The sequence below is a fragment of the Vigna umbellata genome, chromosome 1, assembly GCF_029865625.1.
Source record: "Vigna umbellata cultivar VRB3 chromosome 1, Vumbellata_1.0, whole genome shotgun sequence".
Taxonomy (NCBI): Eukaryota; Viridiplantae; Streptophyta; class Magnoliopsida; order Fabales; family Fabaceae; genus Vigna; species Vigna umbellata.
The window spans coordinates 25013862-25076862 of NC_142165.1; the positions used below are offsets into that span (position 1 = coordinate 25013862).

The 63001-nt window shown below is 31.2% G+C and overlaps 2 protein-coding genes and 1 long non-coding RNA gene across 5 annotated transcripts; 2 read left to right on the top strand and 1 right to left on the bottom strand.

Moving 5' to 3' along the window:
* Nucleotides 1–21079: 21079 nt before the first annotated feature.
* Nucleotides 21080–23460, top strand: LOC124835759 (Glutathione S-transferase family protein). Of its 2 annotated transcripts, XM_088101624.1 has the most exons (3): nucleotides 21080–21228; nucleotides 22035–22346; nucleotides 22720–23460. In XM_088101624.1, exons 2-3 carry the CDS (start codon nucleotides 22138–22140, stop codon nucleotides 23312–23314), a joined length of 804 nt encoding a protein of 267 aa, XP_087957750.1. In that variant the 5' UTR covers nucleotides 21080–21228; nucleotides 22035–22137; the 3' UTR covers nucleotides 23315–23460. The 2 variants fall into 2 exon arrangements, with proteins under 2 accessions (XP_087957750.1, XP_047166704.2); XM_047310748.2 differs by lacking the exon at nucleotides 21080–21228 and having other exon boundaries at nucleotides 22015–22346.
* An 18324-nt stretch (nucleotides 23461–41784) lies between these two features.
* On the top strand, nucleotides 41785–46089 carry LOC148204984 (agamous-like MADS-box protein MADS9). Its single transcript, XM_088101633.1, has 7 exons — nucleotides 41785–42060; nucleotides 42262–42328; nucleotides 42857–42918; nucleotides 43028–43127; nucleotides 43612–43641; nucleotides 43854–43898; nucleotides 45791–46089. Exons 1-7 carry the CDS (start codon nucleotides 41873–41875, stop codon nucleotides 45923–45925), a joined length of 627 nt encoding a protein of 208 aa, XP_087957759.1. The 5' UTR covers nucleotides 41785–41872; the 3' UTR covers nucleotides 45926–46089.
* A 1574-nt stretch (nucleotides 46090–47663) lies between these two features.
* LOC148204985 (uncharacterized) lies at nucleotides 47664–48314 on the bottom strand. 2 transcript variants are annotated; one of them, XR_015782872.1, is made up of 4 exons: nucleotides 48241–48314; nucleotides 48091–48137; nucleotides 47915–48010; nucleotides 47664–47826 (listed from the first exon to the last, which is right to left on the bottom strand). It is a non-coding gene; the product is annotated as an uncharacterized LOC148204985 (long non-coding RNA). The 2 variants fall into 2 exon arrangements; XR_015782869.1 differs by having other exon boundaries at nucleotides 47915–48137; nucleotides 48241–48307.
* Between the last annotated feature and the right edge of the window lie 14687 nt (nucleotides 48315–63001).

The window sequence follows — 63001 nt, forward strand, 5'->3', positions numbered from 1 at the left end:
TGAAATTTTGCAAGGAAGATATGTCAAGGGAGTTGGGACAATCTTGGTAAACCAAAAGGTAAGTGGATTTTGTAGTTACAAATATTTTTTATTTTAATGAAGCTTTTTTATAGCAAAGGGAAGATGATATATAGTGTCGAAATATTGACACAGCTTTAGATCGAAAATGGAGAAATTACATAAAAGTTTTTTTTTTAATAATTGGATGAAAAGGTGTTAAAATTTATTTTTGGAATGATGTTTTGATAGGACAACACATGTGGACAGTTAAATATCATAGATTGTATTTAAACTCTTGTCAAATAGATGAATCCTTAATGGACATTAGAGAGGGAATGTTACAGGCAATATTAATTGTCTATGGTCAATATTAACTTCATAAAGTCATAATAATTAAATCATGTTTTCTAGACTTATATTTTTAACTAAAAAAGTTTTATTTTGATTATCAAATATAACTTTAGGTTGTGTTTACCTAATTTTACTATTTAAGAAGATTATAACGATGGATTAGGTAAGACCTATGAAAAATATTTACTTTAATAGTAACAATTTTATTATTAGTAGTAAATTTCTTTGTGAATGGAAAATATAATTAATAAATTTATGTAAAAATAAAATGTGGAAAGCTAAATAAGTTTACCAGGCCATTTGGTCTAGTGGTCGGCATGGTGGTCTTTGCCCATAACTGTTCGGTATTTTCTCAACATCGTTCGGTCTTTCATATATTGCACTCCACCCGTCACCATAATTGTTCGGTCTTTGCCCAACACCGATCGGTCTTTCATATATTGAACTACACCCGTCACCATAACCGTTCGATCTTTCCCCAACAACAGACATTGTGACCGACCACCCAACAGGCCGACCGACCACCACACCTTTACTGCCACGTCAATTAAAAGTAGTCAGGGAAGGTGGCATCAAACGTGGGCTGGCCGTTAGCCACATCTACTAAAAGTTAACGCCGTCCAATTTTAAGGGCTAATAGTAAGAGTTTCAAAACTATGAGGACTAAAAACCATCAAAATTTCGAGTAGGGACTAAAACCAAACTCGTGTGATACTTAAGGGACGAAAAACATATTTAACCCTTATTACTATTGTTTTTATTATTACTAATTTTAGAATTTATTATTTTTATTATGATGACTATAATAATGATGACGTTCTCTACTAGATTATTTTTCCTATCGATTTTTTCAAAGTACATTTTATATTATTGCTAACTCTAAAAAGTATTTTTGTATATAATTATAATTTTCATACAACGTGATGATGTAGTATTCAATTAAAAGTTTATAATTCTAATTTTCATACTATATTCGGATGATTGAGTATATAAGTTATTTATTGTATGATTATATGGATATGGAAGTTTGTAAAGTCATCTGTCTTTTCTCTAAGGCTTCTTGCACCCTGCTTATCTGTTTGAAGATCAGAGACTACTTGTGTGATCCTTGCAGTAAGATTTTCAAGTTTGCTCGGTCAATTTTTCAAATAAAGTAAGTCAATTTTCTATCATTTTCTCTAGTTTCACATTCTCCAATGCATTTGAGGTTTCTTTTTGTTGCATGTTTAGTCTGAGCTTTCTCTTAGGTTCTCTACTGATAATTGGTTCTAATGATATACCCTGATCATGTTTTTGTGGTCTGTAGGTGTTGTTTGGTCTCTTTGAGCTGAGGGAGCAGAGTAGGGTTCTCTAAAGCCAGTCAGAGTTTCTAACAGGTAAGGGAAGCTAGTGTTGTATTTAATTTTAAGTTATAAAGTATGAAATGATAGTAGGTAGAATGTGAGTATAATGAATGTTGAATCGATTGCTTGAAATGAACATGATTGAATTACGCATGTTTGATTAAATTAAATTTAGTTGAATAATTCTTATTGGATGTGATTATTGTGTGGAATATGTTGTTTGTTGTGAAATGGCTAATGATGAATTTGGTGTATGTATTGAAAAGAAAGAGTATGGATTGAAACATGAGTTAGTTGGTAAAAAAGAAGGGTGTTGATAAGTCATTTTTAGAAGTATGAGTCTAATGGGATAAACAACAATATGAGACATTTTATAAAGTTATTTAGAACTTGTTTGAGTCATGTTTTAAAAGAAATTTGTTGTAGTATTGATTGAGAGCTAATAAGAGGTGTTTTGTGTGGATTTTGGGCTCATTTTGGGGTTTCGACAATTGAGATTTTGATATAAGGGTTAGATGAGGAAATTAGAAGTTCAAGGTCATTTCTTAGGTTATTTAGGACTTCTCTAGATGTTAAAATAAGTGAAATCTGATATGGAGTATGTATATTGTTATTGTGTCATGTTTTAAGTTCAACTTGTAGGTTATAGATAATCAAAGTCTAAAATATAGAAGTTGCAGTGAATTTGAGGTGCCAGGGAATGTTTTTGAGTTATTTATGACTTGTTACAACCTTTAGTTTATAGAAAATAGTGAGCGAAAGGGTTTATCTGAGTTTAGGCTCTTTTTGGAGTTGTCATTGTGGTTAATGCACCTAGTCTCATGTGTATTGATCAAAGTGATACTTGGTTTGAATTATAAATGTGTTTTCATACCAACCCGAAGGTTTAAAGATCTAATTTGATAAGTAGAAATCAGTCTCAAGTGTATCAAACTAGAAAACGTAAGTGTTGTCTGCTGTTATGTAGCCTGAGCGCCTTTATTAGGGTGCCTGAGCGCCTGTTTCCAGAGGCTAGGGCGTTGAGCGTCTGTTTCCAGAGGCTAGGGCATTAAGCGCCAGCCTTGGGGCGTTAGGAAGCAACACCTAGGGCGCTGAGCGCCACACCCTGGGCACCTGAGCGCCAGTTCTCAAGTCTTGGTTAATTGGTTCTTAGGTTGTGTTGTGATTTCTTGATGCATTGTTTATGGTTTTGTGATGAATGCTTTGAGGTTTCATGTGATAATATGCAATGTTTGTGTCAAGTATATGTATATATGATTATGAGAGGGATATGATGATGATGAATATGTGCTTGGTTATGTGAATAGTATTAATGGTCGTAATTCCATGATCCTCGAGGAGAGGTTACATAGTGGTGTCTTGTAGGAAGCTAAGTACTGGTGGTTTATCTTGACGCTCTCAATAACCTCAATCTCAAGTAGAGATAGATGGTTGTGTCATGGAGAGTAGCAAGGGGTCTTAGTATAGGGACTTTACCTTGACCAAAGACTTTTGTTAAAGGACTAACCTTGTGTGATAACTTGGGGTGAGCCAACACTATTAGCACTACAAGTGCATGAATCCTCATAGTTCGACATTCATACTATATCCGGATGAGTCAAGTCTAAGTGTGTTATATCTTTAAGATGAATGTTTTATTATGTGTGTAATATAATGTATGATGCAATTTTATTTAATTAAGATGAACTATTTTACTACTAACTTACTCTTTTGTCTTTATTTGTTTGTTTTTGTTTTCTCTTTTGCGTTGATCACCTTAAACGGTATGAGCTTAGGGAGGACGTCTTTTCAGTTGTTTCAGCGTAAGGTTGAGGGTGAAACAACAACATAGATAGAGTTTTGTTCTCCAAGTGTAAAATCGTCTTCATTGATAATCTGTAGTCTCTTGTAAGTTATCATATATATACGTCTTATTTTAGTAGTTTTATAATTAAAATGGGACGTTACACCAGGTGATGTTATAGTACTCAATTAAAAGTTATAAAATCAAGAGTATTTCAAGAATAATATGTACACAACATAAATACATTCATCCAAAATATAATAAGATCTATTGTCCTAATTTTTTATAGGTTTAGCTCCAATACTTGCACATTTATCTATTCATATTTCATGAACAATCCCAACAAGTTTCCACATAAATAATAAATAAAGGGTAAAATTTTGAAATAAATATAATAATATACAAATAAAATCATAATTATTGCCACATATACATGCATTTATGTTTCAAAATTATATTCAATAATTAATATCAATTAATGTCTAAAAGACTTGTATTAATTATTAATTATTTTTTAATAGATATAAACACCTACTTTAAGAATATAAAGTATGAAAAGCTTAACTTTATAGATCACGATAAGTTTAAGGATTCAATATTTAAGGACATGGATGTGTTCCTACTATGAAATAAAACTCTCATTCAATTGAGGTTTTAATATATGTAATTTAAACATTTAAACATTTGCTGATGTTATGTTTTATAATAAACAAATTGAGTCAACATACTTTCTTAGCAATGTGACTTAGAAAATCAAATCTAACCTACCATTTATCAATTTAATTTCTCAAGGACTATCAATATTACTTAAACTAAATCAATCTAATGTGAGTTCTTTTCGCACAAGGCTAGAAAACACATGTTTTTTAATCTAACTAGAGTGTTTTACTTATAATTCTAGACACAAGATCAATTTTATGTAGAAATCACTTATGTAGAGAATTAATCCCACCTAAACCCTCAATGAATTCAATATAATTTTTACTTGAATTTCAATTGAGATTGTGCAGGTGTGATAAGTTTGATATTTACCTAATATTCAAACTTATTTCAATCTCTTTTTCATGTGTTTGTGTAATAAGTCTCATGGAAAGATGTAAAAATTGTGTTTTATTGTTCATAGATTAGTTTAATTGTCTTTGTGTGTTTATTTTGCAGAAAAATAATTGGAGAAGAATAAATTGTCTCTGCCTGCATCATTAGCATAGCCAGAAGGACCACTCGCCTAGCTAGAAGGAGCACTCGCCTAGCCAAGGCCATTAGCTCAGCAACTAAAGAAGTCCACTCGCCCAACGTGTGGAATAGTTCGCCCAACGAGTAGCAACTTTTGGCCACTTGCCCATTTGCTCGCCCAACAAGCCATACTTTTGACCATTTCACCTAACGAGTTGCAGTCATTCCCCTAGTGAGTCTGCATTACAAGGGCACCTATTAAAAGCGTCGATAACAAAAACATAAGAAGTTTTGGAAGAAGGAACTCTGCCAAAGCTCAAGGATGAAGGAGTGGAGGCACAACTTCCCTTTAGGAGCTCATGGAGGCCGCTTGGGGCATGTGAGAACATCCTTTTCTCCTCATTGGGTTTCCTTCTTCTTCCATCCATGTTTGTAAGCTTAAGGTTCTCCATGGAAATGAAGAACTGAATTCATCTTGTTAAGAATAGATGTAACTACTAAATTCTTATGTATTTGTCGAATGATTTGATTATATATATGTCTTTTCTCTCAATTGCTAGTTTCTTGTTATCAATCTTAATGCTTGCATGCAATGAGATGTTCATGGCTTGATTTCTGGTTTCATGGGGTATGGGGACATATCTTGTGACCTAGATATGAAATAACAGGCCTAGTGGGTGCATGGATTCTAGGGATGGAACATGATTTATTTGTTGTCTTAGATCCTAGCTCTTAATGCGGATTTTGCTTGTTAATTAACCAAGTGATTGGTGGTTACTAGGAAAATCTAGGATCTTTCACCTAAGGGATTAGGGCTAGAGTACTTTTGTGGGTTAACATTAGTAATTGATGGAGAGGAGATGAAACTTTTTATGCACGAAAGTGACATTGGTGAAACCTAACCTTAGCAAATTCGATCCATATAATTTATGATCTTTATCCATTCTTAAGTGTCTTCACTACCAAAGTCCAACCTTGTATATTTTGTAATTTTATCTTTTTTGCATTTGTTTGTAAATCGATGTGTTGTTCTTAAGTCTAAATGAGTTGTTAATCGTACAATTCTTTAGTATTATGAGATTCTTGGGAAAACCATACTTAACCTTACCATTTTATATTACTTGAAACGATTCAATACACTTGTCGAAATTCGTTGTTAAGAATGTCTCACTAACATAATTCTCTTTTTTGTTTGTTATTTTGGTTTTTTAGTAATAATGGAAACAAAAACCAAGATATAATGGATAAAGTATGAATTACGATAGTGAATCAAGGAATGATGTGTATAGAGACAACAACAAATGAATTATACAAATTACGATGAAATGTAAATATCGTAGAATAAATTGCAAAAACTAAATTACCAAGGAAAGTAAACAAATTTGTAAATTAAATCAATGAGGACAGTAAATCAAATTACAACAACCAACATTGGATTAATCATTTTTCATGTTCGTGGTGTTCTCATAATTTGTATATTGTTTCCATAATTTTTCACCCATGCAAAAAATCAACCCATTTATATTTTCTATCCCACTTGATAAGTGTAAAAAGAGTAAATTTAAAATTTAAATAAGTTACATACCAAACCGCTCTATCATTGTCCTAACGAAAACTTTCCTCGATGATTATCAATTAAATGCCATATGTGTTTTAAACAATATTTTGTTGAGCCAGTCCTTCACACAGATACACATACAAATCGATTTATGAGTTTAATGAGAATGTAAATTATATTTAATTACTTTAAAACCACATAAATATTTTTGAGTTGTATAATAGATGTAAAATTTTATATTGACGTCAGCTAAAGACTTTAAAAGTTTTTTTTTGGGTTACCTGATTCTATTGAATAAGACTAATTTCTTGTATGTTCGCTTCAGTAAAAATTAAATATAAATTCAAGCCTAATCTCAATCATATTCTCACTCAAACGAAGTAGTTTTTTGTTAAAGGAAAATAGTATTGCAACTTACCATTGTTTTTATCCTATTTTCGCTAAGCAAAAATTAAATATAAATTCAAGCGAAGTCTCAGTCCTATTTTCACTCAACCAAAGTAGTTTTTTTGTTAAAAGAAAATAGTATTGCAATTGACCATTGTCTCTACCCTATTTTTGCTGAAGGAAAGAAATTTTTGTTCAGGCAAAAATTAATATTGTAACTAAGCATTGTGTATGCCAAATTTTCTCTCAAATGAAGGATTTTTTGCTTAAGCAAAAATATTTTCAGTCAAGCAATTTTTTTTTCTTTCTTTATTTTTCTCTTCTATGTTACCTGTTTGTTTGTTTGTTTTTAATTAATTTAATTATGAATGTTATTAAATGTGCTGAATGAATGAAATCTATATGAATGAGAATGTATGATATTATTATGGTTATATGACATGCAATGTATTAAGAACTTAGTTATTTATAAGAAGAGAATAATACATTGAGATATATAGGTTGTATAGTAAATTTGAAATTTCATCATATGAGATACCCATATATATATATATATATATATATATATATATATATATATATATATATATATATATATATATATATATATATATATATATATATATATATATATATATAATTTTTTTGTATTAAATTTTGAAATTTCTTATGAGATATCCACACTTATCAATTATTGTAATCACATATTACACGGAATCACATTACAAGAAAAAATAACATAGATAGATGAAAATGATATATATTTATATTTTGGTTTTTAGTTTTATTTTAAAAATAATGTAAATATAATATAATTACTTATAAAAAAAGAAGAAAGTTTCTTTTATAAAATTTTAAAGGAGAATGTAAATATTTTATAAATATTTATGCATTTCATATTAATTAGTAGTAATATAACTATTATCGGTATATTTTACAACTTTGGTCTCTCATGTATAATGTTGTAAATTATTTTTAATTTCAATTACAGTTTTGGTTTTTCAATTTATTTCGTCTAATAATTAATTTATTAATTTACTCAAAATTAAAAATAGATATCTATTGTCGTATAAGTAATTGTTGTTGTACAGTATAAAATATTAACCGAGTGGTTACAAACAACCAACCGGATATTCAGTTAATCTGTTTATATCTTATTCTGTTTATATTTTATTGGGCTTATATGAGCTCAGGATACATGAGGTAAATTATAAATACAAAGCCAGGGCCGAAAGCCAGGTACGTTCCACTTACGCATTATTTACTCTACGTTACTCTCAAATACTCAATAGTGATAATCATTCACAAAACATTCAACTAAGAGCCGAGGCTCCTCAAAATCACACGCCTAACTTGGGCGTCGGAGTACCTTTTGCAGGTACATCCTCCCTCGTCAAGAAGGAGACCGATCGGTTTGTGCCAACACCGATCGGCCAATAGCAGGAGTTTGGAAGCGAGCGAGCGGCCCAGACACATCAGCAGGTTAGTCTATCAGTCACAAAAATATCTACCGAAACAGTTGTTATAAAAATCAATATTTTATGTAGAAACGTAGTTAAGATATAGTTAAAATACTTTTCACATTTTACACTTTATTTATCCACTGCCATATTATGCGCTGTCTATCGCATCAAATATTTATGTTAAATATTTAATCATAAGAAGAAAGAAAAAAAATTGCGATTGTAAATTAAAAGGAAATTAATAGATCGAAATCTAAATAAGAGAATTTAGATAAAAAAGATATAAAAAACTAAAAATTTATACAATTTAGTCTATTTTCTTAAAAACAATAGAAAACACTAAATACCGCCTCACTGATTAATGCTGTGTTTGGTAGGGAACCGACCATAGCAGGTTTCAACGAGGAAAGGATTTTTTTTTTGGGACACTTAATGTCTGTGACAACTTTTGTCTTTTTGTTTATTTTCTTAAAAAGGAATAAATGATCTCACTCCATAGTCCTATAGTCATCTTCTTTAAAAGTATCCACCCATTTCCATTTTTTTTCAGACAGATTAATATAATAAAAAATATCAAAATATGATAATAAAAATTTGATTAAAATAGTTAAAGATGTTTATTTAAAAACTTACAAAAAATAAAAATACAGAAAAGTAGTGTAATAAAACGGATTTAATATAATTTTTTCTTTAAATTATTATAAAAATTATGTCTAATTTCTACTTTAAATTATAAAATATTTTATTTTTGTGAAATTTAAGTTAAAAACTCTTCTCACTATATATAAATATTTTATTAAAATTTAATATGATTTTTTTTTGTCACACAAAAAAATTCTATGCATTATTTATTGAAAAAATATTTCACATTAACTTCATGAAATATTAAACCTAAATATTTTATATTATAATTCAGAGAAAATCATAAATTTTTATAATAATTTTTAAAGTTAAAACATATTTGATTTTAATAAATTTTAAATTCAATGGTTATTTTTATCTATTTATTACGAATTTTCCTTTTAAATTTTATCATACCAGTTTAAATATTTTTCATTTAGTCTATTTCAGAAAAGAAAATAAATATTGTGTCCTTGTCATTGATAATGATGTTATCGCAGTCAATGGTTGATATTTGTGTGTGATCGACCATTTGAAATATTATTTAATTTTCTTATTTTATTTTATTTAGTTTATCGTGTAAGAATCATAAGTGTCGGTGGTTTGATTGGATTATGAAATTAAGTGAGTATATATAGAACACTGTAGAACTTCAACCTCACTACTAACCATTAAATTTGGATACATATCTTCTACGGCACATTTTGTGGACCCTTGCATCAATGTATCGGTAGACATTAAGAGGCTGACAAAGTTAAGTTTTTAACCTAAGTGTTTTTTTTTCCTACTTCTATTACTATTAGGTTGGAGATAATTTAAGAAACTGTATTAAACTATAATTATCTATATTATATCATACTTAAAAAAAATTAAACTAGTACATGCTAAAAATTAATTAAACTATTTTTTAGTTCAGTTTAAAAAAATTAAACTTTATATTCTTTCAGTGCACTTTACTGTGTGAACCTATTATACAACTCTACTGCAACTATTAAGATGGAAATATTCTTCTTTGGATCTGAAATTATCCCATATGCAACTATTAAAGAAAACAAAGAGTTATAATAATGTCTGTTAAAATGTTTGTTTGTTTTGTTAGTAGAGAAAAGGAAGACGATCAATTCAGAATTATGGATTTGAGAGGATTTAAAGATAAATTTTTTTATCAATTATTTGAGTAATTTAGAAGTAAAAAGAAAACAAATAATAATAAAAAAGTTGATTATATTGATAAAATATTATTTTCACTATTAACAAGTTTTCATTAAAAAAGGAAAGTGTGGTAATCCAATAATTAGTTATTTATTGTATTACTTGTAGCCTCTTAAATTTGAATTTTATGTCTTGACACATGAATAGTTCACTAAACTGCACCTATATAGTAAATTAAAAAATAGTTCAATGAGTTACATTGTACTATTAAGTGATCTTATAATATTTTTTAGTTCTTGTTTCAATTTTCGAGGTTTATCATATTTGATTTCTTTTTTCTGATACTTACTTTTATAAATTTTTTTGCCTAATTTTAGTTTTATATGTTATAATTTCTATTTTCCATTGTTGCAAATTTTAAAGTTAATCAGTAATAATATCTTGTATTTGTTCACTAAATTTCTTTAAATTACAAATTGTATTTTTCAATGATATAAGTGTCCAAATTACAAGCTAAATATAATTTTCATGTCGCTTTGGAGTATCTAATTCTTAGTTTTGTAGTATGAGCTACGTTCGTGCCTTAGTGGTTGGGTTTGAAATTTGTTGATCTTAAAAACAATCGTCATAATTTGATATCATGAGATTGTTAGTAGAGTTTGTCTTGGATGTTAATTCAGTGAAGAAACGGTATATTTTGGGTGTTGTTTATGAAAAAAGAAAGCCAACATAACATAGATATAGATCACTTGTCAGGTTATAGTGTGAAAGACAATAGTAGAAACATATAGTATAACGACGTTATTTTTTTTGGTCTTTTATGTCGAATTTGAGATCGACGTTATATCGAAAGACGTTAAATTGATGTCGAATTTTTCGATGTTAATCAAATTAACATCGAATTTTGTTAATACTGGACGTTAAACAATTTTTTTTGTTTTTTTAATTAATTGTGATCATTTTTTTACAACGCTCACTTAAATCCACTCTCACTTACTTTCAAATTCACTCAAATAAACAATAACAAAATTTATCTTCAAATCCTCTCAAATCCATTTAATCACTCTTTTCCAAATCTATTCAAGTGAAAAGTGGTTAATCAATCTTTTCCAAATCTATTCAAGTGAAAAGGGATTAAGGAATTGACATTTTTGAAAAAGGACGTCTACAAATCATGAAATGAAACGGAGGATGATTATTACATAATTTACTCAAATCTTTAAAAATTAATAATAAACATTTTAATTTATATATTTTTATTTTTATAATCTTTTTCTATTTTCTTGAAAGAGAAAATTTGATGAAAATTTGGTTTATAAAAATACTAATTAGGGAAATATAATGAGCAAAGTGCTTATTGAGAATATTTATTTGAAACGGTGCCAATGGTGAGAAAAACTTGGAAATTTACATTATTCTCCAATCAACTTGTAGACAATTGATTGCACTACGACGTGATTTTGTTTGTCGGAGATCTTGGTGGAGCCACCTCCAAGAGGAACCTTCCAAAGCTCTAGAAGAAGCAGCATGATAGTGTTGTTGTGTTCCATAATCACTATTTTTTCTATATTATTGTATTAAAGAAAAAGAGTTCATTATACGCCACGTTGCAAAGTTTATCATAAGAAAATCTTTTCTGTATGACAACCTTAATGAAATAGTAATTAATAATTAAATAGAAATCAGAGAAAGGGGTCCAATTTGTGGAGAAATGTTGATGACATTTCACTTTCACTCAATAAAAGTTGGTTAGATATTTCTGAATTTTAATCCATGTAAAATCGAGAATATTGTAAGTAAACAATTTATGATTACTTTTACAAATTTTAAGATATGAAGTTTATTACGATATAAGTAATGCGTTTACATATAATCTAAACTAAATATTTTAAAAAGAATTAAATATACTTCCATCCATTAAATTTGGAATAATTTTTTATTATTATTTCAAATTTAACATTAACTTTTATAATTTTTGTAGTTTAAAAATTATATTTTAAATGTTATCAAAATAAATAATTTAAAAACAAAAATACGTTATAAAATGTTGATATGAAAAAAATCAAAGTACCTTTTATATATATATATATATATATATATATATATATATATATATATTATAACTTATAATAATTAGTAGCCAATGAAACCTTTAGTTGTATTTAAAACAGAGATTAAAATTATTTTTAATTTATAAAATATGAAATAAATTTATATTGAAGAACTAAAAAAAATTAACTATAAAGTTATGTCTCTATCGTTCAGTTAATGTGTTCATTTTATTTTCAGGATACATGTGTGGCCATGATATTTTGTTGGATACTGTTTGAGAAATTTTGGGTGAGTATGTTGCAAGATACCATTTCACTGTCACCCAACTCCTTCCTGCACCTTTCATTCAAAAAACAAAAAAAAAACCGTGATTCAACAGGTCAAAACACCTCTTGAAGAATAATTAGTTCATCTGTGATTCAACAAGGATAATTGAAATAATAAATTATAACTAAAATAACAATAATACAATATAATATCGTGATTTAATAATATAAAAATTAAAAGTAGTACATTTTAAAAGTTTTAATATTAAAAATACTCTAAAAAAATAAAATATTTTATAATTAATATTTAAAATTAAAGATTAATATTATTCTCAAACCAATAAGACGGATGTTGTAACGTCCCGACAACTTACAAAAAATATTGAGTGCCCCTACATCAACACGAGCCTTTCAAATGTACTTTACACTTTCCAGGCAAACTTTCCAGAATGTCACTCATCCCTAAATTACTTCAGGCTAAGAACGCTTAACCATGGAGTTATTATGGGTTAGGCTACCAAAAAACAGATGCATTTTGGTGATTTGAGTAGCCAAATCAATTCCTTTAAGCTATCCTTCAACTGTATAGTCAATCTCATACCTATACAGTCTCTAGATCCCTCTCATTCTGATATATGTTCGATTCTTCCATATGTCCTTCCCACTGAAAGCCTGCCAGGAGTCACTCTTTGTTTGTGCCTCTTACACTTTGTAACTCTTGCACCGACGATCACTCTCCACCTTCGTTAGTGTCGGGTGTCACAGATATTCTATCTTAGGAAACATGGTTGAAATTATAATATAATTTGGAAGAGGGCATGATTACACTATCATACTTATGTAGTCTATATATTTAAGAGATCATCTATTTTCACTATATAAGAAAGCATATTAAAGATGTGAAATATATAATTAAATTAAAACCCAGAACTTTTATTTTATTTTATATTCTTTTCGGAAAGTGATAATAGATCAGTTAGAATAACATTTTCATCCACAGCTCATCAAATTAACACGCCCATGCTTTAATTAGGTTTAAGACTTGTTAACATCATGTCTCATTTTCTTAAGTAGTAGTGTAGGCCACCAAGTGAGCAATCACTAAAGTCCTTTAATTAGCATGAGTTGTAATTTGCATTGAAGATGCAAGTTCAAGCAACAGGTAAGGAATCCAAGAACACAGTATTGCTAAGCAAGGAATTACTTCATAAATTATTGTGTGAAAAAAAATTATAAAGTGAGTTGAATAAACTTGTAGTGTGCAAAACAAAAAACAATATTTTATATACATATAATCTAATGGTGAAGAAAGTAAGAAAAATTATTGTGTTTTTATTTCTTCGAAAGAATTTTAAAGGGTGTTTAAAAGGAAAAGAGGAAGAGATAAAAATATTATATTAATAGGTCTAAAACATAAATGCCTATATCATGAATTTAATCTATTTTATGTTGAAATTTAAATATTTCTCTTCTAGGAAAAAGTAAACTAGATAAGTTTCCAAATTGTTAAAGTACATAAGCTACTTTGTTATCATTCTTATATTTATTTAATAATTAAAAATATTAATAGTGTTGGACCAATTGTAACTATTCTAAGTAAATTATAACGGAGTACATGTTACGCCTTATTTAGGGCCTTAGAACATGGTTTGGACATTGTTTGTCACTACTTCCCAAATATCCATACCACCCGCACCATTTTGGGTACACGTAACTTATTGACCAAACAAGCCCTTAAAAATAATGATGCTCAAATCCTAACTAAGAAAGCAAGTTGGAATCTTCTTTCCTTTCTTTTTAATGGTCCATTTTTTAACAATTTTTTCTTATTTTTAAACTTCACTATTTTTAATTTATCTAATTATAAATATTATTTAATTAAATAAATTTATAAGATGTTAATATCATAAAATGATTTTTAATATATATATATATATATATATATATATTTGTCACCTGTATAAAATTAATAAATACTTGTATGTTTTTCTCTGGAAAAGAAAAAAGTTTTTTAATAAAGATGTTTGCTTTTTGTTTGCAATTGTAGATTGCACAATGAAGAGAATCTTTAAGTAGTGAATGCGCCAAACTAAAGCATGGGGTTCTGTACTTAGAATTTGGAGTTTTCTTAGAAAAGCTTCTATAAATAGGTTTTATTAAAAAAAATTAACAAAAACTAATAGTTGTTATTAATTATGATATGTAACTTGAAATGATGTTTGGGAAAGTACAATTTAAAGCCAATTGCATCCAAATATGGTGGTAATGTAATAATGAAATGGGGATAGCTATAAAACTATGTGTTGGTAGGGAAAACAAAAACAAAAACAAAATCCTTGATTCTCTTGAATTAAATTTGATGTAACTTTGAAGCAAAAAGGGAGATTGAAAAAGGATGGTTGGTACTTATATTTGGTTATGAGATGTTATTTAGATTGAATTTAAGAAGAAAGATAGTGGATGTGTGGAAGAGATAGAAGTGATGATGTGAGTGATTTAAGAGCATTGGTTTGGGTTAGTTGGATGTCACATTTATGTTGAAGATATATATTTTGGTTGGTACCATTCTCACTCCTTGCATGTGAGATGCTTTTGATATTTTTTTTATTAGGTTGCCACATATGTTAGATCAAAACACTTTTTCATGTTTGACAATGAGAGCCACTTGTAGTGTGTTATCATGACACAAAAGATTTAAAGATTTTTCTTTTAAAAATAAGTTAACTGGATATATTTCACCTTCGAAAAGATCCTCGTGAGCCTAATGTTCTAAGCTAACTTCACTACAACTTTACTTCTTGCGCCCCAATAAATTTTAGCTGCACTCCTCTAACTTTCAAAATAACTATTTTATCTTTTATAAAAGAAAAAGACTTTTGAATTACCTATTCTTAACATTTTTCATCATAAGAGATTTGGAGTTTTGAAGATATAATTTTTGAAATAGAATTTCCAGAATGCGTTAAATGCATTTTAAGAAAAACTTTTTAAATTAATTTCTAAAACAAACTTTTTCAAGATATCTTCTAAAGTAAGTTTTTCAGAATACATAAAATGTATTTTAGGAAAAACTGATTTTACAACATGTTCTCTCTAGCGATGTCAATGATAGAAGCGGGAGCAAGAGGTCATGTATTGCAGTGAAGGAGGACATCTTTAATCTTTTTATCAAATTGAGATGCATTTATAGATAATGTAGGTGCAAGAAGCAAAAGTTATGTTGTGCAGGCCCAAAATAAATGTTGCATTTTGTCTGTGAGTGTTACTCCATGCACCTCTTCGGTTTTCTCCCTGCACCCCCACATTTAAAAAGTATTCTTCTTCAGATTTTGAAATCTGTTAAAGAAAAATTCCTTAAATGAGTTTCAAAATTTGATAAAATTCTTTTTCAAAAACTTCAACAAATTTCGAATCAACAGATTTCAAAACCCGTGAAAAAAAAAAAAGAGTGGATGTGTAGGGATTTTTTTGAAATACAGAGACAGTTTTGAAATTTTTAGAAAATGTGGGAATGTAATATTCTTTGTCTCTTACCAAAACTTTGACTGACAAAACCTAACAACTCAATTTTTTTTTTTAATCTTTATTGTATCCACTAGTTTTCCAAGACTTCCATATAACACTTACTACTAAAATAGAGAAAAATAAAACATTAAATGTTTGGGATATCAACCAATTTTTTTGTAAAATTAAAGGTTAAATATTTTTTACTAAATTAGAATTTATTTTTGTTCCAAATTTTAATATATATTAATGGCTAAACTTTAAAAATAATTGATATTTTCTTTTGTTTAATGACGTTAATTTTTTTTGAGTTTGTTAAATAGTATTTAAACTAACATTTAAACCGAAACATGTCAAAATAACATAAACAATTCAAATATTATTTTCATACATATTTTACACAACAATTTTTTTATCATATTTAGATTAAAAAAACTAATTTAATTTTTAAAATATGAGGACTAAAATATGTATAACTATAATAAAAAAAATTATAATTTTATATATAACTTACGAACTAAAAACATATTTTTGAAAGTTATTTATTAAATCTAAAAAGCTAAAGACACTTTTAAAATGTTTTCTTATACACCGAATTTTTTTAACATAGATTTTCATAAACTTTCTTTTGAAGAAAACTAAAAAAAGATGAAAAATTAGAATCTTTAAAAATTAAAATTAAAAATTAAAATTTTAATAAATTTTGAAATTCTACAAAGGTTTGAAAAATTCTTCGATGAATTTTGAAGTTCGGAATTTTTTTCAACTGATTTCAAATCCGTTGAAGAAAAAAGAGGAATGTAGGACTTTTTTGAAGTATAAAAACAGTTGTAAAATTTTTAGAAAATGTGAGAGGGTAGGAAGAAACGTGGAATGGTATAGAAAGTAATATTCTTTGTCTCTTATCCAAACTTAGACCGACAAAACCTAACAACTCATTATTTTTTTTTATCTCAGTTGTATCCATCAGTTTCCCAAGACTTCCACAAAATTCTTGCTACTAAAATAAAAAGAAATAAAACATTGAATGTCTGGAATATCAACCATTTTTTTTAAATTAAAGGTTAAATATTTTTTACTAAGAATTTATCTTTGTTGCAAATTTTAATATATACTTATAGCTAAACTTTAAAAGTAATTTATATAATTTTTTTTAATGATATTAATTTTTTTAGTTTCTGATGTTTACACTAACATTTAAACCGAACATATCAGAATAATATAAACAATTCAAATATTATTCTCTTACACATTTTACACATCAATTTTTTTTATCATATTTAGATTAAAAAAATTAATTTATTTTTTAAAATCTGAGGACTAAAATATGTATAACTTTATAATAAAAAAATTATAATTTTGTATATAAATTACGAACCGAAAACATATTTAATCTTAAAATTAAAAGTTGTTTATTAAATCTAAAAAGCTAAAGGCACTTTTAAAATGTTTTCTTTTCCTTTTAGTTTTATACACCGGAGGTTTTCGAACATATTTTTTCATAAACATTTCAAAGAAAACTGAAAAAAATAGAAAATTAGAATCTCTAAAAATTAAAATTAATTTATTAAAAAATTAAAAATAGTGTTAAAAAATATATGGAAAACTTCTACCAATTATCATCTGATGTAAATTTCATATTTTCTTTTTCTAAACTAATACATAATCTTTACTTATAAAATTGGTTTATTTTTTCTAAATAAAATTAATTATCTTGAAACTACTTTTCAACAAACTTACACAACAAAGACTAATTCAAATTATAATATATTAAAATAATATATATAATTTAATCTTACACTAAATAATGAGAAAAAAAAAACAAGTCCAACTAATGTCTCCCTGACCTATATTTTTTCGTTGAAAAGAAAAGTATATGTTTTTTTATTTGAATTTTATTCATTAGAAAATTCATTCTGAACTCAATCAAACATTTACATTACTTGTAATCTATGCTTTAGAAAGTGTAATTTTCCCGTTAACACTGCATCAAGAGATATCCAAACATAACCTAATACTTAAAAACAAAGAAACTTCTATTGAATAATGAATAATGAAAAAGTAAGCATTATATTTAAATGAGTTTGATTCGTTGTAGAGCAGCTACCCTTTTCTCTCATTCCTTTGATTTTTTTTCTTTTCGAAAAATTTCAGTGATTTTTGTGCATTAATAGTGGGATTCACTTGAGAGTGTTTAAGATCTTTTTAATAATAAAATTTATATTAGTATATTTGTTCTAAGACGTACAAACATTCTCTGAAAAAGACAATGTAATAAAAAATATTAGTACTATCCTTTTATATGTCTAAGACTCACCAAAATTCCTAAAAGAAGATCTTATTGCTCGAAACAATCATAATATGGTACGCAATGATAGGGAACACAAAAGGATGAGTAACGAAGCAATCACAAAATTTGCACTGAAGTTGAAGTGATCCAAAATGGATTATAAAGAATTCAAAACGAAACGTGATGAAACAATACGTAAACCCAATCGGCTAACAATTTGCGATATTTGAATTACAAGAAAAGAAAAGAAAAGATATTTTTTTATATAGATTATTCATATAGAAGTGCGGTTGAGAGTTTTAAGATACTACTTCATCTTTATTAGTATTGGATTCAAACAGATAAAAATATTTAGGAGAGAATTGAAAAAGATCTTCGTAGATAGATTTGACATTGATGTTTAAATCTATATATTGATGATTTACCTTATTATACTTTTGGTATGATATATGATCATGGAATGACAAGAACTCTTGAAAGAAAAGAATAAGTATAACATGTGCATAATTTTAGATTCTAATTAATATACTACATATTTCGAAAGCCATGTGTAATGTATAATAAGTATGAAAGTACCATGAGGACTTTTATAATTGTAATATTTATGGATTTGTGTTATGTATTTGATACGTGAATATAATCATATGGATGATCTTTTATTAGGGTCATAATGTAGAACGGTTAATACAATCTTAAATAACTTTAGCTTACCTGTTTTTTGTATTTGTTGTGGTTTTATCTACATGATGATCATATGTTATACGTGAACAAAAAATAATGCAGGTGAAATACATTAAAAGTGAGAGAGATATAGATAATAGAAGTTACTTTTGTTAGTTTTTGTTGTATTGCATAATGTTCCTCTTTCTTTTATTTAATTTAGGATATAATACGGCAAGACAGAGACAATTTTTATTATCTCATATTCATCTCAAAAGAAAAAATTTATCTTTATCCCATACTCATACCTAATGGGTATAACACTTTTATCCTATCCTCATTTTCACTAAATAACGAATATACATCCATAATCATTCACTCACTTTCTTACTATTTCAATATAAATTAAAAAAAATAACAACAAAGGAAGGTGATAATATCAACTATTCAATATCAAAAGAGTGTATTATTTCTTTTAAATATCAAATATTTAGAAAAAAATTATAATTGTATAATTTTCAAATTGGAGTACCAAATAAAACTTTATGAGAACCAAAATATTTATTAAGTTTGCAAAATGAAACAAAGTTGATAAAACTAAACAATATTTTTAAAAAAATATAAAAAAAAGTATGGTTAAAAATATTTTAATAATCTCTTTTCTTCATTTCTTTAAATTCTAATGAATACTTTTTATACACTAATAAAAATTATAATATACTACTTAAACGAAATTTTTACAAAGAACAAATATTAAACCAATAATAATTAAAAGTTAACATAAATATTTATCTTTTAAACTTTAATGTATATGTTGGAGGGTGATAAACAAGATTTAGGATAATGACATTAAATTATAATATTATATTGAATAAAACGTTTTTATACAATTACAACCAGAAAACTACACTTATGAAATGAGTAAAAAAACTAATTATATAAAAATTCATCAAAACAATATTCAACATGATAAAATAAGCAAAAAATAAAAATATTAGAAAAAAAATAAAAATATTAAATGTTTTATATTAAAAATAATTTGATAAATTAATCAATAAAATTATGCAATACAAATATATATAAGGACGCCATCAAATGAAAACTACATTAAAAATCTAAAAGACAACTTTTTAAATATAAAATTAGTTAAACAGTTAAGTGATAATATATATATATATATATATATATATATATATATAAATCTTTTTAAGTTATTTAATAAATTGAGTATTTTAATAATTTAAATCAGATAAAACGAGTATTGGAACGGGTATGAAAATAAAAACCATACAAGATATACATATTTATCACTATATATTCAGTCAATACGAGGATTCTTTATCAAAACGGAGACGAATTCAGAAAATATTAAAAAAATATGTTTATTTGCTTACATTTAAGTATTATATTTTTTAATGCATTACTAAGGAATAATATAATATATGAAATATACCTATGTAGTATTTTATGCTTAATACTAATTGTGAGATGCTTTAATTATTAAAAAAATTATTAATTTAAAGTGTTACAAAAATAATTTATATAAGGACACATTAAAGAAAAAATCAACTATACATTATAAACTAATAATGTAAGATATTTTAGAACAGATTAAATTGTTAAAACTATTCTTTATTCTAATTGTGGGTAGAATTTCGAAAAGTATTCCCTGCAAACTTCTATAGAATCAATACGATATTCTCAATTTTTTTAATCGGTAAAAGTCAAATGCATAAATATTTGGTATATATATATATATATATATATATATATATATATATATTTCATGTTATATATTTGATTATAATTTAGTCATAATTTATACTTTAATTGGACAAATATAATAATTTTAGTATATTAAAATACTTTTACATGGTTAAGGATCGAAACCAATTGAATACATTTTTCTGTTTTAAAAGTGTAAAAAATATTCCAAATTTAGAAGGAAAATAATATTTAAAATACAGTAATTGATTCTATTCATATTATTTCGATGATTTAAACTCGAAACATAATCTTATTTGTAAGAAAAAAAATAATATCTGAAATACAGTATAGTGGATCTTAGCGATCTTATGTCAAAGAGTTGAGGACAGAATAATTATTAACTTAAAAATGTACCATTTTATTACAAATTATACTTAATTTTAAGTTATTATCTTATTGTATATACTTTTAAAAATTAGGTGTGACATTTTTAGAACGAATCATTTTAATTTTCATAACTTTCAATATTGACTAATTACATACAAGTATACGAGATGCGTTGATTGATTTTTCTTTTTTTGATTAATATGATTTTATTCTTTCTATTTTCATTGAAAATTAACTTTCATATTAGCATAATTACTCACCGGAGCAAGAAATTTGACCCACGTGTCGAAAACCTAACTACAGAACGCATCGACCATGGTTTTCAATTACCCAATATTAATAATATAATATACATGATCTAAAAGCAGCAAAAGTTATGGAAGTTTCGCACTTTGCATATTTTTTACTCTTCACTTTGTAGTTTAGTTCAAGCCTTTTCAGCTTTTTATTCTTGTCTCCTGCAAAATTCTCCAAAAGCCCAACTCAACGCTAACTTGTTCCTTTCCCTGTTCTTCTCTTCTCTGCTTATGGGTATGTCATTCTCCTCAACTTTAATTTCTGTTATCATACGATGAAACACCATTTACCTTGTCAAATTGATGTCTGCTTATGCTTATTTTGTCCCAACACTTTCCTTTTTTTTTTTGTGAAATGGGTTGCGTTTGAGTTTGCATAATTCCACGTTATTTATCTATTGTTTGCAATATTTATGTTTCTTTTTTGTCTTCTTGAAGATGGTTTGGAGTTTAGATCACTATTTGTTATACACAGCTAAGTTGATTGTTTTCTTTGGGAATTTGAGCTTTGGAATCTTGATCTTCCAAAATACCTTCTTCGATCCTCAAACGCCCATTACCAAAATGGGTGCTCGTGTCTTCAATATTTGATTTGATTTTGTGCTTGCTTTGCTAGTACTTACCAAATTACATAGTTATAAAATTTTTTGGTTTAGTGTGACATTTTAATGGAGTGCTTATCGCCTGAAAAATGTCTATCCATATTAATTGAGGTATCTCCTTTCAATCATATTTTATCCGTCCGTAAGATTCAGACTCAAAACTTTGCTTAAAGGTTACCCAAAACATTGCTTAAAGGATCTAAGTTTAGTTTCACTTAAACCAGCAACGTATTGTTCAAGAAGTTGTATTAGTAGTAGTAAGCACCCAATCTGGTTCTGGTTGTATCCAATCGAGATTGTATGATGTGTGGCTTTAATTTTCTATGCTATGCATTAATTATGATTCATGACATGAGGCTTCTATAACAGGTTAGCACTAATTTGGGTGAGCAAAGTTATTAATTGTTCTCAAGACAATTTTGTTATCATTGTTTTGTAGTCCTGAATGCCATCTCAGTGGTTCCTGTATGGTTTTTGGTGTTAATACAAAAAATGCTTAACTGTTAGCACACTACCTGCAAAAAATATTGCCTGAGAAGAAGATGCAGCTATATCATCATCCGTTGGATTTGGACAGCCAGAGGGTGAGAATTTCATTGGAGGAGGAGGGTGTGGATTATACATCTCACCATGTAAATCCCATAACTGGCAAGAACTTGGATTCTTCTTTCTTCAAGATGAATCGCCGTGGAAGGGTCCCTGTTTTCCAAAATGGTTCTCATATCATTTACAACACTATTGATATAATCCAGTATGTCCTATTCTTCTCACCCTTATTGTATCATTCTATTTATTTTTACTTCAATAAATGTGCATAAAAAGAACCATTTTTGTGAAAAGTATACTTATGTGGTGGCACTGAAAATTGAAATTACCACAGCAAAACTAGTTGAAAAATTGATTGCTGACCAAGTCCTCTCTTCATATACATCACTACTCCAAAACCAGTTCCCCCGAAGTGGCAAATAGTGTCTGCATGCACTTCAGATATGAACTGCTTTGTATTGTTTCTTGATAAAGCGTAATTATTTGCACATTAAGAATGAAGAGTGTGTTCAATTTTGACTTTACTTTCAAACCTTTATGCTATAAACAGAAACTATACACTTGGGTTGAATGTTCAGGTACATAGAAAGAATTGCTGTGGTTTCCTCAGGGGCTGAGAGTATCAGTACCAGTAACAGGGAAGTGATTGAATGGATGCAGAGGATACAAGACTGGGACCCCAAGTTTTTCACACTTGCACATATACCAGAGAAATACCGTGTTTATGTTTCCAAGTTCATAAGGCAAGTGGTGATTGCTCGCATGTCTGAGTCACCTGAATTAGCAGGAGATTACCATAGGAAATTGAGAGAAGCCTATGAAACTGAAGAGAAATTGAAAGAAGCAGATGTTTTGAGAAGGGGCAAAGAGCATTTGGTTAGATTGCTTGATGAGGTGGAGAGGCAACTGTGTGAAACACCTTTTTTGGCAGGTCAAGATTTCACCATGGCTGATGTGATGCTCATTCCAGTATTAGCTCGTTTAAAACTCTTGGATTTAGAGAATGAGTACATAACTGGAAGGCCAAACATTGCTGAGTACTGGCTTTTGGTTCAGCAAAGGCCTAGTTATAAAAGGGTGATTGGTAAGTACTTTAATGGTTGGAGAAAGCACAAAACACTCTTGAAAACATGGTTCTTAGTTCGTATTCGAAGTTTGCTGAAGAGGTACTAGTGCAACACTTGTATATCTGTCAGGATTTCCAAAAGGGGGTAGAATAAATGCACAAATGAACATAGCAGACAATCATTCTGTGTAAGGTAGGTTAAGAGAACCGATGTTAGACATTGTTCTTTATTTATTCTACCTTTTGCTTTCAACACTTTTTCTTGATGCTGGTGGAAGAGCTGCATGTCAAAGTGGCCAGCATGAAAACATCTTTTGGCTCAGTATTGAAACAATTCATGCGCTGCAATATTCTTCCATTGAAAGAACTATGAAAAGGAAAATTTGTTCATACTGACACTGGAATCACGGGGTTGCTGCTGGTTATATGTACATTAATTCTGATACTTGTAAATGTAATCAAAGAAACATATAGTGTAATAGTATATATACATTTTCTTCTTTTGTGAACAGCATGTTGTTGAACTACAAGTTGCAGTTTGAACAATGGACCAGAGACACTACATCATCTACTCTCAGACTACCTGTTTCTGTTTAAATAGTCTTTGATTACTCTGTCAATCAATAAGTTATTGATTGGTTACACCGGTTAAACTATATTAAATAAATAAATAATTACATATGTGATATATGCGCGCATATATATATATATATATATATATATATATATATATATATATATATATATATATATATATATATATATATATATATATATATATATATATATATATATATATATATATATATATATATATATATATATATATATATATATATATGGGATTTGCGCGTACGCCTGTTTTTCAGTTGATACATTTTAACAATGTGTACCGGGTTTTAGTAGACAAAAATATCCTTATATATTATGGATTCCAAGTTTTAAGGTTAAGGGTATTTTAATAATTTTTATTTTCAAAACTAAAAAAAAAGAAACCCCCAAACCCTTACTCACCTCTCTCATTCTTCTCAACCCTTTCTCTTTTCTCTTTCTCCCTCCAATTTTTTCTCTGTCATCCTGTAGCCCCAATTGAAAAAATCAGAAACATTTGCTGTTAAACAATCTTACAAAAAAAATGATTTTATAATGAGTTTTCATCTTATAATTTTTGTCTTATCTAATTTTATCCAATTTTCAAAAGCATAAAGGAATTGGTAATTGACCTGGAAAAAATCAGAAATAGCTGTTAAACAATTTTTTACAAAAAATGATTTTATAATGAGTTTTTATTTTATAATTTTGTCTTATCTAATTTTATCTAATTTTCACAAGCATAATGACATCAAAGGAATTGATAATTGGCCTGGAAAAAAATATCAGAAACACTCACTTGTTAAACAATTTCTTACAAAAAATGACTTTATAATGAGTTTTCATTTTATAATTTTTGTCATATAGAATTTTATCTAATTTTCACAAGCATAATGACATTCGAAAGAATTGGTAATTGGCCTGGAGGGTTTTTTAGAGATGATGATTCAACAAATACAGATGATGAAATTAGAGAGGTTAGTGAAGATGGTGAAATTGAAGAGATCTTGAATAAAGGCATGTGTTTCTGATTTTTTTCAATTGGGGCTACAGTAGGAATGATAGAGAAAAGGTTGGAGTCAGAGAGATGAAAGAGAAAAGATTGAGAGGAATGAGAGAGGTGAGTAAGGGTTTGGGGGTTTCTTTTTTTCTTTTTTTAAGTTTTGAGAATGAAAATTATTAAAATACCCTTAACCTTAAAACATAGAATCCATAATATATAAGAGTATTTTTGTCTACTAAAATACGGTACGCATTGCTAAAATGTACCAACTGAAAAACAGGCGTACGCGCGTTAACAAACCCATATATATATATATATATATATATATATATATATATATATATATATATATATACACACACGCTTTTAAATTTGTCAATTCAATACCAAAACATATTTATATTAAGCTAAATTATTAATGTGTTTTTCTTATGCTAGGATCATATTTTAAGAAAAATATTATAAATATAAATACAATGTAATTAAGTCAAGAAGTATTATTACATATCTTCTAAAAATTATACTTTTAGGATATTAGATAATAACTCTTTACAACTAATAGATAACATAACTTGAACAGAATAAACCTAAATGAACTGTACTCTTAGATTAAATTGTTTAATGTATGAAAGATGAGGTTAGATTAAATTGTTTAATGTATGAAAGATGAGGTAGTAATATGACATAATAACTGTGGAAATGCAAACATGAGATTATTGTCAAAGTTGCAATGCCATGATCTTGTTAGAGGACTGCCAGAAGTATCATTCAATGATACAATCTTCTGTAGTGCTTGCATGAAGGGAAAACATGTCAAGGAATCTTTTAAAAGTAAAAACATGGTTTCAACTAAACGACCTCTCGAGCTGCTTCATATAGATTTATTTGGTCCTATAAGAACAACGTCTATGAGCAGTAAATGCTATGGGTTAGTAGTAGTAGATGATTTTTCTAAGTGGACCTGGGTTCTATTCCTAACTCATAAGGACGAGGCTCTTAACACTTTATGCAAACTCTGTAAAAGGATGGAAACTGAAAAGAATTTAAAAATCATATCTATTCGAAGTGACCATGGAGGAGAATTTAAAAATAATCCTTTCAAAAAATTTTGCGAAAACTCTAGCATTAAACACAACTTTTCAACTATGAGGACTCCACAACAGAATGAAGTTGTTGAGAGAAAAAAATAGATCTCTACAAGAGATGGCCATAACTATATTAAATGCTTTTAATTCTCCTAAACACTTCTAGGTAGAAGTAGTCAACACTGCTTGCTATATTCAGAACATAGTTTACAATAGGCCAATCCTCAACAAAACGCCTTATGAATTATAGAAGGACAAAAGGCCAAATATTTCTTATTTTCATCCCTTTGGTTGTAAATATTTTATGTTAAATACAAAAGATAATCTTGGGAAGTTTGACTCCAAAAGTGATGAAGGAGTCATGCTTGGCTACTCAGAAACGTCAAGAACGTTTAGAGTTTACAACTCTAAGACCTTGAAAGTTGAGGAAGTCATCCATGTAAAGTTTAACCAAGATCCTAACATAAATAAGCCAGAGCTAGGCAAATCTTTCTCTAAAATGCAAGTAGAAACAACCTATCCAAAAAGGAAAATGCATTAGACGCAAACAACGATCAAGAAGAGGATCAACAAGAAGAGCCACTTAACGATACTACTAAAGAAAGAAGGGAACCAAACAACCTACATCATATAATCATCAAGGACCACTCTTCAGAAAAGATCATTGGAAATCTAGAAGAGCATTTGGGAACAAGAGCATATCATAAGCATCCTACCATAACTCTCATATCTCAAATTGAGCCACTGAATGTCATTCAGGATCTAAAAGATAACTCTTGGGTTGAATCCATGAAAGAAGAACTAGATCAATTCAAGAAGAATGAGGTATATGAACTCATCGAGTTACCTCAAGGAAAGCATGTAGTTGGAGCTAAATGGATCCATCGTAAAAAACTAGATGAAAATGGAAAAGTCATCAGAAGCAAAGCAAGACTCGTTGCGAAAGGCTATTCTAAACAAGAAGGAATTGACTACACAAAACCTATGCTCCAATAGCAAGGTTAGAAGCCATTCATATTCTTCTATTATTCGCGACATTCAACGAAATCAAATTATATCAAATGGACGTCAAAAGTGCATTCTTAAACGGTGACATTAAGGAAGAAGTGTACGTGGAACAACCTCTAGACTTTGAATGTCAAACAAATCCCACACACGTCTTCAGACTTAAGAAGACTCTGTATGGATTAAAGCAAGTTGAGCTTGGTATGAAAGGTTAAGTCTCTTCCTTATAGAGAATGGTTTCACGAGAGGTCAAGTACACACCACACTGTTTAGGAAAAATGTCAATCAAGACTTCATGATCATTCAAATATATGTTGATGACATTATCTTTGGTGCTACTAACGAAAAACCATGTCAAGACTTCTCAATCATGATGCAAGAAGAATTCAAGATGAGTATGATGGGTGAGCTAAAGTTTTTTCTCAGACTGCAAATCAAGCAAGAAAAAGACACAACCTACATTCACCAGATGAAGTGCATTTAAGGAACTGCTCAAAAAGTTCAAAATGGATGAAGCAAAGGACATGAAACCTCCAATGCATCCAACAACTAGCCTAGTGCTAGATGAAAGCTCAACAAAAGTGGACAACACCCTATATCGACAAATGATAGGTTCACTTTTGTATCTCACCATGTCGAGACCTAACATAATGATCAATGTTTGCCTATGTGAAAGATTTCAGTCAGATCCAAGATAAACTCATCTCAGCATTGTTAAATGCATATTTCAATATCTAAAAGGAATAACCAATCTTAGACTATGTTATAAAGGAAGCAAAAGTTGAAAGCTTGAAGGCTGCCACTTCATTATAGGAAACCTAAAATCGTGGTTGAGCAAGAAGCAGAACACAATTTCACTATCAACAATAGAAGCTGAATACATATTTGCCGCCCACTACTACTCACAACTCTTATGGATCAAGAATCAACTAGAAGATTACAACCAATTTGAAGGTAAGATTCCTATCTACTGTAATAATAATGTTGTCGTTAGTATATCTAAATATCCTACATTGCATTCACACGTTAAAAATATTAAGGGCAAACATCATTTCATACATGATTATATTAACAAGGGTACTGTAGACTTACAATATGTAAGCACAGAAGATAAGCTTGCTAACATCTTCAATAAGCTATTAGTTGAAGATAGACTTAATCGTCTAATCACCCTTATTGGTATGAGAAACGTTGAATGAATTTGATTCAACATGTTAAGTGTATAGCATCTAGAGAGTCAAACGTTTGAGACACATAGTCTATATGACATCCTAGTTTGCATCATCTAAGACAAATCGTCTATCAAAAATATGCATTCATGCATTAGGTTGTGTCTAAGTACTGAGCCTACCTCTAGAAGTTGTCTAGGATTTCTAGAACCCAAACCTCTTTCTCTTTCCTATCTGTCAAATATCTTCTACGTGTCAATCAAGCCATTACTTCTATCATCAATCCTCTCTTCTCTCTCCTCCTCGAAACGACAAAACCTTTGACTCCACACTCTTCTCGTTCTTATCCACTGCTGATTAAAATTCTTTCCAAAATATTCTCGATATTCAAGAGACACAAAATCTCTTTTCCATATCTTTCCGTACTAACTACATTAAACAGACAAGACTGATCAATCGCCCATGACTAACCTTTCTCTCTACTTAACTCGATCCCACTCCTCGTATTCTCAACACAATCTCTCAAAACCCTAGTTTTCTCTCTCGTTCTCATCGTCATATTCTCTCAAATTTTTGATCTCCCAAACCCTCAATATTCCAAACCAATGTTGTCTTATTCCAAACCTCCCGAGCATCGCCGTCATCTCATCCGATCACCAGAACAAGATGAATATGATAATCCAACATCCTTTCCTACTCTTGTATTCAAAACTTACTTGCCTTACGCACGTAGTGTTAAGACAAAATCGTTTATGCACCTAAACTTTCTTATGCTTTGAAGTTTAACTAAATAATATTAAAATGAGATAATAATTTGAAAACAACTTAGGGTGAAAACACAAAAACTTAGAACCAAAATTCTCAACATAGAAAACCTACACAAAACTTAGAACCTGAATCCCCAACATAGAAAACCTTAGAAAAACATTTAGGCTCTTAGGAACTAGAAAAACATCTAGGTCAAAAACACTAAGACGCTATGCTAAACAAATATTATGCCTAAAGTGTCTAAGAGACTTAAAGCTAAACTCTTAAAGCTTATCATACCCAAAGGATATTAAGTTTAGCCTTCGAAAACAAAACAATGTCAAGACGATGTCTTTGACAAAACACTTTAAAAGACTAAAGGAGAAAATTACAAAAGAAAACATAAACAAGTCAAACACTATCTATCCAAAGAAGAGACAGATAAAAAAGAAGCGTTTACTTGCTTAAACGATACCTTGAGCTAAAACAATACTTTGTCCAAAGATGAAGTCTCACTCAACACTTGACATCTTTAAAAGAAAAGCTTAATTGTCAAATGCTACCTTAACGGTAGGAAATCAAAAAAGCACTTTGTTGTTCTAAGCAAGCATTAAATGACATTAAATGCTCAACGTTCAAAAACAACAAAAGTGATAAGAAAAGACCTATCTGCTGCATCCATAATTTACTCTACTCTTTGCAGATAAGCTATTCTACACACATCCACAAAGCTTCAAATTAAATATCAAAAAGTGGACGTTAGAGACAAAAGAGATATTCATAAAATGTTCTTCACTTGAAGCCATACCTAAACAGACGTACTTCCTACTTCAAGCAAAGTATTGAAAAAGTATGTCTGCTTTGACAAATTGAGTTATATAACGTCTGCTGTACACGAAGAAAGAGAAAACACAATAATCAAAGTGAACGCTTAGTCTAACAAACATTTATTCAAGGAGCTTGTAAATATAAGAGCTTTATAAAGATAAATCGAGAGGATAGTCAAGAGAAAAGCAAGAGAAAAATCTCATAATGAAATATCTATCATGTGAAGCATTTAAAAGAGAAGAAAAAGAAAGAGCTCAAGGAAAAGATCATATCTGACTAGAAAAAGAGAAGAAGAGAAAAAAGAAGAGAAGAAAAGAAACACTCTCAAGCTTCACTATTATATTGCTTACTCATTTGTAAGAAAAAGAGAAAGAGAAAAGAGAGAAACACATGCGAGTGTTTAAACTACTTTGTATTGTATTCATATCGTCTCTACGAGAGTAATAGTCTGAACGACTTGTAAGCAATCATTGATTGCAGTTCTGGAGAGAATTCAAACACTTGCAACTGAACTCATTTGAGTGGAGAAAATCTAGGCACGATAGTCTAGTACCAGGAGTGGTTTGAATAGTCAAAGGAAATCTAGGCGCGATAATCTAGTACTAGGAGTGATGCGAATACTCAAGAGAAATCTAGGCGCGATAGTCTACTACCAGGAGTGGTGCAAATACTCAGACTAGGAGTGGTGAGAATACTCAGTTGTAATCTCTTGTGTGTTTATCTCTTCTCTTCCCTAGACACTTTTCTTATAAAAACCTGCAACTGTGTTTTGCTTTCTAAATACAAGAACTCTCCAAGCTAAACGATTACCTTTTGAACTAAGGAAGTTTTTACAAAACTCTGAAGTGTGCATTCTGAATAACATGTTAAAAACAACAATCGTTTATAACCTTTATTAGGTCGAGTGTTTAAGCTTTCTTAAGATACATTCAAAGCTCAACTATGTGCTATATTAGAAGGGTTGTGAAAAGAGTTTTTCCATTAAAACTATTCAACCCTCCTCCCTCATTTTCGTGTTTTTCAGGTACTTCACGTAGTTCTTCAACTAAACCTACACCCCTCACGTCAAACCCTACCTCACCTAACCACCAATATCTCTCTTTCATTCGTCTATCCTTTTCCTTAACCCCTTATTTCACTTCTCTTTTCCACCATCATATCCATCTCCTCTCCCTTCTATCTGATGGAGTCTTTCCCTTCCCAACCTTCCTCACGTTTGTATTCATTCAAATCCATCAACCCCTATGTCTCCTTGTTCCTTCCCTCTGCTCTTCCTAATCTATCGGGCTATGATGTCCTTTCTCTCCTTTCGTTTTCATGTTTATCATATAAGGGTGAGAATAAATCAAGAATAGACGCGTCAGCATCTAGAAGCATGTACTAAGGGCGAGTACACCAGAAGTTAGGATAGCACAGAATCAGGGGGAGTCTCCAGATTCTTAAAGTTCATCTTAGGAGTCTATATTTACATTTATGTAATATGTCTTTGTGCTTAAATATAAAGTTTCTTGTTTATTGTGATTGTTTTGTTGTTTAACTTGTGTCTTAGTTTATGTTGTTTAACTTTCTGTTGTTTAACTTATGTCTTAGTTTAAGTTTTTATCACGCGATATATTAAATGTTGTTTTATATATTTCGATTGTGTCCACTAACACACATGCAAAAGATAAAAATAATAAAAGATGTAAAACACATAATGAACCAAAACACATAAAAGTTAAGACTTTACATGGAACTAAGAAAGATTATATATCGTTTAAATGTGTATTTGTTAAACAACCAAAAATGGGATTGTTAAGACAAAATCGTCTATGCGCCTAAACGCCCTTATGTTTTGAAGTTTAACCAAATAACATTGAACGAAATAATAATCTGAAGACAACATAGGATGAAAACATAAATTTAGAACCAAAATCCCCAACATAGAAAACCTTAGGAAAACACTTAGCATTTTAGGAAACAAAAAAACAACGAAATCAAAACACCCAAACGCAATGCTAAACGACTATTTAGTAAAAAATGTCTAAGAGAGTTGAAGCTAAATGTGTAAAGCCTATCATACCTAAAGGATATTCATTTTAACTCTTGGGAAAATGAAACAAATATCAAGACGATCATTGACAAAACACTCTAAAAAACTAAAACCTAAAATACCAAAGAAAACACAAACAACGGTACACACTGTCTATCTAAAAAAGGCAAAATCATAAGAAGCGTTTACTTTGTCTAAACGATACCATGAGCTAAATATCACTTCCAACGATGAAGTTTTTACTCAATGCTTGGTATCCTTAGAAGAAAAGCTTAATTTTCAAATGCTACCTCAATGGTAGAAAACCAAAAAGCACTTTGTTGTTTTGAGCAATCATTAAATTGTTGGTCAGGAACAACCGGTATCTTCGAGTCGTACAGCGGAATAAAAATTACAGAAAGCGTGTTCAGTCAAATTAAAAATGGTTCCTTTAATTTTCTCTTAAACGTTTTATCAAACAGTTGATGAGCAAAAAATATAAAGAGTGCAGGGAGTAGAAAAATCACACAAATAATTTTTATCCTGGTTCAAATCAAAAGATTCTACGTCCAGTCGTTAATCACTATGAATAGTGATTAACTTTTTCACTAAAATAGTTTCACAATTACAATGAAAGTGAATAGAAAATAACAATAACAAAAACATCTTCCTTCGACAAACGAACCGGAAGCAACAACTCTGCCAACTTGAAGAGAACCGCTCTGACCTTTGACACACAAAGCGCGAACTTCTCCTATTCATAAGACTTGACAAGAGCAATGAACTAGCACTTGAGAACTTCCTCAGATTTGCACTGTATTCTCAAATTCGCAAAGTTGATTTCTGAAGTGTTTGGCAAAGGTATATATATAGCCTACTGGTCAGAAACTAAAAAACACATTACAACTGCCAGTGATAATCGATTATTGTAAGTGATAATCGATTATCTCCGAGACTTGGAGTACTTTGAATATTGACATTTCAAACCAGTCAGTTCTTCAACACTGTCTACCGTTCGGTTTGCGCCCTGATTGCCTTCTACCGTTTGGCTTGTCTCCTTATAGCTTCTCAACATTAGGTGCTAACTACTCGGTCTCGGTCATGCTTTCCACCGCTCAGCTGAATACTTGTAAACTTTCCAACTCTTAATATTTTCTTCTATAATGTTAGTTGGACACAATATCGTTCGACTTGTGTTTGACATCGTCCGGTCTTCAACTGCTATGCGCCATTCAACCTTTTAGCAGTGTTCAACCTACAACTGTGTTCAACACCGTTCGGTCCTCAACTTGTGTTCGGCCAGTGTTAGTAACCGTTCGGTATTCAACTAAGTTTCGCCAATGTTCAACTCCGTTCGGTCCTGAATTGTGTTCGGCCAATGTTCATCTTGTGTTCGGCCTTGAACTGCTATACACCGTCCAGCCTTTAACTATTAGATACCGTTCGGTCTTTGACTGATAGTAATCGTTCGATCTTCAACGTTATATGACGTTCGACTTGCATATGCTATTCACCGTTCAGTCTTTTACTGCGTTCGACCTTCAATTTTTATATTTCATTCGGCCTTCATTTGTTATGACCGTTCGGTCTCAGTTATGCCTTTGCTCTGTTGCTATGTTCAATTCGTTCTACCACCACTTCAGCGTCTAACCACTCGGTCGCATTCATGCCCCGCATGGTCTTGGTCATACCTTCTACCATTTGGTCTTAGGCTGTGTTCGGCCATGAACAATGTTCGGCCATAAACAGTGCTCGACCTTCAACTGCTGAGTGACCGTTCGGTCTTAACTGCTCGGTTCTGGTGTCTTCTCTTATACAGATATGCTTTTAAACTCATAAAACAGAAGTCTTCTTATTCTTCACTTTGTAACATCATCAAAATCATTATCTTCAAGATACCAATGCTCCTTATTGGTAACATAAATCACATTAAATGCTCAACATTCAAAAACAACAAAAGTGATAAGAAAGGACATATCTGCTGCATGCACAATCTACTCTATTCTACATAGATGAGCTACTCTACATGCATCCAAGAGCTTCAGATCAAATATAAGAAATGGACGTTAAAAGAGATATTCACATAATGTTCTTTACTTGAAGCGGTGTCTAAAAGAACGTACAACCTACTTCAAGCAAAGTACTGAAAAAACATGCCTACTTTGACAAGTTGACTTTACTCAACGGGTGTTATACACGAAGAAAAAAGAAAGCACAAGAATCAAGGCCAAGAACTTAGTCTAATGAACAGTTATCCGAAAAACCTCCAAATATAAGAACTTTCAAAAGGATAACAAGAGGATAGCATACAACGAAATATTCAGCCTAAGAAGCATTAAAAGGAAAATCACAGAGAAAGCTCAAGAAAAAGAAGATATCTGAGCAAGAAAAAGAGAAGAAGAGAAAAGAAGAAAGGAAATACTATCGAGCTTCATTGTCAAATTGCTTACTGATTGTAAGAAAGAGAGAAAGAGAAAAGAGAGAAACACCTGCGAGTGTTTAGACTGCTTTGTATTGTAATCACATGCTCTCTGCGAGAGTAATAGTCCGAACGACTTGTAAGCAATCTTTGATTGCAATTTTAAAGAGAATTAAAATACTTGTTGAACTCAATTGAGTTAAGGTAATCTAGGCAAGGTTGCTTAGTACCAGGAGTGGTGCGAATACTCCTCCAAGTCTAGGGTATCATGTGGTTATTCGCTGTTGTGGAGACCATGAGTGGTGAGACTACTCATCCAAGTCTAGGGTAACAGGAAGTTATTTGCTGACTATGAAAACCAGGAGTGATGCAAATACTCACTTATAATCTTCCATTAATACTATTCAACCCCCTTCTAGTGTTTTTTAGGTACTTCATTCAATTGTAATCTTGTGGAAGATTATAGTGGAACCCTCTGTGGATAGAGGAAACTAGACGTAGCTTAGTTGGAGTGAATCAATATAAAAATATCTCTGCATTTATTGTTTACTTCTGCCTAAATGCTTCTCTTATAAACCCTGCAGTTGCATTTTAGTTATACATACAAGAAACTTTCCATACTAAACGATTGTTCTTTAACGAAGAAAGTTCTTACAAACACTACAATGTATATTCTGAATAGCACGTAAAAAGAAGTTATCGTTTATAATCACTTGAAAAGTCGAGCGTTTAACAATTACTTGATAAATCTTGTACTCGAAGAAATGTGCTATATCACAAGGGTTGGAAAAAAGTTTTTCCATTAACACTATTTCCCTCCTATAATTAAAACATGCCTATAATTACTAACCCAAACTAGAATGTAGAAAAACTAAAAAAAAAAAGAGATGTAAGTGGCTATGAATATATGGAAGATGCAATTCTAGTGTGTGGAGGAACAATCAAATGGAATGGATGGTGAGACTTAAGTATGAATACAATCACTAAAAAGAACTAAAAATTTAACAAGATATTAATTAAAACTGAAAATTCCCAAATTTAGAATCCTGGATAATAAAAATAACTACCACACTAAAATTCATCTAATTCTACTCCAAACTTGTGTGAATTGAATTATGAATATTCATGGAAGCATATGCAAGCAAGACATAGAGATTTTCTTACAAAAATAAGCAAATCTGCCTCATATATATTACGAGAATAGGTAAATTTTAAAAAAACTACAAAAAAATAACGAGAATAGGTAAATTTTAAAAAAACTACAAAAAATAACGAGAATAGGTAAATTTTAAAAAAACTACAAAAATAGGCAAATCGTACAGTTTCACATGATTTCAAGAAGTTATACACCCCTGAACGATATTTACTCTGCCACAATTTTATACTGTAATTGGGAATTACCAGCATCTAGCAATTACCATTGTTCTCTTTAGCGAAAGGAAGGGATATAGGACCAAGTTTTGGCTATTGGAGACAATAAACATCACTTTAATGCACCAAAATTTGGCCATAAAACACACAAAAACAGCAAGCATAGCACCATAATTTTTACACATACTGGACCGAAAAGAAACTCCAGCAACATCCAATAACATTAGGTTTCAAACCATGTTTCCAGAAAATAACAAAACACCAAAACTGGATTTTCTAGCATCACATTTTTCAGAGGCATGCATCCAAAAATTCACAAAAAAAAAAGAAATGCACCCAAAGAACAAAAACCATGAATTCACGTTCATAAAAAAAAAACAAAACAACAGTTTTTATTGCTTTTTTTTTTCATGCTAATGAGATAGAAATCAAGATTTCAATGGCCTAATAAAATTATATAACCCAACATAAATGCACCGCAATACACCAACTCAAATATCTAGGGCAACACTTTGATTTGCTGCACCCATTCACATTTTAAAACATAACAATTTTTTTGACCAGAAAGTTACTGCACTAAGCACCCTAACATGGATGATTTTTTAGGACAGTATATCCATTATATATGCACTAAACCATGCAACTTGAACCCTTCCTAAACCCACTTTAATGCACCCAAAAAAATAGCATACATTATAAACATCTAAGTTGCACCGAGTCAGCAGTGTGCTCCAAAACAAAATAAGTCAAAAAGGTCTTCACAACACCATAAATAGCACCAATTCACTGGACAACAACGTGTACTGGATTATATATATAAAAAAATCTGTTTCCAGCAACATGATCACTTTTTAGAACAAAATATCAATGACCTGGCAGCACCAATTAATGGGAAGCAAGAAAACAGACACCAAATAAAAAAAGCTTGACAGCAATAATCTTATATAACAGGTTATTGAATATTTGACCTTAAACATTAATTATGGTCATCCTAAAAAACGATAAACAGAATGAAAAAGGTTGTTTACTTAGAAAAGAAGTTAGAGGACTTAGGTCCCACAAGTTCCCCAAGACCAGGGTAGGCCTTCAAGCTCTACGACTACTTATAAACATACTTAGACATTGTCCACCAACAAGGTCCTCACATAGGTAGCAGGACTTGACCTATGTCCTTGTCCTTATGAGATATGAGTCTGGTGCTCACCAACTTAGACTCTACTATCTCATGACATCCCCTCACTACACTATCCTCTGAGAAAAACCATTGGGGTTTCTCCTTACGATGGAGCTTGTTTTTGTTATCAATAGTTTATTATTTCTCCTACATATCTTTTCCTTGGATTCACTACTTATGGTAACATATATATACCCACTTCTTGAATCTCAGGGTCAATTGTAATTACTGATATCTTCAAATTTTGGGGAAAAAGGTGAAGAACACAGTCAGTATCTGCGGGTGCAACAACATCAACAACATTATTTTCTTTTGTTGCCCAAGCAGTGACTTCTCATATTCATTACTAAGTTTCTTGATTTTACTATGTTGGTTTAAATCAACCAAACATGTGTCTTTGGTTTTTTTTGTTAGTACTGCCCGTAGTTAAATCCATAATTTGATCATTCTGAAATCATCATCCTCCTTCCCTCACAAAACTAACTGTCACAAACACAAACACCTTTTCTTCATCTATATTATTATTCTCTTCATATTGTGTTTCCTCCACACATTCTTTCCCATCCTGAACCAGGCCCGCATGTGCAACAACAGATTTTCACGTGCAATAGCACAATTTGCATGTGCGCCACTCTCCAAGAAGTGTGAGAGAAATTGAAAAGTTGAGCATGTGGTGCTACGGAGGCTTAAAAGTTAGACTTAAATGTATTAAAAAATAATGCATAAGCTCGGATGAAAAATAAATTCCTTTTAAGTGGTGTATTTTGATGACTAAGGTGGTGGATTTCTCCTCTCTTATCAGAATTTGCAGTTTCCGGACAAGGACGTAATAACATGACTCCTCTCTTTTTATAAAAAAGTATGAATTTTTACGAGGAAATTTGTAAAAAAGGTACGAAGGAACATTGTCTAAGAAAAACAAGATTCTTAAGTCTGACCATTGTGACTTATTTCTCTCTTGAGAGTCTATTTAGTTCTAAAAAACTTCTATGCATTGGCAATTTAGGTGGTCTTGATATCAACTTATATCACCCTTCGTTAAAGAGTTCAAAGTTTCACTAAAAGCATCATCATGCTTCTTCACACAAAAAGGGAATCGCTCGTAACTAGAGCTCCACGAGACAAAACTTTGACAAGAAACACTACAAGAAGGACCTCATACACTATATATGATAAGAAACTCAAATTCCAGGAGAATCAATGAAATGAAAGAGTTGCACGATGGTTCAACACATTCCAAAAAGCAAACCTAGTATAGAGGAAGTTCGACAAAACTCGATTAATTCAAGCCTAAGACTTTGTTCACTTGAATGGATTTGGGAGAGAGTGATGGAGGAAATTTGAGAGGATTTGAAGGTATATTTTTTTGTTATTTATTTGAGTGGATTTGGAAGTAAGTGAGAGTGGATTTGGAAGTAAAGTTTGTAAGAATTAGTGTAGGATTTGATTGATGTGACAGATTAAAAAAATTTACTTCCAAATCCACTCTTACTTACCTCCAAATCCACCTAAATAAACAACAAAAATATTTACCTTCAAATCTCCTCAATAACTCTCTCAAATCTATTCAAGTTAACAAAACCTAAGTGTCTGACCATGGATCTACTTGGAAAACACCTAAAACATTTTACCACTATCCGATTATGGACTTACTTGAAAAAAATAAGAGAGTACAAACTAAGTGTCCAAATATGTGACAATATAAGTGTCTGAATACATCTCAACCACAATGACCGCAAACCCAACTAGACAAATCCAAGACAATTGAGAAAAGAGAACACCCTATCACAACACAAGGCATAACCAAAAGCATTGAAGGATATTTTAATCGTTTCTAACAAAGTTTATCAACATCTGAGTCCTCCAACGAAGAGATGGCCTTATCATTGCCATTCAAATCAAATCCAACAATTACTTCAATAGAATGATAAACTTGCTTCCAACGTCACGCATATGTGCAAAAAATCCAAGCTTAAACTTATGAAGACTTGTAGGTGATATGAGCCCAAACCAAAAATTTGACAAAATGAAAGGAGAAATATTTCTCCACATAGGAACAACCCAAGAAGCAATTCTGAACTCAGTCAAAACACTGATTGCCAAATCACTCTGGCAACCACAAAAGCTAGAAATAGTCGAGATCAACAAAAGTAGACTACGGAAGGAGCAACTTGGTGTTGTACTCAAGTACAAGAGTAACTTGACGTTCCAATACCCGAGTTCGAGAAGAATTCATTGAGTACAAGAACAACTCGACATTCTAGTGCCCGAGTACAACAACAACTCGACATTGTAGTACTCGAGTACAAAAGTAGCTCAATGTTTTAATGACCAAGTATAAGAGCAGTTCAATGTACTAAGGTCTAAATACAATAACAACTCATTGTTCTAATGTTTGAATACAAGTATAAATTCAATGTTCTAATGATGGAGTACAAGAGAAACTTGACATTCCAAAGTCCAAGCATAAGAGAAACTTGGTGTTTGAGTACTAGAGTAACAAAACGTTCCAATGATTGAGTACAAGAGCAATTCGAGGATCTAATATCTAAGTATAGGAGTAATTTGGCATTCCAATACCTGTAGATAACAACCCAATGTTATAATACTTGGGTTCAAGAGAAAACATTCGTTAAGGTAGACCCAATATGGAGACAATCCGACAACGCTTGAGACTTTAAGTATAAAGAAAGCTTGGACCCAACTAAAATAAATCGTATTATATTAAGGACCTATTCCATAATAGAGTCTCCAAACCAAAAGAATTTAATGAGAAGCTAATCACCAAGGTCACCTCAAGAGAAACCTCAATAAAAAATGAGTGCAAGAACAAATGTCCATTAATATAATGCTTAAGACAACACAAAGATAAATGTCGGGGTGAAATTCTCAATTAATTGCTCGATCCTCCTTCATTTGCTCCCTTCAGCATCGTCGAAATGGTGCATTTTACTAAATACTGGACTCTATATTAGATTTAGGGGCAAAAACGAGAAAACACCCAAACCAAATATCTCTGATGATTAAAAGCAATGCTACCACGTGACAAGAGAGAGAAATTAGAAATGTTGAGAGTTTTAGAGAGAGAGAGAGAGCGGAGAGAAGTACTCTGCTAGGGTTCCACCTTCTTCCACTAGAGATGGTGAGAGCCACCGCACACCGAAGCAAAACAAAGAACAAGAGAGAGAGCAAATGAAGACACTCAAAGTACTGAATATCTTTTCAAAAATTTCATTAACCTTTACTGTATGTGATTACAACTTTTATATACATGAAATGAACTGGATGTAACTTAAAACTGAAAATGTTTATTGTTTATTCTAACACTCTAAACTTTGGTTTTTGCATCAGGGCATTCAGCCCTCTTTGGTTGACCAATTGGCCCCTTTTGACCAGGGGCATATATGCAAAAGGAGAGAAATTTAACTTGCATTAAACCAAGTTTTCTTTTTAACTTGCATAAACTACTTGTGTTATTTTTAAATCTAACGCAAATCATTTAATGCAAGAGATAAAAACACATCGAAATATTTTTAATTTAATTTAACAAAAACCTACTTTACTAAATTAAGGTTAAAACATGCCATCAACCAGAGAAACAGACAATGATTCAATGGATATAGTGAATTGAAGCAGTTTGTGCGTGACAAATATTCTAGGGTTCCTTCTGTGAATGTTGTCATTTCACAAATTTACGAAGCTTTCAAATCAGTGACTCCCCTCTCTAGGAATCATCCACACACAGGTGCTTGTTCAAACCATGACAAAGACCCTTTCTTCCTCTTCCTGTTTCAACCATGACCTTGACTTAGACCAAATTGTGCACTTCCCTTTATGTTTCAAACACTTCCATTTCCCTTTTAAGACCTTACTTCAAATATATGTGCTTCGTTTTGTCATGGAAATTCGGGATTAATTAACCTTCTTTTGATTTGATGGTCCATCCCTGATTATTATACTTTTGTTTGTTTGTGTCCCCTACAACCATTTTATGTAGCTCGCCCTTCAAATAGCAATGTAAGTGCCTACCAAAGAAGCAAGTTTGCTTCTCGTGTGAATACTTTCAAAGACAAAATTTTGAAAAATAATTTTGAAGGAATAAAGAATTTATATCGGAAATCATCACAAAGGGACATTGGGAACCATTTGTAAGAAAATGTTTTTTATTTTCTAATAATCTTTTAATAGTTTAATTGTTTTAATAAATTTCGTGAGTTTTAAATTAAATTTTTGAGTGTTATTATATTTTAAAAGAATTGTATGCATTAAATGCTTCATTAAATGTGGCCTAAATTAAACTAACAAAACATGTTTTATATTTTTAATTTTTATGGATACTAACACGAATATTTATATTAAAATTTACAGGATAATATCTCCACCATATCATATTACTAGTAGTAATCATATCATCACTTAAAAATATATGTTTTCATTTCACTTCTTTATAATAAAAGTCATTTTCTTTAATACTCTATCACTTATAAAATTCACATTTTCTGTTCAATTTTGTATTGAATTTTAACTAATGTTAATATATTAAAAAAATTAATATATATTTTAAAAGTTTAACACAGATAACATAAAAAAAAACTTTGGAATCCAAATTCCACTTCATACATTAAGTTTAACTCTGTTTCACCATTCAAATAAACTATTTTCTCAACTTTTTAAAAATATTATTGATAATTATAAATAGTAATTCTAATCTCTACTTTTTAAAACCAAATTTTTCACTTTTTTTTCCTTTCAAAATCCCTATTCTATCAAGGAAAAGCTTGGCTACCAAATTGTAGCTTGGAAATGTATAACACAAACTTCAATACAAATTAATTACGTGTCGTTCAAAGCCAGCACCAAACCCAATTTCAGAAGTCACAGAAGCACACCCTACCCTTTCCTACCCCATGATTCTTAACCCTAGAGATAATAAAGCATTTAAATAACTAAATGAAAATTTCCAAAAAAGAAAAAATAGCCACAAAGCATAGCAATTAAATGACCATGAGAGTGTGCAAGGAGACCAATGGTTAAGAAAGTGCGACAACTAACAAAGCCAAATCAAACATCATGTAAAAGTTACTTGGGTTGGCTTTGTCACTTTTCCACTGTGCCCCTAAGAAAGTTCCTTATCCTCAAACCAGTTATGTCATGTTGTTACCTCTTCTCTTACTTTTATCTTTGCAACCCTCTCATCTTTTCCATTTCACAAGCAAGAAAAACCAGAGAACATAGTAGAGAGAAGAGAAAAAAGTGGGAGATATGGGGAGGGGAAAGATTGAGATCAAGAGGATCGAGAACTCGAGCAACAGACAAGTTACCTACTCCAAGAGAAAGAATGGGATCCTAAAGAAGGCCAAGGAAATCACTGTTCTATGTGATGCACAAGTTTCCCTTATCATCTTTGCTGCATCTGGGAAGATGCATGACTACATCAGCCCTTCCACCACGTAAGGATCTTAACGTTTGTGTACAGTTTCTTTTCTTCTTCTTCTTGTGTTTCTCATGTCAAGTTTGTTCTTTGTTTTTTATTTCTGTTCTTGATTCTTAAAGGGTAGTTTTATGAAGCCCAAGTGCATGAAAATGGTACTATTTGATTGATCTGCAAATTAAAGGTCTTAACTTTTTGGTTTTTGTTTTGGTTGAGGAAGTTTGATTGACATATTGGAGAGGTACCACAAGACCTCAGGGAAGAGGCTTTGGGACGCCAAGCATGAGGTTGGTTAATATATGGCTCCTATTTTGTGTTTGCTTTCGATTTGTCCAAAGGAAAATATGACCTACTTTTGCTAAAAATATGCTATGAAACATGAACTATGAATTCTCTGAGTAGATCTAAATTTGGGTTGTACCTTCTACCTATTATATTGTTTTTTATTATTATCAAAAAAGAGAAGCAGGAACTACAAGAAATGTAACATCTATGAACAGATCTGGCAGTAAAACGTTACTCACTTGCTTACTTTTTTCCTTGCAAAAAAATGAAACAACAACTGAACATATATATGTGTAGGAATAAAGACTTTATATGCAAATTAACGTCTTTCACACTTGATGGATCTCTCTATTGTCTGACATTACAACCACCATAGAGAGTCAGATCTACTCCAAATAGCCCTTTCTTTTGAGAATTTCTGGCTTTTTGCAACATCGTACTCTCCCTTCTCTTTTCTATGTTTATTTTTCTTGAAGAAAAGACAACTAGTGTGTTTTAGGGTTTGTGACTACTAATGTTGTTGAACTCAGAACCTAAACGGCGAAATTGAGAGACTCAAGAAAGAGAATGACAGCATGCAAATTGAGCTCAGGTATATTATTATAACATAACATAAATTGCATATTTTAAAACCATTTAACGTTCTTATTTCTCTCTCTCTCTCTCTCTCTCTTCATCTTTCACCAACTATTTCATTACAGGCACTTGAAGGGGGAAGATATAAACTCTCTGAACTACAAGGAACTCATGGCCTTAGAAGATGCCTTAGAAACTGGTCTCGTCAGTGTTCGTGAGAAACAGGCAAATGAATCTTCAAAAAGCTAAATTTTTAAGTTTTCTGCATCTTCTATTCCATGTCATTTAGAAGGTTTAAAAATGTATATAATCAAAACATGTAGAATTTGTTGAACTAAACTTCTCCCTAAATACTTGCATGAAAATGAAAAGAAAAAATAAATAAAACAAACTCTTCAATAAAACAAAAACTAATTCATGAGTGAAATTTTTTATTTTGGATTAGTATGAATTATTTTCTACAAAAATATTATGTGCAAAACAGTTTTATTGAATAACTTCTTTTGTTTTTCTTTTTATTCTCTTTTCTTATATATGTTTATAAAGAAATTTATTTAAATATACCATAATATATAGCTTCTATTGTTAAGCAATGTATTTAGTGTCCATGGTAGCTAATTCAGTTTATTTTGTTCATTGAAAAATCAAATGGAATCCAAAATCAAAAGATATACATTATCTGACAGATGAACTTGTTTTTTCTCTGCAGATGGATGTGTACAGGATGTTCAGGAGAAATGTATGTTTAATTGAAATCTTTGATTTATGCTATTGAAATATATATATATATATATATATATATATATATATATATATATATATATATATATATATATATATATATATATATATATATATATATATATATATATATATATATACATGTGTGTGTGTGTGCATATACTCAATGCAAAACGAACTTTATCATTTTTTCTTCTCATTGTTGTTCAGGACAAGATCTTGGAGGAGGAGAACAGGGAACTTAATTTTCTCTGGGTACGTAATACATTACACAAACCCACTGTTTTAATGCATGGTTACTTCCAAATCTCATACCATGAAAAGTTCCTAATTTCATTTTCTTTCCATTCTAAAACTATACTACTTAGAACTTTTGGCATTTTGAGAATTCAAGGTTTGACAAGCCTTTTTTGTAGTCACATCTGATAATACAAAATTAACTGTAAAATTATCTCATCAACTCGTTGAATAAATTAAGGGAGGATTTAATAATGTTTGTTTAGGCAAGGCACACATTATAGAGTTGTTCTAAAGTGAGGTTATGGTTAAGAAACTTTAATAATGAGAAATTGAATGAAAAGGAAGTTCATGTGTCACCACATTTATGGCCGTAATCTGGTTTTAATGTGTCCAAAAACTTTTATGTTGTGACCCCAATGAGTTATAGATTACAATTTTTTTAGAGACTTATAGATTACCATTAAAACCACGATTTATATGTGATAACCATTGTATTACCATATAGGGAGTTTACTTAAATAGAAAAAATAAACTGATACATTCTGCTTCTGTTGTTATTTTGTCCAATATCCCCACCTCAAAAACAGTATATAAGTGAATAAAAGAAGATAAAACCTTTAATGTGGTTTTCTTCAATGTCATGTATTAGATTCGACTAGTGTTCTATTATAGCCTTACAAAAGGACTGTCTAAATATTGATCAAAATCTATGGAAACAGTTGTACAAAATAAAAAGATAACTTTTATTTTGAAAAATATCATAACTAATAAAACTATATATCATATCAAAACAGTGAAAATTTTGCTCATGCATGGAAAACTTCAAGATTACCAAAAGTATTAGTACAAGAATTACCTTCCCAAAAATGAGAGTAAAACACAATGTAAAGACATTTCTTTCATCTAAATCTTAAATTCCATGAAACCAAATTATCATTTTGAAAATTTTGAATAAGATAGGAGGCACACTTAATTGACAAACTTTATCACCCCTTAATATTAACAGCAATTAGATTAAAAACTTTATTGCATAAAAAATGGAATACATAATTATTCACCACATAGTGGATGCCTACTTGTATATGTAATATTTCTTCAAATGGGTCAATGGAAAATAAATTGTTTAAAGATTACGACTTACCGATCTTGAAGCGTAATACCATAGTTCTAAAGTTAGAACTTCATTTGTAAACTCGTGTAGTTTATTTGCTACTCCATTAACTAAATTTTATTACCCAATTTAAACGTTACCAATATTAAATTTTAGATAATATTTATATTACCATGGTCTAATATATTAGGTTTATAAACCGTGCTCTATCTCCAGCAATTTTTAAATGTTTCCATATAGAAATACACAAGCAGCATTTGCATATTGCAATTTTTGACATGGTATTGTTTTTTCTTCATTTAGTAAAACTGTTGTCAACTTCATGTTTAAGGAATAGTTTCATAATCGTGGAAATTGAAAATATTATAAGAGTGTTTTGTTGTCATTTTGAACATAAAAACCATATATCAATCCTTTTAATAATTTTTAATATTTTGAAAATTATTCTTTTAATTATAAATTTATATAAAAGATCAAGACACCATTTGTAACCTAAAATATTAAGACAACAAATCTATGAATTTATTTTTTTTATGATAGTAAAACTTGGTCCATCTTACTTCTCTTGAATTCTTAACAATAACTTTAAATATCCTGCATAATATACGTAAATGAAGTAAAATAAATAAGAAAAAGAATCACCCATTCATGGCATATTTTTATTGCATAACAGTCCAATTTATGTTTTGTTTTTCTCTTATGAAAAAGGTTAAAATTTGTGCTAAAATAACATTGTAAGATAGTTTAACCCTGTGAATGGCCATTTAATTGATGGTGTATTGTGTTATTTGAACAGCAACAACGTTTGGCAGTGGAAGGAGCAAGAGAAGTGGAGAACGGGTTTGATCAGAGTGTGAGGGATTACAATTCCCATATGCCATTTGCCTTTCGTGTGCAGCCAATGCAGCCAAATCTTCAAGAAAGGATCTGATATAATACTCTGTCAAATCAAAACTCCATCTTGCTGTTTTCATCACAATCTTATGTGCATGTCACAACTTTTTAAGTATGTTTTGCTATCTGTTTGTTGCTAATAAACAACTCAATTTCACTTCGTCATTCAAGTCACTCTTATGCGTCTCCGACTTTGTCTCCTGTTTTGTGTGTTTGTCTCACTATTATATATACTTTCGCCTCCTCATTTTTCTCATCTCGTGCTTTTATTTGTATGTGTATATATATGAAACAAGTTTAAAACATTTTATGTTTTTTATCTCCTCAATTATGTTAAAAATCAAGAATCCAAGTAAACTTCAAAATGGTGTTTCTTAGAGTGACGTCTTTTATAAAGAAAAATAATTTTTTTATTGTATTTAAATATAATATTGTATATTTAAAATTAATTAGTGATTGAAAAAAAAATGTGTGTATATGTCTCTATTGAAAGTGTTTCGAGGTTTGTATTTTTGTAAAGAAAGTATATTGGGTCGACTTTTTAAAATAATCGGAATCCATGTAATTAGACGGATAATATAACCAAATAAATAATTATTTAAGAGAAAAGTCAAAGTTGATTAATTTATTTAAACATGAATTTTCTGCCCTACAAAGGAGATAAATGACTAGTAAATGAAATAAAGAATGAATTTTCTCTATTTGCATATATACGATTTCAAGAGACAATAGTTTCGTCTTTGAAGGCTTGTATCACTAAAAGGAAGTCGCAATATTGCATTTAATCCGAAAGATGAGGGGAGAGATCCATTTAAATTTAATAATGTTAAAATAATGATAATGGAAGAAATTTAATCCATTTCTGGAGTGTTTGCATAAGGTGTAAGAACAAAAGTTGGAGTGGGCAATGTAACAGAACTCAAAGCACCAACATAGGCATGATAAGCAATGCATTACTTCTTTCAAGGCAAGTGGGACAAGCTATGATGATATTCTCTTGTTGCTTGTAATAGTTACATAATTTTTATGGACAATCCTCCGCAAGATGACCAAATCCTTTGCAATTGTAGCATTGGACAAAACACATATCGGTAGTCTTATTCTTTCCTTGGGCGACATAGGCCACAACACCAGGAATAATAGAATTGATATGTTGTTCCATCACTGCATCTGTTGTGATTTCTTATTCCTCTCGAAGAAGCTCACTCATCCAAATGAGGCCACTAGTGCAGAAAGGGGTTTTAACGTCCGATATTTTGGCCTTTTGACGTCCGCCGTACGCCCGACGTTTATGTGGGTGACGTTGCTCAGACGTCCGTTGTGGCAGGACGGACGTCTCGGTAAACGTCCGTTGTGTCAGCACGGACGTCTACCTGAACGTCCGTTGTGTCAGCACGGATGTCTACGTGAACGTCCGTTGTGTCATGACGGACGTCGACATGAACGTCCGTTGTGTCAGGAGGGACGTTTACACGAACGTCCGTTGTGTCTGGACGGACGTCTATATATACGTCCGCCTCCTCCCCCCGGACGTCTACCTTGCTGAAATGCTTTAGGTAGGAGCTGGGGGGTGGACGTCCGTGTGTGCACTGACAGACGTCTGTAGACGTCCGACTGTGCACTAACAGACGTCTACTGGGCGTTTTTTTTTTAAAAATTAGTTTATTTTTTCAATAAAACCACACCTGAAAAGCAGAAAAATGTCCCAGAACAATTTTGCAATAATATAAAAATGCGGTTTATATAAACAAAGTTCTACTTAATGTGGAGTTCAATCCACTACCAAACTATCAACATAAAACTTAAACTAAAAAACTAAACAATGTTCAACAAGAAATATAACTATTCCTAACTCCATCTTTGCAGAAGATAAGCGGTCCACTCCTGCCTTATCTGTTTAATTGTGTCTTCTGTAATAGGCGATGTAGTCTTGAAGCGCTGCAAAATTCAACAAAGATTCATTATTGTTTCATATATAGTTGTAGATGAATATGATTTGTAATGTATTGAAGGTATACATCATTACCTCATTCCAGTCATCTGTAATGACTGCTCGAATGATGGTCTTAATCCAACACATCACATAGAAGCCACATTCCCATGAATCTACCTGGTGGTTACACTAAAATAACAAACTAAATAGTTAAGAATTTAGATCATTCAATAACATAAATGAAAAGGAAACGTTAAATGACTTACAACCTTTGGATACAAAACTTGAACCAGTTGACCACGAGATTTACCAATAACTCTGTACAGATTGAAAACACAAAGTATAATTAATATGACTATTTTATCATAAAAGTTGAAGGTGAACATCAAATTCAAAGTCATTTTTGGAGAAACACTTACCCTTGAAGCATGGTTCTCAACTCAGTTTTCATCCTCCTGTGCAACGAACAAAAAAATATAATTTTACATTGTTTGGGAATGATTACCATCAGCTGCCAGTGCGACCTATCACGAAGGACAAATAGTTATTCAACTAATTAACGAAACTATAATAATAAACTGACCACATATAACAACACCTACCCGTCAATGTATGGCACAAGGTATACGTCTCTTTTTGACTCATCCATCCATGTTTGCAAATAATCTTGTCTGTTTTGAAGTGTGTTACCAGACGGTTGAATGGTCTGAGGTTCAACAAATCCGTACACGGAAGACCGACCTTGGTCTACAACGATTGTGTCCATGTACCTAAAACAACAAAGTTAAGTTGTTAGAAACTATATAACAATGTAAATAAAAGTAATATGAAAGACCAAATTGAGTAACTTACATGCACCACAGCTGAATGATGGAAATATTCAACATCCTGTCTCCCCCAATCACCTCCAATGCATCAGAAAATGTGATATAAACTGGCACATGTGGGGGAAGACCAAATACCCTCAAATCCCAGTAGAGTTCTAATGATGCTTTCTTTAATCTGGGTAATTTTGTCACTAACTTTGATAGAGGATCATCCTCCGCTTCAGCCATCTCATCATCTTCATGTATGACTGTATCATGAATTGGCTGCTTCTGAGGACGTGTGAACTGAAGATAAGAATTTACGTCAAAGCTTTGTCAACAATTATATGAAGAATAAACATAGAAATACTATTTTAAAAGACATTATACCTGTGGAGTAGCGATGTGGGACATGATCAATGCTCTAGGCCATGCAATAAATGATCCTATGGCCTCCCCCACAAAGTTAATTTCTGGAGTGGGTACAGGCACCTGAGCCTGGGGATCCCGAACCTCGTCAATGGTCACACGCACGTGCTGGGGTAATATGGCAACACCATGAATGGTCTCCCCTCCCTCAAGCACTCGTCCGACAGCCACAATGCGTGGGGGATCCCCATCAACCAACAGCTCATATTGACCGCTATACTGAGTGGGGTCTACAGTAGAGCATGATCCTTTAGTGCTGACACGAGGTGGTGTGGGAGTTTCATCGACCCCCATGTCGCCTTGCGTCATGGAATGCAGCTTTTCTTCAAGCGCTCTTTGTATTTGTTTTTGTTCTTGTAGCTGCTCCATGAATCGTTGCTCCATTGATCTCATGCTTTGGTTGAGTCTTTCCTCCCATTGAAGATCCATCTGCCTCAGTGTCTCCTGACTCATTGATTGGGGGGTTTTCTGTGTAGGGCCAAAATAGTCACGAAGACCAATCGCCCCAGGAACTCCACGTACACGTCCTGGGTGCTCGGGCCTTCCAATGGCCGTTGTCAGAATGTCGTCCCTACCTTGGCCAGCAAATGTGCCCTGAGTCTGCTGCTCAACCAACTCATCCTGCACATAAAAAAACCAAGTTACTTAGAAGACATGCCGTGATAGATACACAATCAAATAACTGCTTATAATTTGAACTTACAATTCTCTGTGAGATCAAGGCAGCTGAGGAAGATGTCATCTTCACCGACATCACGTATCATGTCCTCTAAATGGTCACTCATCCATTCTTCCACATAATCCGTTCCTCGTGACGTGGTTTGCTGCTCCAGTAGTTCTCCATGCCAAGTCCAAACGGTATAAGTCCTCATTATGCCGTACATGAATAGATGGTCACGCACATTGCCTAAGTCTTGCCGTATTTGATTAAGACAACGCACACAAGGACAAAAATATTTCCCGTTGACGGACTTAGCATTTTGTTCAACGTATTGCAAGAACTTCGAAACACCCTTCTCATACTCTTCACTGATGCGACGTTCCTTCATCCAGCTTCGATCCATACTATGTTCGTAAAATCATTAGTTCAAGTGTTTTAACTCTCACAAGGTTAGGCCCTACCCATTCAAAAAAACTAATTTTCATAATTATATCAGCCACGTGCATTGAAGTCTACATCATAAAATTGATAAGATTTCGGCAGCATTTCGCATTGGTCTCCGAAATACACGAAATGAGAGTAGTCAACGATGACCACAATCAAATATGCATCCGGAGAACAACACAAGTACTGAACCGAAATTTTATCAATCTTATCCTTAAACTCCAAATGACATGGAATTGCAAATTATGGAAATTAATTTTCTCAAACTGTCCAATCGGACAATTCAAAATTTAACACAAACGATTAAAAGATTAATCGTTTGTCTTAAATTTCAAACGGGAACTAAGTGTCACTCAATGATTTGATACTTATATAATACACAACTAATACAGATATATTCAAAAGCCAATTACGCAGTCACATTTTACAGTAAAAAACGTGCATTCACAAAACTCAATTACATGCATACAAAAAAATTTCAACCAACAAGCTAACCTGAAAAGTAGATTCGAAATGAAAAGGATGAAAACGGAGGAGTGAACGGCCTAAAACGCAGTCCAAAAACAGTCAAAGAAGCCTCCAAGAACACGCAAGAGTCTGCAAAAAAACGGACCGAAAACGATTTTTAATCGGTTCAAATCAAAGGTATTTCATCACAGAGCAATGTAATCGGATTGAAAATGAATTTAAACGGTCCAAAAACGAGAAAACTCACCTGGAAATCAATGGCGCAGCAGCGTTTTGCGGTGGAAGACGATGAACAGTGCGTTTCCAAACGTTAACTGGTCACTGGTTCGCGGGAGCACGATATTATACTCTTAGACGTCCGGCGAGCTTGTGGACGGACGTCTATAATAGTATAGACGTCCGGTTCTTCACTAATGTGACGTCTTTGAGGATTTAAAAATGATATTCGCGGGTGGGTTTAAACGTCGGTCCTTGGTTGCGTCGACGTCTGTAATATGATAAACGTCCGTTTTGGGGGGCTGACGTCTATTATATTGAACAAACTGAACGTTTCAACTCCCCATGGCAGACCCTCAACGTCCGTCCTAAGAGGGCCCGGACGTCTATAATAGTATAAACGTCTGGCCCCGCATATGGGACGTCTCTGGACCTGAAGAGAATTAAATATCCAACCACCCTGTCAGTACTTTAAACGTCCGTTATATGGGGACGGACGTCTGTGTGTATTATAGACGTCCGAGCCCTCCCAAAACGGACGTGTAAGGTCCCTACTTGGGAAATTGAAACGTTCAGCCTAGTAGACGTCCGTCCCCCTGAGACGGACGTTTAAGGGCTGCAATGGGTACTTGAAAACGTTCAGCTATAAACGTTCAGCCTTTTAACGTCCGTCTCGGCCAGGGACGGACGTTCAAAGCCTGCAAATGGTTTTCACTGTTCAGCCAAATAAACGTCCGTCACTTAGGACGGACGTTCACTCCAGTATAAACGTCCGTCTCGGCCAGGGACGGACGTTCAAAGCCTGCAAATGGTTTTCACTGTTCAGCCAAATAAACGTCCATCACTTAGGACGGACGTTCACTCCAGTATAAACGTCCGTCTCGGCCAGGGACGGACGTCCAGAGGCTGCACATGGATTTTCAATGTTCAGCCTAATAAACGTCCGTCACTTAGGACGGACGTTCGCTCAAGTATAAACGTCCGTCTCGGCCAGGGACAGACGTTCAAAGCCTGCACATGGTTTTCACTCTTCGGCCTAATAAACGTCCGTCACCTAGGACGGACGTTCACTCAATTTTAAACGTCCGTCTCGGCCAGGGACGGACGTTCAAAGCCTGCACATGGTTTTCACTCTTCAGCCTAATAAACTTCCGTCACTTAGGACGGACGTTCACTCAATTTTAAATGTCCGTCTCGGCCAGGGACGGACGTTCAAAGCCTGCACATGGTTTTCACTCTTCAGCCTAATAAACGTCCGTCACTTAGGACGGACGTTCACTCAATTTTAAACGTCCGTGTCGGCCAGGGACGGACGTTCAAAGGCTGCACATGGTTTTCACTGTTCAGCCTAATAAACGTCCGTCACTTAGGACAGACGTTCACTCACGTATAAACGTCCGTCGCGGGCAAGGACGGACGTTCAAAGAGCTGATAGGTGTTTACTAGTTCAGCCTACTAAACGTCCGTCACCCAGGACGGACGTGCATAACATTATAGACGTCCGGCTAGCCCCAGGACGGACGTCTACAGTTCCACTTATTTACTAATATGCCACCGGTCAATTATATACGTTGGGGCTTTTGTGGACGGACGTCTATTGGGAGACGTTAAAACCCCTTTCTGCACTAGTGGGCACAGGGCATCATATTGGAATGAGTAGCTTCAAAGCAGATCATAGCTTCATCAAAAATTGATCTCGCTTGCTAGTCTTGTGCATAGCTTGAACAACAACTAAGACTTCACCAGAAATACCCACATTAATAATATTTGAATATTTAGCCCATATAGATTTTGAAAACCAAAATTATATTCCTAAATTGATGGATTCCCTTGTGTGAAAATGGTTATCTCATACTCCAATTGAAATCTTCGAACGACATTAACTTGATGATAAACATTTTTCAAATAACCTCACATGTCCTTAACAATGTTATAAGGCATAAGATTAAGAATAAATTTGGCTCCACCAAGCTAAGAATCCAATACATGATTTTGACATCTTTGCTTTCCTATTTTTCCAAATCCGCTACTCCGATAGGTGCTAGAACTTAGCCATCAATATGACCCCATAATTATATTCCTTTGACAAAGAGCTTAAATTGAAATTCCAAAGCATAATTCTTGCCATTAAAACGAACAAGATATGATTCATATTTATCATAAGACATGATGGAAAAATATAAAAAAAATCATGTGTTGTCGAGTTGAAGCTTGGCTTGTCAGGTCTAGATTGAAGCTCGAACTGACAAGTAGAAGCTCGACCTATCAGGTAGAAGCTTGGACAGTTGGGTAAGAGCTCGAACTACTGGGTAAGAGCTCGATTTTCCTTGAAGAAGCTTGACTAGTCGAGTAGACAACACCAAATGCACAAACTTGTGTGTTGCGTATGAAGTCAAAAGGAACATGATGGCTAGGTAGACAACACCAACCTTACAAACCTATGTGTTGGGTATGAAGATGGCAACATAGCAAATTCACGAAACTTTTCAAATTAAAACCAAAAGAAGATGACGGTAGAAGATCTGATCATCCACAACAGGTGTTTACTTCAACCCCAAAATACCCACAAAAACAACACTAGAACCCAAGAAAAAACTATTATTCGTAAGTGTTTACTCCAACCCCAAGATACCTATAAGAAACAACACTAGAACCCAAGAAAAGACTATGGTTCAGAGACCAATCTCTGATACCATGTCAAAATATCAAGACAAGAAAGTTTATGATAAATTTCTTTACTTAAAATTACTTGCTTGTATTTTGTAATCCTCTCTTCTAAAATAGACCTCATAGAATATTTTTAAATTAATATTAAATATAAAGAGAAATGAAAAAAAAGATTATAGAAGATTTCTTATTTACTAAAACTAAATACGAATAAATCATAACAAGTATCCACACTCAGAATGCAACACAACCACCAGAGTCATAGTTTTATAATGGCGAATTCAAAACTTCATCTACCTCCATTGTGAAAAAGCCAATGAATCTTCATTGTGTGCATTCAATGTGTGGCAGGAATATTTGTCACAATTCCTTGCATATGCAGCTTTGCTTGCACGATGACTGTGAGGTGAGAAGAGAGTCAAAAACACGATTGAAAACGGAGGACAATTATATAATCTCACATTTGTTGAGTTGTTTTTCTCGTCTTCTTTCTTCAGTATAACGAGAACCTCTTTCCATTTCCTCCCTTATTTTCTGTCTCGTCAACCTATTCTAATTGCTTGAAACAAACACAAATGAAACTTGTTCTTCCATGTTAATATAATCTACCGAAACAAACAGAGAATTAAACTTTTTCAAATCTTAGGCTTGTACTTTTAAATGTCATTCAATTGTTTGATGGGAAAAGGGCTAAAAAAATTACAACTTAAGAAAGAGTAATAACATGGCGAAAAATCAATTCTCCTTCTTGCGAGAATCTACGAGAAGTACTAAATAAATAGAACAAAAACATAATCCAAATAACAAAGATATACTAACAATTTTAACATGGAAAACCCTCAATACAAAGATAAAAACCATGAGTCATCCCAACCAAAGAAAAATACACTATGATTAATAATAGGGTACAAAAGAGTCTCCAATAAAAACATCAAATGAGAGGTTTTGAATGAACCAAACCAACTAAGCATAAATGCTTACAAATGATAACAAAGAAGATGAAAATTATCCAAAACAGAGTTGCTGATGCGAGGTTGTTTTCTCCCAAATTAGACCTCTAACTGACGATCCGAATCGTCATAATGAAGAATCATACATCTAGAACCCACTGTCCAAAAATCAGCCCGATCCAACTGTGAATGACTTCATAACAACGAAAATACCAGTGCAAGTTTTGTGTTATGCAGGGAAGACTTTCTCTCTTCCTTTGTACTCTTACTTGACTTTTCCCTTCTTTCAAATGACTTTAATTTGCCTCACTAATTTTTTTTCTCCCCACTAAACAAAATGATACATAATGGTCTAGATTATTTTGATATATTCTTCATATAGGAAGGGAGTACAATAATCCAACATTGTTAACATCCAAAATTGTAGGAATAAGGAATTAAACTATAAGCAAAATATAAGAGTCACTTGTCTCACCTGTAGTAGGAAAATAAAAGAATTAGGAACGTGAAATCTCTTCCATTTGTAAACATTTTATGTCTTGTATGGTGTTGTTGGTCTTCCATTTACATCTCTTGCCTTCTGCTTCGCATTCAGCGCAATTGGGCTTGGGCCTGTTATGAAATTAGTCGGGGGTCTTTTACCCGACACCTTCAACATTTCATCCTGTACTTCCAAAAATTTCATTTTTAACCTTCTAATATCTCATCCTACACCTCCAACTTTTTCAAAACTTTCATTTTTAACTTCAATAAATATTTTTCCACTTTCTTCTCTTTCTTATTAAAAACACTCTTCACCACCTTAATAATAATTTAATTTAATTTAAAATTTAAATATTATTTAATATAATTTTATATTTTAAGAATTATTAAAATATGATCTACATTATAATAATATTTATATTAAAAACATAAAAATAAAATAACAAATATAAAAAGAAAAATAATAAAAAAAATAATAAAAAATTTGATTTACTATATACAAATATATTAAATTATATTAAAATATTAAAATAAATTAAATAATTATTAAATTTTAAATAAAAACTAAAATTTTAAAAACTTGTTTATTAGATATTAAAATCTGTATACTAACACTTTTGTTTTTTAATTAAAATTTAATAAATATTGAATATAAATAAAAATTATAATATTATTAATTATATTTTTATATTTTAATAATTATTAAAATATGATTTATATTTTTATAGTAATTTTATTAAAAAAATTAAAATAATAATAACTAAAATAAGAATAATAATAATGAGAATAAAAATAATATTTAAAATCACATTTAATATATTTAAATATATTAAATTATATTAAAATATTAAATTAAATTCAATAATTATTAAAGTTTAAACAAAAACAAAAATTATATACAAAATTTGATAAATTATGTTACGGATATTCATATCCGATAAATAATTGTTTTTAAAGTTTTTTTTTATTTAAATTTTTATAATTATTTAATTTAATTTAATTTAATATTTTAAGGGTTAAATATGTTTTTAGTCCCTAAACTATTGGTCGTTTCTGGTTTTCGTCTCTCTTTTAAAGTAAGGTACAATTTGGTCTTCATTCTTTTCGAAACGTTCGTTTTAGTCCTCGGAAACTAAACACTGTTTAAAAATTTGGTCCTCATTTAGCAACAAATGAGGACTAAAACCAAAATTCTGAGGACTAAAACAAACGTTTCGAAAAGAATGAGGACCAAATTGTACCTTACTTTGAAAGAGGGACGAAAACCAGAAACGACCAATAGTTTAGGGACTAAAAAAATATTTAACCCATATTTTAATATAATTTAAATGTATTTAAATATTTTATTTAATATAATTTTATTTGATATTCGATAAATAATTGTTTCAAAATTTTGTTTTTTATTTAAATTTTAATAATTATTTAATTTAATTTAATATTTTAATATAATTTAATATATTTAAATATATTAAATATTTTATTTAATATAATTTTATTTTTATTGTTATTATTTTTATTTTAAACATTTTATTTTTATATTTTTTATTATTTTATTTTAATTATTTTATTTTTATATTTATAATTATTTTATTTTAATTACTTTTATTGTTATTATTCTACCTTTGAATATAATTTTCTAGAAACAGTTCTTCTCTTTGGGTTCTGTGTTAATGTTTCAATTCTCAGAATACTTCTTTAATTGCAATAAGGCGATATCAAATGCAAGGAATTATCATATTAAAAATAATTTAAATATAAATCAAAATCTCTCGTTGAATAAAAATAATAAAGTTAACTATTATATAAAATAAAAGATTCATAGATTCTTTCTTTTAAAACTTTTGGTTAGAAGTAGTGTTAAATGTTTTCTGTGAAATAAAACTCAATGTCATATACATATATAATGTCTTCTAATCAATGATAAGTTGCAGAAACCATATAGAAAAGATAAAAAAGACTTATGATTTCTCATGAGTCAAAGTCTGCGTTTTCAAAAAATATCTTTTATAGAAAAAATGAAGTCCCTTAATTAGGTCGGTGGCATACATTTAATTCTATCAATTAATTTCAAGGTGCGTGCATATTAAGTTCCAGGAATTGACTCTCCCAAATAATAATTCAGTGAGAGTCACACTCATACAAATTCTTCGAAATTCACAGCCACAAAAGTCCTCTTCGCGTTCTCCTTATCTTCTTTGCGTACACAAAAGTCAAGCCAAAGGCTAATGAATACATTTTCTACGCGTAATAACACAAGCCAAAGGCTAGTACATGTCACAATAACACAAGTTTGTTCCAAGAAATACCATAAGTTTGCTCCACGAAACTTATTATAAATATATATATATATATATATATATATATATATATATATATATATATAACGTAACTATTTAAAAATAAATATTTAAATTTGATAAAAAATTATTTTTTAATTATAATTCAAATTTAAATTACTCAATAAAATATTAATATAAATATTTTTAATTTTTTAAAAGAAAAATTTAAATGAGTTTCTATAAAATGTCAATTTTAAAAAATTAATATTTTGCAAAATAAGTTCAATTTTCATATGTTTAAATAAAAACATAAAAATATATAAAGTTAAATTTTAAACGATTTTTTTTAATATTTCTTTTCCTGGGTGATTTTATTTTGGTCACCACACTTGAATTGAAAAAAAAAATACTGCAGAAAAATATTAATAATTATTATCGGATATGATAACCATTCTCTCCCTTTATAAGTAAGCGACTAATCCGATACAAATTTTAAACGTAGATATCTGCAAGTACAATCTTTTTGTTATCTTACTATACGAATATTTTTGTTATCCTACTTTTTATGAAAATAAAATCATTAAATAAACTTAACATCAATGTTAAAAAAAAAAGTATTTGTGCTCCATTCATAAAAGTGGTTGTCCATATTTTTAATATGGAGAAATAAATAAGTTTAGAAATTCAATACATTGAGAAACAGTGGGTAAACAAGTAAACCTATGAGTTCGACAACAATGATACGTACTTATGTCCATATTTTCGAGAAATTTATACTTCCCTTTACATGTTTCGTTTCGTGCATTTATTGTCATTAGTACTTCAATCTTTCTCAAACTTTTGTTTATATATAGAGTTTGTTAACTTGTCTACGTCTCTTTTTTCAATTGATACATTTTAGTAATGTTTATTGAGTTTTAGTAGACAAACTACTTACATATATTGTGGATTCTAAGTTTTAAGGTCAAAGGTATTTGAATAATTTTCATTTTCAAAACTAAAAAAATAAGAAACTGCTAAACCCTTATTCACCTCCCTCATTCTTCTCAACCGTTTCTCACCTCCTTCATTCTTCTCAACCCTTTTTCTTTCATCTCTCTCACTTCAATCTTTTCTCTATGTAGCCCCAACTGAAAAAGTTCACCTAACCCTAATCCACCTTCTTCACTTATCCAATCACTAGTAAAAAAAAGGGATTAGAAATCGCAATATACGCTTCGTTTTAAGCGAAACCGAAGCGTATAAAAACGCGGTGGCAGATTCGTAAATATTTATAAAGAATATGCCTCGGTTGCCATAAAACCGGTGCCAAAAGCAAGATACTAACTCGGTTCTTTGAAAAACCGAGGCATAAACCTCTGACCCAACTTGCTCAGTCTGACAGTTGATGGGACTTCCAACCCCTAATGGAGCTACTAACTCGGTTGACCAGAAACCGGTGCCGAAAAGCCTCTACTAACTCGATTCTGGACAAAACCGAGGCGGATAACTCTGCTCCAAACCTGCCAGACCTGCCACCTGCCAGACCTGCCACCTCCTACTAACTCGGTTCTGACGCAAACCAAAGCATAATTTGCTGATACTAACTCGGTTCTGTTAAGAACCGAGGCATATAACTCTGATCCACCTGCCAATTTGCAATTCCAACCTTTGTACACGCTTTGGGCCTCGGTTCGTTGGAGAACCGATGCCTTTTCTTGTGTTTATGCCTCGGTTAGGTGAAGAACCGAGGCAGTAATATGTTTAAATTTCTCCACGAAACAGAACCTGTTCATCTTCTTCTCCGCAGCGCGCAGCAGACAAATCGTCTCTTCCACCTTCTTCTTCGTGGTACGTCTCGTCTCGCCTTTTCTTCATTTTCTTCCTCCATTTCTTTCTATTATTGCATCGCCCTCCATTAACTCTGCTTGCTTTCGCGTCCGTGCTCCATTTGCTCCATTGTTGTCGCCGCTGCACTGGGCTGCCCATAGCACCGCTGCTGCACCATCACTGGTCCGCCGCTGTCTCCGCTGCACGACGTCACTGCTCCGCCGCTGCACGACGCCCTGGCTGCACATCGGTGACGGCTTCCCGTGGGAGTTATCCTTCGAGGTAAGTTTTTTTTAATTGTTTTATATATTTGTTAGGTTTATATAATTAGGTTTATATAATTTAGAATTAGGTTTATATAATTTTGAATTATGTTTATATAATTTTGAAGTAGGTTTTATATAATTTTGAATTGTTAGGATTGAATTGGTTGTTGATGTATAATTTTGAATTAGAGTATAGGAACTAGGAATATTTGGATTAAATTGGTTTATTTGGTGATGAAATAAACTTTAAGGTTAGAAACTATGAAACTAACTAATGTGTTGTTTGTTTTTGTGTAGATATTGTATTGTTGTGGTGAGGTCTTATAAGCAGACATTTTCGATAGTTGACCAGCTTTCACGTTTCCAGGTTTCTATCCTTAAAATTTTCTTTTTAATATGAATATGTAATTATTTGTTTGCTTGAATATATTGTATATTTTATATGAAATTATTTGTTTGTTTGAATATATACTTTTGTTGAGAATTAGCCTTAGTTTCCCGTTTGAGATTCAATACAAAAATTAGTTACTATCTCCAGATTTTTTTTAACCAATGTATGTTTTACAAATGAATATAGAGGAGATAGTAATAATAACTTACATGTATTGAATCTTGAATTGTCCGGTTGGACAGTTTAAGAAGAGTAATAACTTTTTCATAATTTATTAATACATATCAATTTTAATATACGTGTCTTGAATTTCATGAATTCTTGCAATTGTGGATTGTATTGATCTTTGTTTGCATATTTGATTGTGATTTATAATGTATGTGCCGATGAATGTACATTGGGATTGTACTACATTTGGAAGAGAAGCTCAGATCCCATTGTACTTGCATCATCAAGATGTTAGGGAGCTTGCGTCGGGTAGAGAAGAAATTAATATTACACTCATTCAGCTGTGGATGATGTAAGTTTATGAAAACTTTTATATATAATTCTATTTTATCAACTTACTTATATCAGATTATTTCTTCATTTTAGGTATATGTTTGATGTTAGTAACAAGAAGGGGTTCAACGATGTATATGGGTTCACTGACCCCTCTATGACTCATGAAAGAAATAAATTTGATGATATCCAAACATACATCACCACCTGCTTTGGAATGGGGAAGGAGATATATTTTCTCCCTTATATACATGGGTAAGTGAAGTTTGTTAACTTCAACACATTCATTTATTAATTTTGGTATATGATTCATAAGTTATTACCAATTTCAGGTGTCATTGGCAGCTACTTGTGATCTCCATACCGGAGAACACTGTTGTCTGGTTTTGTTCATTGCAGAAGTCTCCTCCCAGCCCTCTTAGACATGTAGTAGATTGGTAAAAATCTCAATGTGTGGAATTTTTTGTTATATAAATGTATGCTAAAGAAATTTTTTTTAATAGTTCCCTTGCAACACATATGATGTTATCTAGGAGATCTACTGCTACAGCTAAAAAGCTTGCATGGGTTGCCCTTAAGGTTTGGTATTTTAGTCCATACTTTGTTACATTTGGTTCCATTCAAATGATGTTACTTAACATTTTATAATTATGATGATATATTGTAGTATAATAGACAAATGGGGTCATATGAATGTGGTTACTACGTTATGTTTTGGATGATGACCATCATTCGTGCACATTACACCACTGGATGGGAAACAGTAATATTTAGGTTTGAATTTTATTTTCTCTATATTTGGATTTCATAGACACTAATTGAAATCATTGTGTTTTATGCAGAGATTTAATAGGACTGCTCCAATTCCAGAGAAGTCAATTCAACTTGTGAGGAAAACACTTGCTAAATATGTAATTCATTTATATAATAGTATGTAGTAGATATTAGGATATAGTAAGTTCTAAGTTTATGTTTCTAAGTTGTTTTATGTTTTTCTACATTATTATAAGTTTAACATGTACATTGCATTGATTTATGCTTGAAACTTGATTTATGATTACATTGGATTGATTTATGTTTCTAAGAAGTTGATTTATGATTCCATTCAATATATTTATGTTTTAATATAATTTTAATTTAAAATATACGTTTTTGCATTATTCTGGACTGTTCTGGTTATAAAAATATATGCAGGTCTGTTTTTGTGGTTGGGAATGTTGTAGAAACAGACATCATTTTTAAAAAAAAAGTACTTATATGCCTCGATTCAGGTCAAAACCGAAGTCGAAAGACCACTTACGGCCTCGGTTATGGTCAAACCCGAAGCAGAATGTGTTGCGGAAGAGAACAAAAAAAAAAGAGTCTACTGCCTCGGTTGTAGCCTGAACCGAGGCAGTAGAGTGAGACTTACTGTCTCGGTTAAAGGGAACCGAGGCATAAAGTCCTACGAAAAAAAATTAAAAAAACCAAAAACTTTACTGCTTCGGTTATAGCTGAACCGAGGCCAAATCCTCTCTTTTTATGCCTCGGTTCTCAACCGAGACCAAAAGTATTAGACTTTTTACCTCGCCTGAATATGCCTCGGTTCAGAAACCGCTGCCTATAGAAAAAAATAACCAGTGCCGTTTCCCCTGACTGTACTAGTGAATTTGTCTCTCTCTCATCTCCATCCTCTTTCTCACCCACACACAGTAACCCGTGATATCGCAATTTGTTACTCTTGCTTTGTTCGTTCATTTGTTTTCCACTCTAATAGCAAAATAATTGATGATGTTGATGTTGGATTTTGATTGGAGGGTGTTATATCTTTTTCCTTCTGACTTTTATTAAATTTTGTTTTTAAATTTTAGAATTAGTAGTTTATCTTTTGGGAGATTTGATATTTTGACTATTAAGTTGTCCGAAAATATTTTCCAAAACAAAAAAAATGTTATGTGAAAAGGGAATTCTGGAAGGGATAAGTCATTGTCCAAAAAATTGATTTATGAAGCCAGCTTTTAAAAATAATTCTAAAAACATATTTTCGACGAAAAACAATATTTCGGAATATACTTTTTACCTTTATGCATATAACCAACGTCAAAATACATGTACTAAATGATTTAACAGAAAAAGTTATTGAAGAGAGTTATGAACGAGAAAATTGTTGTTGTTGACTCTCTCCCCTTATTAAAAAAAGAGACCACTGTTAGTTCCCTTTCGAATGTTTCATATTGATAAGCATATTTTCAGTTCATTTTTGTAAAAAGAATAAAAATATTCTAAGAAATTACACATGTTTTTCTATATTTGAGTAAATTGTAAAATATTGAGTAGTTTCCAAGAAGAACCGCATTGATATATCAACTAATTAAAAATCAACCAGAAATTAGTAAACTAGTCATAATGAACCTCTTAGCTCTTAGTTGGACCAGAAAATTACTTTTCAAAGTAACATGTAAGTTTATTTTAAACAATTCACATCTCCAACTTCTTTGGTCAATATAAACATGATGTTGTCATTCTAATTTATAATTTGCCGCATAAGTGAAATTAAGAAAAACCAAACGCACCGAATTTTAAATTGGAATTTAAACTTAATAAATCTGTTACCATCACGCTCATAGTTTAACTTCTACTCCTTTCATTTCTATGGTTTTATCAAAATTGGTATTAAGAAACTAAATGCTTTGCAACTATTATGGGTCGATGCAAACGTCTTTTCATGGGGGTTCTTGTTTTTTTTAGTTTTGAAATTATTGAAATTATTGTAGACTTTACTTTTTTACAAATTTAATAACAATAAGAAGAAAAAAGATATAACACAGTCC

Coding starts and splice junctions, on each gene's coding strand:
- LOC124835759 (XM_088101624.1), top strand. CDS start 22,138: ATGCAGCTATATCATCATCCGTTGGATTTGGACAGCCAGAGGGTGAGA. Junction 22,347..22,719: donor AACACTATTGATATAATCCA/GTATGTCCTATT, acceptor TTGAATGTTCAG/GTACATAGAAAGAATTGCTG.
- LOC148204984 (XM_088101633.1), top strand. CDS start 41,873: ATGGGGAGGGGAAAGATTGAGATCAAGAGGATCGAGAACTCGAGCAAC. Junction 42,919..43,027: donor AGCATGCAAATTGAGCTCAG/GTATATTATTAT, acceptor ATTTCATTACAG/GCACTTGAAGGGGGAAGATA. Junction 43,128..43,611: donor TCAGTGTTCGTGAGAAACAG/GCAAATGAATCT, acceptor TTTTCTCTGCAG/ATGGATGTGTACAGGATGTT.